The sequence below is a fragment of the Chiloscyllium plagiosum genome, unplaced genomic scaffold, assembly GCF_037043375.1.
Source record: "Chiloscyllium plagiosum isolate Xiang-an unplaced genomic scaffold, Cpla_swu_hap1 HiC_scaffold_19, whole genome shotgun sequence".
NCBI classification, from domain to species: Eukaryota; Metazoa; Chordata; class Chondrichthyes; order Orectolobiformes; family Hemiscylliidae; genus Chiloscyllium; species Chiloscyllium plagiosum.
The window spans coordinates 56,918,141-56,989,851 of record NW_028270157.1 but is presented as its reverse complement, the minus strand read 5'-3'; the positions used below and the strand labels follow the sequence as shown (position 1 = coordinate 56,989,851).

The 71,711-nt window shown below is 44.0% G+C and overlaps 1 protein-coding gene and 1 pseudogene across 3 annotated transcripts; one reads left to right on the top strand and one right to left on the bottom strand.

Moving 5' to 3' along the window:
• Positions 1-17,341: 17,341 nt before the first annotated feature.
• Positions 17,342-20,871, bottom strand: LOC148146784 (uncharacterized; annotated as a pseudogene).
• Positions 20,872-21,713: 842 nt separating this feature from the next.
• On the top strand, positions 21,714-40,818 carry LOC122559370 (hyaluronidase-like). 3 transcript variants are annotated; one of them, XM_087996911.1, is made up of 6 exons: positions 21,727-21,775; positions 21,875-22,171; positions 28,988-29,967; positions 30,191-30,280; positions 38,642-38,921; positions 39,676-40,818. In XM_087996911.1, coding segments are annotated over exons 3-6 (1,329 nt in total). In that variant the 5' UTR covers positions 21,727-21,775; positions 21,875-22,171; positions 28,988-29,010; the 3' UTR covers positions 39,678-40,818. The 3 variants fall into 3 exon arrangements, with proteins under 3 accessions (XP_043564753.2, XP_087853037.1, XP_043564752.2); XM_043708817.2 differs by lacking the exon at positions 39,676-40,818 and having other exon boundaries at positions 38,642-39,409; XM_043708818.2 differs by lacking the exons at positions 21,875-22,171; positions 39,676-40,818 and having other exon boundaries at positions 21,714-21,775; positions 38,642-39,409.
• The last annotated feature ends 30,893 nt before the right edge of the window (positions 40,819-71,711 follow it).

The window sequence follows — 71,711 nt, the reverse complement described above, 5'->3', positions numbered from 1 at the left end:
AGGGTTACAGGGATAGGGTAGACCTGAGTGGGATGTTCTTCAAAGTGTTGGTGTGGCCTTGACAGGCTGAGTGGCCTGTTTCCACACTGTAGGGATTCTATGAGACTGTGAAGTTTCAACAAGCAGCGTTTATCCACTGATTACCTTATAAATTGTTTAGGTTCCAACAAAATCGCTCAACTCTAGACATGCCCCAGACTGCAATCGGTTTCCCCTGTGGACTGTCTACTGTGGAGGCAATGAACTGACTATGATCCACTCTCTCTCAACGGCAGGGGTGCATACCACCTGACCAAGACCACATTGACCAAATGCCTAAAACCAGACTGGTATCAGAGGCCTTCCTTTGACTTGTGGTTCTGGGATCTCCTGACTGATGGGTGCCTCTATCAGCTTCATAGAGGACTACCCTCGTGAGACTTTGAGATGTGGCTGCCTTCCTGTTGCACATGCAAGATATTGCCATAGTAAGCTGCAACATTGATGTGCAGATAACAAAATCTGTGCCCCCTCCCCCTTGCTAACTGGCACAGCAAGACAAGGCTAAATGAGTGAATACTGAAGAGTGAGCAAACAGGCCTGAAATTCAGCCTGACCCTAAAAGGTGCCTGGACCAATATGTTCCTTCTGCAGCTTTTCACTGCTATCTACCAGTGTACACTACAATGCAATTCTGCCCTTTCAGAGCACACTCTCAGTGTATCAGAAAAATGGATTATGAGGGGTTACCAGTGTCTGTGGAGGATGTGTGCATGTGGCTGGTGCCCAAGAATCATGCCCCATGCTGTGGTTTGGTTATAGTTAGCATGGAGGTCACTCAGAGCAAGCGACAAGCTGACCCTGCCAGGTACATACTCTGATCTCTATGTCAAGCTTTGTTTGGTTGTTTGATTAGATTGGAGCTGGAATAATTAGGAGGGAGGTTGCATTTTCAACAACATGTTTAACAAGAATTAATTGACGTCAATTGGCAAACTTACTGCTGCCAAGTGAAAATCTCATCATGCCATTTGTGAAGAGAATAAAAAAGGCGAGTTGCTCCCGACACTGAGATGAGCCTCACCAGTCTTCTCAACCCATTGTGCCACACATCTTGCCGTAGCTGACATCACTCAGACCGCCTTAAGGTACTGTCCAAGTATTCCAACTGAAGCTGAACTGATTTGCCTTTTTAAAAGTAGGTTTAGCCTAGTTTTGTCATTCACTCATGCAATTTGGGTATCAAGAAACTGGTAGTGAGCCACTTTCCAAAGTCACTCCAGTCTGTATGGTGAAGGTAACCCCACAGAGCCAGGAGACTGATAACTCCAGGAGCCTGAAGCAAAATAATTGAAAGAAATGGAGGCTTGTTTCCAAATCCTGTGTGATTTAGAGGTGGTGCCATACCCATGTGCTTGCTAACTTTGTCCTTGTGGGTGGTAGAAGTTATTGTTTTGAGAGGTGCTGTCAAAAAAGACTGGCTATGTCACTAGATGGTTCATACAGTAGCCAAGATGCCTTGGTGCAACAGTCAGTGAGCCTTACTTCGGTTGTGGGTAAGGTGTTGGAAAAGATTATGAAAGACAGGATTTATAATCATCTGCTGAAAATGTGTTCCTGGAAAAGCACAGCAGGTCAGGCAGCATCCAAGCAACAGGAGAATCGACGTTTCGGGCATGAGCCCTTCTTCAGGAATGAGGAGAGTGTGCCAAGCAGGCTAAGATAAAAGGTAGAGAGGAGGAACTTGGGGGAGGGGCGTTGGAAATGTGATAGGTGGAAGGAGGTTAAGATGAGGGTGACAGACCGGAGTGGGAGTGGGGGCGGAGAGGTCAGGAAGAAGATTGCAGGTTAGGAAGGTGGTGCTGAGTTCGAGGGTTGGGACTGAGACAAGGTGGGGGGAGGGGAAATGAGGAAACTGGAGAAATCTGAGTTCATCCCTTGTGGTTGGAGGGTTCCTAGGCGGAAGATGAGGCGCTCTTCCTCCAGCCATCGTGTTGCTATGGTCTGGCGATGAAGGAGTCCAAGGACCTGCATGTCCTTGGTGGAGTGGGAGGGGGAGTTGAAGTGTTGAGCCACGGGGTGGTTGGGTTGGTTGGTCCGGGGGTCCCAGAGATGTGCTCCGAAACGTTCCGTAAGTAGGCGGCCTGTCTCTCCAATATAGACGAGGCCACATTGGGTGCAGCGGATGCAGTAAATGATGTATGTGGAGGTGCAAGTGAATTTGTGGCAGATATGGAAGGATCCCTTGGGGCCTTGGAGGGAAGTAAGGGGGTAGGTGTGGGCGCAAGTTTTGCATTTCTTGCGGTTGCAGGGGAAGGTGCCGGGAGTGGAGGTTGGGTTGGTGGGGGTTGTGGACCTGACGAGGGAGTCATGGAGGGAGTGGTCTTTTCGGAACGCTGATAGGGGAGGAGAGGGAAATATATCCCTGGTGGTGGGGTCCATTTGGAGGTGGCGGAAATGACGACGGATGATACGATGTATATGGAGGTTGGTGGAGTGGTAGGTGAGGACCAGTGGGGTTCTGTCCTGGTGGCAATTGGAGAGGCGGGGCTCAAGGGCGGAGGAGCAGGAAGTGGAGGAGATGCGGTGGAGAGCATCGTCGATCATGTCTGGGGGGAAATTGCGGTCATTGAAGAAGGAGGCCATCTGGGTTGTTCGGTATTGGAACTGGTCCTCCTGGGAGCAGATGCGGCGGAGACGAAGGAATATTCTAAAGTTTTGCTGGAAAGAGTGTTACACACATCCACTGTCAGGACCATTTTAGCCTGCAAGGTCTGGGTGGGGTAGTGGAGGTGTTAGTGATAGTTGGGGACAGGGAGCTAAGTGTATGATCATGTCTGGCAGGAGAGTCAGGTGTAGGCACCTGAAAACGAATTGTGGGGGGATTCTGGGGAAGTGTGAAGCCTGTGGCATTAACAGGATGGGTGACAAGGAAGGGCACATGGATGTTGGAGGTTCACTACCAAAAGTGAGGCAGAGAATCAATGGAATAGGAGTGCTGACAGTCTGGCATCTCTCACCCTGCTAGAAATTAGAAGCACACAATGGGGAAGGAAAGGGCTGCGAACAAGCTGGGAGTGACTGGGGTAAATGACTCAACCTGGAACCACTGATCGTACGACTTTTAAGGGGAAATAATAATGGTCATATGCACAGGATTAAGACATGCTGAGTGCCTATTCCTTGGCCAGCCTACAGCATTGATCCTCCCTGTGTACTGCAATTCCCTGGCACAGCCCCCAGATGGCTTACGGACAGTGACACCTTAGTGGAAAGAGGATGGCAGACAATTTTGAACAAGGAGGGAAAAAGCTGTGTCAGCATGACCTAATGCCATTTATGTACAGATTGCTCCCTCTGCTTCCTTCAACATGGTGCAGTAGACTCTTAGTTGAGACCTCTGTCCATTGAGCCTTGTCTATGGCCAAAAAGTGATGCCAGATGGTGTAACAATGTATTTTGTTACTATTCAGAGAGACAAACAATCACATGTAGGGTTGAAGCACAAACATTTATATATTAGATGGAAGTCACCTACAAACCATGCCATTAAAGTACCTTCAATATATTTTTCTCAATAATAAGCAGCAGCAAGCCAGAACACCATCCTGGTGTCATGTCTGCAGCCACAGAAATGTCTTTCTGTTCCCTTTATAGTAAAATCCCTTCTTACCATTGCTCCTCTACTTCTGTTTTCTCCGCCCTGTACAATAGGCTTGGCTACTGGGGCATTACCCTGAGGAACCATCCAAATGTCCGAGAGAAAGATGCACCACAAGGGACTACTGCAGTACCTGCCTGGTGCTTTTACTCTACAGTCAATCATTCTCTTTCTGCCTATGGACTCTTTACCTGCAGTGTGAGCACCTCACTGTGTGTGCTACCCATTAGATTTCAGCCTTGTAGATACTCCACAGTGACTCCAACTGCTGCTCCAGATCTGGAACACAATTGCAAGTACCTGGAGGTAGGCAAACTTCCTGCACACATGCCTCCCTGGATACTGGAAGTGTGCCTGACTTCCTACATTTCACAGAAGGAATGTTTCACTAGATCGAGCTGCCTTGCCATCATCCATCCCTAAATTACTCTCTTTCTGTTTACTTCCTTGAATGTTAAATACATACCATGGACATTATGTTACTCTTTATATTTTTTTGGTTAGATTAGAGTAAATTCCCTACAGAATGGAAACAGGCCCTTTGGCCCAACAAGTCCACACCGACCCTCCGAAGAGTAACTCACCCAGATCCATTCCCCTACATTTACCTCTGACTAATGGATCTAACACTATGGGCAATTAACCATGACCAATTGACTTAACCTGCACATCTTCTGGTTTGTGGGAGGAAACTGCAGCATCCGGAGGAAACCCATGCAAACATAGGGAGAACATGCAAACTCCACACAGACAGTCGCCTGAGGTGCAAATCGAACTGTGAGGCAGCCATGCTACCACTGGGCCACCGTGTGCCCCCCCCCCCCAACACTCTTAATCTAAAGACAAATTTTTAAAAGGCTGGACAGTAGAAATACTCACCTGGTCTGGCTTACTCCACCGGTACTGGCTCCTGGTTCCTCTTGATCAGCTCATGGTTTTCCTACGATTCCTAAATATGTTGAATATTTTTGAACTCCCTCCTCTTGTGCAGCTTTGCAACTTGATCTCATTGCGGCTGTTTCCTTGTGACATCACCCTTCTGATTTTTAAATCTAGTAAATCTGAAAATATCCAGCGCTCTCTCATGCCATTTCTGAGTCTCTCTGCTCTTGTGCTCACTCTGCACTCTCCGGCTCGCTATTGCACTGTTTCAAGCTTCTCCTGTCTCATGCTGGTTTGGACCAAATCTATTATTTCGGTGTCTTCACAATGGTGAGGGTGGAAACCAACAATGGCAAATGAGCCAAGTCCAACTGACATTTTGTAACAATTTGTTGTTTTATCAAAACACGCCAATATATAAAACAACAACCACGTTTTTATACATTAAATGTTATGGAGGTGTAATTCATAGTCTAGTATACAAGTGTAAGATTCACATCTGTCCATTTTACTCAATTAAATTCCACATTAAGATTGAAAATATTCTCCAATCACAAAACAAATCCTAAACTGAAACAAAATCACTTTTATAGTTATGAGGGGAGATCTGGCTAAAATTAATCGAATAAACCAACCAACGGCAAATAAAGAATGGGAAACATTTAAAGAAATAATTCAAACGTTCAACAAAAATACATTCCTCGCTAAAACAAATATACAATGAGAAAGCTTAATTTATGGCTTCCTAAGGAGGATAAGGATAGTATAAGATTAAATGAAGAGGTTTATAAGGTTACAAAGAATGTAGTAAGTAAATTTGAGTTGTGCGAGTGTTTGAGAAATCAACAAACTACGAAAAAGATGAGAATGTCATGACTGTATAATTGTAATGTCACATATTTTATCAGTAAATCCAATTGATTTTTAAAATAGACACAAGCAGCCAAAAGCAGACAAACAGACTGTTATCATAAGAGACAATTACAAAAGGTTAGTCAATAATTTAAGAATTCCATTGAACCCTTAAAAGATGGGTATTGAACAGGAGATGGAAGAGCTATCCCAAAAAAATCCAGTAAATTGACTTTGCTTTGGTGTAACAATGCTTCACTAACATTATCATTTGGTTGAAAATCACACAACACCAGGTTATAGTCCAACAGGTTTAATTGGAAGCACACTAGCTTTTGGAGTGACACTCCTTCATCAGGTGGTATCATTTGGAGCTGTTTTGTTTTATTTTATGAAGCTGGCTGGAAACAGCTATTTTGAAGAGAATCAGCTGAACATCACGAAACAGGGAGACAGTGCTGTGGTGATACCATGAGCTACAATCTGCAGTGACAGAAAAGTATTACTTCAGTAAATTCTAGTAATGTTCACAGAATCACAAATTTCTTAAGAGTGTTATTTTGAAGATGTAACTGGTAGATTTTAGCAAGAAGTTATAGTAATTAACAAGTACAGATACAAATATTTTAACAAGTCATGACAAAAGTGACATATGAGGATGAAACAGAGATCTGTGTTTTCTACTGCTGAGAATATCCCTTGCTTGAAGATTCTCTTTCTGAAGTGAAGTGGTTGAAACTAGAAGTCAGACGCAGAAGCGCTGATGGCTTCTCTTGTTGAATAGCTGGATGTTGCTCACTCAGCTTGACTGAGCATAACAGAATCTGACAACCTACAGACCAGTGTTTTTAAATTCATTTGTGGGATGTGGGTGTTGCTGGCTGGGCCAGCATTTATTGTCCATCCTTGGCTGCCCTTGAGAAGGTGGTGAGCTGCTTTTTTGAGCTGCTGCAGTCCACCTGCAGTGCCTTGACCCACAATGCCATTAGGGAGGGAATTCCAGGATTTGGACTCAGTGATGGTGAAGGAATAGTGATATATACTCAAGTCAGGATGTTGAGTGGCTTGGAGCGGAACTTGATGGTGATGGTGTTCCCATGTATCTGCTGCCCTCATCCTTGTAGATGGAAATGGTTGTGGGTTTAGAAGATGCTAAGGATCTTTAATGAATTTCTGCAGTGCATCTTGGAGATTGTATATCCTGCTGCTACTGAGTGTCGATGGTGGGAGGACTGGATGCTTGTGGATGCAATGCCAATCAAGCGGGCTGCTTTGTCCTGGATAGCTTAGAGCTTCTTGAGTGTTGTTGGAGCAGCACTCATCCATACAAGTGGGGAGTATTCCATCACATTCCTGACTTGTGTCCATTAGGTGGTGTTCAGGAGTCACAAAGTAAGTTACTCACCGCAGTAATCCTAGCTTCTGGCCTGCTCTTGTAGCCATTGTGTTAATGTGGTGAGTCCAGTTGAGTTTCTGGTCAATGATAACCTCCAGATGTTGTTAGTGGAGGAATTCAGTGATGATTAGTTAGTCACTGATTATCAAGAAAATGCTGGGATCAATTACTAAGGAAGTCTTAACAATAGGCTTAAAGAAACATGATATGATTAGAAAAGGTCAACATTGTTTTACCAAAGGAGTTCCTGTTGGAGAAATTTCTAAAGAGGATTATTTTGAGGATGTAACTGGTAGATTAGATTAGATAAGAGTGAACCATTAGATATGGTATTTAAAAAGGAGCCACACAACAGATTAATACACTAGATAAGGAGTAATAGAGTTGGATATAATTGATGAGCATGGTTAGAGGATTTGTTAACAAACAATATTGTAACAAACAATAAATAGAGTGTTTTCAAGTTGGCAGGCTGTGATTAGTCAACTGCCATGCAGATCATTGCTGGGCTTAAAAATGTGTTGCTGGAAAAGCGCAGCAGGTCAGGCAGCATCCAAGGAGCAGGAGAATCAACGTTTCGGGCATAAGCCCTTCTTCAGGAATGAGGAGGGTGTGCCAAGCAGGCTAAGATAAAAGGTAGGGAGGAGGGACTTAGGGGAGGGGCGTTGAAAATGCGATAGGTGGAAGGAGGTTAAGGAGAGGGTGATAGGCCGGAGAGGGGATGGGGGCGGAGAGGTCGGGAAGAAGATTGCAGGTCAAGAAGGCGGTGCTGAGTCCGAGGGTTGGGACTGAGATAAGGTGGGGGGAGGGGAAATGAGAAAGCTGGAGAAATCTGCATTCATCCCTTGTGGCCGGAGGGTTCCTAGGCGGAAGATTAGGTGCTCTTCCTCCAGGCGTCGTGTTGCCATGGTCTTGCGATGGAGGAGGCCAAGGACCTGCATTTCCTTGGCGGAGTGGGAGGGGGAGTTAAAGTGTTCAGCCAAGGGCGGTTGGGTTGGTTGGTGCGGGTGTCGCAGAGGTATTCTCTGAAACGTTCCGCAAGTAGGCGGCCTGTCTCCCCAATGTAGAGGACACCACATTGGGTGCAGCGGATGCAGTAAATGATGTGAAGGGGGAGGTGTGGGCGCAAATTTTGCATTTCTTGCATTTGCAGGGGAAGGTGCCGGGATGGAGGTTGGGTTGGTGGGGGTTTACTCCCTCGTCAGGTCCACACCCCCCACCAACCCAACCTCCACTCCCGGCACCTTGCCCTGCAACCGCAAGAAATGCATAACCTGCACCCACACCTCCCCCCTCACTTCCCTCCAAGACCCCAAGGGATCCTTCCATATCCGTCACAAATTCACCTGCACCTCCATACACATCATTTACTGCACCCGCTGTGGCCTCCTCTACATTGGGGAGACAGGCCGCCTACTTGCGGAACGTTTCAGAGAACACCTCTAGGACACCTGCACCAACCAACCCAACCGCCCTTGGCTGAACACTTTAACTCCCCCTCCCACTCCGTCAAGGACATGCAGATCCTTGGCCTCCTCTATCGCCAGACCATGGCAACATGACGCCTGGAGGAACAGCACCTAATCTTCCGCCTAGGAACCCTCCGACCACAAGTGATGAATGCAGATTTCTCCAGCTTTCTCATTTCCCCTCCCCCACCTTATCTCAGTCCCAACCCTCGGACTCAGCACCGCCTTCTTGACCTGCAATCTTCTTCCTGACCTCTCCGCCCCCATCCCCTCTCCGGCCTATCACCCTCTCCTTAACCTCCTTCCACCTATCGCATTACCAACGCCCCTCCCCTAAGTCCCTCCTCCCTACCTTTTATCTTAGCCTGCTTGGCACACCCTCCTCATTCCTGAAGAAGGGCTTATGCCCGAAACGTTGATTCTCCTGCTCCTTGGATGCTGCCTGACCTGCTGCACTTTTCCAGCTACACATGTTCAGCTCTGATCTCCAGCATCTGCAGTCCTCACTTTCTCCTAGATCATTGCTGGGGTCTCAGTTATTTAAAATCTATATGAATAACTTGGATAAACAGACATTAACCAAGTTTAGACGAAAGAGATCTGACCTCATTGAAACATATAGGATTCTTAAGGGGCTTAACAGGGTAAATGCTGGGAAAATATTTCCCCTCATGGAGAATCTAGGAGCAATGAACATAGTCTCAGAATAAAGAGACGCCAACTTAGGACTGACATGAGGAGGAACTTCTTCTCTCAGAGGGTTGTGAATCTTTGGAACTCCTTGCCACAGAGAGCAGTGGAGGTTGGGTGCTTGTGTGTATTTAAAGCTGAAATTAATCGATTCTGGATCAGTACGGGAATCAAGGGTTATCGGGAAAGTGGACATGAAATATGTCGGATCATCCATGATCCTATTGAGTGGTATAGCAGCCTCAAGGAGCCAAACGTCCTCCACCTGTTCTTATTTCTTTCAGATTTATGGTTGTATGGTCAACTTCTAAATGACACAAAACTAAAGGGGAATTCAAACCGAGAGGAGGACAGAAAGAAGCCACAAAGAAAAGTAAACAGAATCATGTCTGCACCAGGCATGTCCTCTGCATGGTCCATGAGCCAACAATTTTGTATAAACGTCTTTGTAGATACTTATTACTTTTCAAGCAAAATTATTTAAGGTAAGGGTTAGTTAATTGCAAAACTACTGTTATTGTTATTCAAATAAAAATAATAAGGATATTGGCTGAAAAGATACATATGCAAAGATTAACAGTGGGTAAATATGTACCTATAGACATTAAAGTAATACCAGGAGGCATGTTACTTGGTGAAGTTTCTCTTTCTGAAGTTAACAGATTTGAACTTGTTAAACAGGGTTAAATTGGATTCAGCACATGTGACAATTTCTGTAGAATAGTTGGTGTTGCTTGTACTAATGGATCCGGTAGGTTAGCAGCATCTGTCAAAGAGAGGGAGAAAGAGAGAGAGGAGTTTCAAGTTCCTTATTATTTGTGCAGTTACAGCACTTGCAGATTGCCAGAACACTTGAGGCAAAACTACAGTGAATTTCTATGTGCCTTCCTCCTGTGTTCCCTTTGGCCAATGACCATCTCTATTGATGGTGTCTCTCTGAGTTCTTAATGGAGATTATACAAAAGTGACTTTTTATCACAACCAAAGTAAAGTGATGCTGTGTTAATTTCAAATGGGCCATTGTTCCATCAAGCTATAAAGTTACTTCCATTGAGGTTCTTTTCTGTCTCTTGTTGTCCCAGAATCTTTGAATGTTTACACTTTTAGGAGGACCCATTGTGTTGACCAAGGTTAACTTGATTTGGAGATGCCAGTGTTGGACTGGGGTGAACAAAGTTAAAAATCACACAACGCCAGGTTATAGTCCAACAGGTTTATTTGGACTAGCTTTCGGAGCGCTGCTCCTTCATCACCTGGGCAGCTAGTGCTTCCAAATAAATTAGAATAGATTAGATTACTTACAGTGTGGAAACAGGCCCTTCGGCCCAACATATATAGTGGACTATAACCTGGTGTTGTGTTATTTTTAAAGTTAACTTGGATATTAAATAACTCTCTTTGTGACTGGTGCTGAGGCAACACAATGTCTTTGAACCAACCCGGTCAGTTGTCTGCTGTGAATTCCACTTTGAAAGTCACTTTAAAACTTAAATCAAGTTGGAGAATTTAAATCAGAAAACTTCTTTTCATAGTTCTTTTTGAAAACGTCAAGAGTGCAGTCAGGCCAATAGGTTAACTGAACGGGCGATAAGATGGCAGTTGGAGTATAACATAGGAAATTGTGAGAATATTCACTTTGGACAGAAGAATAGAAATGCAGAATGGTTAAAAATATGTGAAACTTGTAAAGATTAACATTTAGGTGCACTTGTGCATCGAACACAAAAACGCAGCAAGGCATTCAGAGTAAATCTCACCTTGAGCATTTATTATAAGAGAATTGGAGTACAAGAATAAAGAAGTTTTGCTACTGGTACAAGGTTTGCACTAGGCTAAGGTGAGGCCATATCTGAAACACTGTGCAATGTTGGTCCCACTACTTACGAAAGGATGTACTTGTTTTGAAAGTGGCACAGTGAAGATACACAAGATGGGTCCCTGTGATGAGAGGGTTGTCCAGTGATGACAGGCTGAGTTAATTGGGATTGTATTCTCCGGAGTTGAGAAGAATAAGAAATGGCCTCATTAAGAGTTTGATAGGGTCGGTACTGAGAGGCCGTTTCCCCAATGGATATTCTAGAACAAGGGAGCAGAATCTTAGGACAAGGGTATAGTCACTTAAGACGACACAAAGAGAAATGTCTTCACTTGAAAGGTTGAAAATCGTTGTAATTCTCTACTCCAGCGGGTTCTGACTGTTCCAATATTGAACATATTAAGGCTGAGATTGACAGGTGTTTGGTCTCTCAAGGAATTAAGGAATTTGGGGAGTGAGTGGGAAAGTGGAGTTGAAATGCAACATCAGCTTTGATCACAACGAATGGCAGAACAGGCTGAATGAGCCATATTGGCTTCCCTTATTTTTCTTATGTTAAAGGGAAGTTGATAGAGATGTTTCAAATCATGAAGGGTACAGGTAGCACAAAAATAATGGCTGAAAAGTTGACACCAATTAGTCAATTGAATTGACGGCACGGTGGCTCGGTGGTTAGCACTGCTGCCTCACAGCGATAGGGACCCAAATTCGATTCCAGCCTCGGGTGACTGTCTGTGTTGAGTTTGCACATTCTCCTCGTGTCTGCGTGGGTTTCCTCCGGGTGCTCCGGTTTCCTCCCACAGTCCAAAGATGTGCAGGTCAGGTGGATTGGCGATGGGAAATTGTCCCATAGTGTCTAGGCACATGTAGGCTAAGTGGAATAGTCATGGGAAATGCAGGGTTACAGGGATAGGGGGTAATACTATCGTGGGGTGGGACTGGGTGGACTCTTCAGAGGGTCGGTGTGGACTCAATGGGCTGAATACTTCCCCATTGTCATCAGCATTGGCAGTCCCTTGCAGATGATGATGACTCTGTTCCACTCTCAGGAAGAGTCCATAGCTGGCTGTACTGTCTAAGTGGCTACTGCAGGCTCTGTTACTCTTGAGGCAGGTGGTGGTCAAGGGAAGGGGTGGGTGAGGTGTTGGTTTGGCAGTATGCTCCTCTCGCTATTTCCATTTGGTTTCTGCCTTTTCCTGACAGCAAATCTCAAGGTGCTTGACCACTTCCTAGATGCTCCTCCTTCACTTCGGATGGTCTTGGGCCAGTGATTCCCAGGTGTCAGTGGGAATGCAGTACTTCGCCCAGTGAGACCTCAAGGATATCCCTGAAGCACTTCCTCTGTCCACCTGGAGCTTGCCTGCTATTTCGGAGCTGGGAGTAGAGCACTTGCCTGGGGAGTCTTGTGTTGGTCATGGGGACAACCTGCCAAGCCCACCGTAGATGATCAAGGAATGTTGGTCTGGTCAGGCACGCTGGGGTTGGTGCGTCTGTCTTCTTAGTAGATTCACAGGATCTTATTCCAGCACCCAGTCCATGTCATATTGGAGGACCATATAGGAGAGCAGGAACCACAACAGCTCTGTAAGCCATGATCTTGGTGTTGGATCTGATCTTCTTGTGCTGAAATTCCTTTTTCTCAAGCAGCTGAAGGCTGTGCTAGCACACAGGAGGTGGTGCGGGATCTCTTATTCAATAGCTGCTTTGGCCGACAGGACACTCCCAAGGTCTTAGAAGTGGCCACTGCTCTCTAAGGCCTCCCCGTGGACCTTGATGATGTAGGGTTCACTCCATAATGCTGGGCCAGGTTGGTGGAGGACCTTTGTCTTGTACATGTTCAGAATTAGACCCATGCTCTCACAAAGCTACGTAAAGGTGCTGATGATGGTCTGGAGTCCATCCTCTGAGATTGCACACACACAAGCACAATCTGTGGTACTGCAGCTTGATCACACTGGTTGGGGTAACTGATTTTGATTTGAAGGTAGCGAAGGGTGAATAATTTCCCATTGGTTCTGTAGGTTAGCCCCACTCCAGCAGGGAGCTTGTCGGTGGTAAGGGGAGACATTGCAGTGAGGTAGATCGGGAACAGTGTTGGGGTGATGACGCAGCCCTGCATCTTTTTCTTTTTCCATACTGTCTGGATTCTATGATTCTACAACCTGGATAAACGCTTTGAGGACAAAGAAGTTGCAGGATATGCAGAAAGACCCAAAAAGAGACCAAATGGAATGCTTTTCAAAAGAGCTGAAGTAGACAAGCAGGAGGCTGGAAGAACACTTTTCCTGATGAAGGGCTTTTCCCCGAAACATCGATTTTCCGGCTCCTCAGATGCTGCCTGATCTGCTGTGCTTTTCCAGCACCACTTTAATCTTGACTCTAATCTCCAGCATCTGCTATACCCACTTTTGCTAGGAAAAAGGCAGCAAGCCAGGCAGGAGGTGGAGAAGTCAACGTTTTGGATGTAACCCTTCTTCAGGACTGGGGGTGGGTGTAGAGGGAGCTGCAGATAAAGGCGGTGGCGGGGGCAGGGTGGTGAAGTGGGAGAGGTGAACACAGGTGGAGGGTACAACCAGATTGGTCGATGGGAGGAATGAATCCAGTTGGTGACTGGGAAGAGTGGAAGGGAGGGGGAGGAGCTAGGAAGGGAGTCGGGGAAAGGTAGGGGAGGTTATTTGAAATTGGAGATCTCAATGTTGAGACCTCCGGGCTATAGGCTGTCCAGGCGGAAGATGAGATGTTGTTCCTCCAATTTGCGGTTTGGTTCATTTTGGCAATGGAAGAGGCCAAGGATGGACATGTCGGAAAGGGAGTGGGAAGGGGAATTAAAGTGGGCAGTGGTGTCTGCATGCCCAGCTGTAATGCTCAGTGAACCGTTCCCTAAGTATACGTTTGGTCTCCCGATGTAGAGAAGACCACATCGGGAGCACCGGATACAGTAAACGAGGTAGGAAGAGAACCTCTGTCTTACCTGGAAGGACTGTCTGGGGGCCTGGATGGAGATAAGGAGTGTGGTGTACCGGCAAGCTTTGCATCTTTTCCAGTTGCAATGGTACCTGGGCTTTCAATGGGGTTGGTGGGGAGAGTGGCGCAAACCAAGGACCGTCAAAGGGAATGGTCCTTGCAGAAGTCAGAAAGGGGTGGGGAAGGGAAGATGTTCTTGGTGGTGGGTCTAGTTTGAGTTGGCAGAAGTATTTAAGGATGATGTGTTGGATACGGAGACACGTGGGGAGGTAGATGAGAACAACGGGAACCCTGTCTTTATTGCATTTGACGTGGGGGGTTTGGAGCAGTAGAACGGGGAATGGAGGTAGTGCAGTGCAGGGCTGTCTGAATGACGAGGGGGGGAAGACCACGTTGTGGATATCTGGGAAGCTTAGGAGTGGAATATCTCCTCGTCCAAACAGATGCAGTGGAGATGGAGGAATTAGGAGAACAGGATGGAGTTCTTGCAGGATGGGAGGAACATAGAACATTACAGCCCAGTACAGGCCCTTTGGCCATCGAGGTTGAGCCAACCTTTGGAACCAATCTGAAGCCTATCTATGCTACACTATTCCATTTTCATCCATATATTTATCCAATGGCCATTTAAATGCCCTTAAACTTGGCGAGTCAAGAACTGAGTGGTGCTGGAAAAGCACAGCAGGTCAGGCAGCATCCGAGGAACAGGAAAATCGATGTTATGGGCAAAAGCCCTTCATCAGAAATGACAGGATGGGCTTTTGCCTGAAACGTCGATTTTCCTGCTCCTTGGATGCTGCCTGACCTGCTGTGCTTTTCCAGTACACTTTAATCTTGACTCTAATCTCCAGCATCTGCAGTACTCACTTCCGCCATAAACTTGGCAAGTCTATTACTGTTGCAGGCAGTGCACCGTATGCCTTCTTAACAACCTTATCAACCTGGGTGGCAACTTTCAGGGATCTATGTACCTCTGGACACCGAGATCTCTCTGTTCATCTACATTGCTATGAATCTTACCATTAGCCCAATACTCTTCATTCCTATTATTCCTTCCAAAGTGAATCACCTCACACTTTTCCACATTAAACTCCATTTGGCATCTCTCAGCCCAGCTCTGCAGCTTATCTATGTCCCTCTGAAACCTGCAACGTCCTTCAGCACTATCCACAATTCCACCGACCTTAGTGTCATGATTTGGAGGAGCTGGTGTTGGACTGGGGTGGGCAAAGTTACAAATCATACAACACCAGGTTAAAGTCAAACAGGTTTATTTGGAGGCACTAGCTTTCAGTGCGCTGCTTCTTCATTAGATGGTCTTGGTTGTGGATACTCCACAACCACCTGATGAAGGAGCAGCGCTCTGAAAGCTAGTGGTTCCAAATAAATCTGTTAGACTATAACCTGGCATTGTGTGATTTTTTTTTACCTTAGTGTCATCCGCAAATTTAGTAACCCATCCTTCTACGTCCTCATAGAACATAGAACATAGAACATAGAAACATACAGCGCAGTACAGGCCCTTTGGCCCTCGATGTTGCGCCGATCCAAGCCCACCTAACCTACACTAGCCCACTATCCTCCATATGCCTATCCAATGTCCGTTTAAATGCCCATAAAGAGGGAGAGTCCACCACTGCTACTGGCAGGGCATTCCATGAACTCACGACTCGCTGAGTAAAGAACCTACCCTAACATCTGTCCTATACCTACCACCCCTTAATTTAAAGCTATGCCCCCTCATAATAGCTGACTCCACCAAGGTCATCTATTAAAATGACAAAAAGCAGTGGCCCGAAAACAGATTCTTGCAATATACCACTAGTAACTGAACTCCAGGATGAATATTTCCCATCAACCACCACTCTGTCTTCTTTCAGCTCGCCAATTTCTGATCCAAGCTAAATCACCCTCAATCCCATGCCTCTGTATTTTGTGTAATAGCCTAGCAAGGGGAACCTTATCAAATGTCTTACTGAAATCCATATACACCACATCAACTGCTTTACCCTCATCCACCTGTTTGGTCACCTTTTCAAAGAATTCAAAAGGTTTGTAAGGTACAACCTACCCTTCACAAAAATGTGTTGACTATCCCTAATCAACTTATTCCTCTCTAGATGATTATAAATCCTATCTCTTATAACCTTTTACAACAGTTTACCCACGACCGAAGTAAGGCTGACTGGTCTATAATTACCAGGGTTGGCTGTACTCCCCTTCTTGAACAAGGGGGCAACAGTTACTATCCAGGAGGTGTAGTCTCGGTAATTATGGGAGTCTGTGGGTTTGTAGTAAATATCTGTCTGGAGACTGTCACCGGAGATGGAAATGGAGAGGTCAAGAAAGGGGAGGGAGGTATCCAAGATGAACCAAGTAAATTTGAGGGTGGTGTATAAGTTGTGGGTGAAGTTGATGAACTGCTCCAGTTCAGCCTGGGTGCAGGACACTGCACTGATGCAGTTATGTCACATGGCTATAGTAGTGAGTTTGTTTCATTGTGTGGTCAAAGAGCTGGAGGGCTGAAGAGGTCATAGTGCTGTGATAGTGAGAAATGATCTCACTGAGCGCATGTCTGGGGGAGACAGAGAACTTCTTCAAAGTGGGCATCCTTTGAAGAGATTTCGCAGTGGAACAAATTTGGTTAGAGACAAAAAAAAAGGTTGACTTCACCTCCTGATGTTGCCTGGCTTGCTGTGTTCTTCCAGTCTCCTGCCTGTCTACTTTGGATTCAAAACAGCTGAAGCAGATAGACGGGTCAAATGGCCTCATTCTGCGCGACAATAATCCATGAATTAGTAAATCGTAACAGTGGCTGATTTGGATTGAGAGCTAGTCTCGCTCAGATGGCATATAACAGGCCAAGGAGGAAGGAGTCAGCATAGAAAATATTTTTGTTTGCCACAAGGCAAGGGACAAAACCATCTCATCAATTGCTTTCCCCAGCACTGAAAGTATATTTGTTAACTCATGCAAACTATGAATGTGGGATTTCTCTCAGTTTGGCTCAGTGGTTTGTTTTACCTCCTTTGCCCTGTGCAAAACACACTATTGAAAGTTCAAGACAGCCTTGCAGTACAAGGTTGCACCACAACTGGTGCTGTTTATCTACCTTACTGTAACTTTTCAAACAACTGCAACTTTTATTCACTAACACAAGTAAAACAGGTAAACATGTCAAACACAATATAGCACGTTCAAGGGGTTTAATTGCCTACTCCATTCTTATTCGTCAAATTAGTTGGATTTTAATGCAGTGTCCAATATTAACCTCTTCAGAATCATTATCTTACACAATAAGAGAAAATTCCAGAACGTAACACAAGCTGCTAAAGGTAGGATTGATTGAATGAGTGATTGATTGATTGATTGATTGATTGTCACATGTACCTAAGTACAGTGAAAAGCTTTGTTTGTGAGCATTACAGGCAGGTCATAGTAAGCAAGGAGATACATACAGATCATACGGTGAGAAAAACTTGGACAGATTGTGACATACAGGTTACAGCACGCAGGACGTGTAAAAAGCAAGAACAACATTAACAAGATCAACATTATTTGAAGTTGGAGAGTCCATTCATCAGTCTAACAACAGCAGGGAAGAGGTTGTTCTTAAATCTGCTGGTGCATGTTCAAGCTTCTCTATCTTCTGCCTGATGGAAGAGGTTGTAGAAGAGCATTACCAGGGTGCTATAGGTCTTTGATGATATTGGCAGCCTTTCCATTGCAAAGAGACGTGTAAATGGAGTCCATGGATAGGAGGTTGGCTTTCGTGATGGTCTGGGCTGTGAACGTAACCTTTTGCAGTTTCTTACTGTCCTGAGCAGAGCAGTTGCCATACCAGGCCATTATGTACCCGGATAGAATGCTTTCCATGTTGTATCTGTAAAAGTCAGCGAAGGTCCTTATGGACATGCCAAATTTCCTGAGCCGCCTGAGGAAGAAGAGGCGCTGTTGTGTCTTCTTGACTGCCACATCTATATGGGAGGTCTCAAACAGATTGTCGGTTATTGTCACTCCAAGGAACTTGATGTTCTCGACTCTCTCCACCTCAGCTCCAATGATGTAGATGGGGCCACGTTCTCCTCCTTTCTTCCTGAAGTCAATGATCAGTTCTTTAGCTTTGCCGACATTGAAAGAGGGGTTGTTCTCATTGCACCATGTCACCGAGGCCTCTATCTTCCTTCTGTATTCTGACTCATCGTTATTTGATATCTGTGCTACCCACAGTGGTATTGTCAGCGAACGTGTAGGTGCTGTTTGCTCAGAATTTGGTCTCGTTGTGGGTATACAGGAAGGACAGTAGGGGGCTGTATCTATATCCTCCAGTGATGAAGAATGAAAGCACAGTTCTGAAAAGGTTATCAGGCTGGCAATTACAAATATAGGATGGATTGTGGATTCAGAGAAAAATCTTGATAATCCTAAAATTGAGGTGTCAGTATGGTCCCGAACACCCAGCCTCACCGTGGACTCAGACTCCCGGCCTCAGCATGGACTGGAACTCCCGGCCTCATAGTGGATTCGGACACTCGGCCGCAGTGTGGATTCTGACTCCCAGTCTCAGGGTGGATTCGGACTCCCGGCCACAGTGTGGATTCGGACTCCCGGCCTCAGCGCGGACTGGGTCACCCGGCCTCAGTGCAGACTAGGACACCCAGCCTCAGTGTGGAGTGGGACTCCCGGCCTCAGTGTGGAGTGGGACTCCCGGCCTCAGTGTGGAGTGGGACTCCCGGCCTCAGCGTGGACTGGGACTCCCAGTGTCATTGTGGATCCGGACTCCTGGCCTCAGCGTGGATTCGGTCTCCTGGCCGAAGCATGGTCTGGGACCCCGCCTTAGCATGGACCCAGACTCCCAGCTTCAGCGTGCACCTGGACTCCCAGCCTCAGTGTGGACTCAGACTTCCAGCCTCAGTGTGGACTCGGACTCCCGCCTCAGCGAGACCGGGACACCCGGCCTCAGCGTGGACTCGGACTCCCGGCCTCAGCACGGCCTGGGACTCCTGACCTCAGCACGGCCTGGGACTCTCGGCCTCAGCACGGCCTGGGACTCCTGGCCTCAGCACGGACTGGGGCTCCTGGCCTCAGCACGGCCTGGGGCTCCTGGCCTCAGCACGGCCTGGGGCTCCTGGCCTCAGCACGGCCTGGGACTCCTGGCCTCAGCACGGCCTGGGACTCTCGGCCTCAGCACGGCCTGGGACTCCTGGCCTCAGCACGGACTGGGGCTCTTGGCCTCAGCACGGCCTGGGGCTCCTGGCCTCAGCACGGCCTGGGACTCCTGGCCTCAGCACGGACTGGGACTCCTGGCCTCAGCACGGACTGGGACTCCTGGCCTCAGCACGGACTGGGACTCCCGACCTCAGCACGGACTGGGACTCCTGGCCTCAGCAAGGCCTGGGACTCCTGGCCTCAGCACGGACTGGGACTCCCGACCTCAGCACGGACTGGGACTCCTGGCCTCAGCACGGCCTGGGACTCCCGGCCTCAGCACGGTCAGGGACTCCTGGCTTCAGCACGGACTAGGACTCCCAGCCTTAGTGTGGACTCAGACTTCCAGCCTCAGTGTGGACTCGGACTCCCGCCTCAGCGAAGACCGGGACACCCAGCCTCAGCGTGGACTCGGACTCCCGGCCTCAGCACGGCCTGGGACTCTCGGCCTCAGCACGGCCTGGGACTCTCGGCCTCAGCACGGCCTGGGACTCTCAGCCTCAGCACAGCCTGGGACTCCTGGCCTCAGCATGGACTGGGGCTCTTGGCCTCAGCACGGACTGGGGCTCTTGGCCTCAGCACGGACTGGGACTCCTGGCCTCAGCACGGCCTGGGACTCCTGGCCTCAGCACGGCCTGGGACTCCTGGCCTCAGCACAGACTGGGACTCCCGACCTCAGCACGGACTGGGACTCCTGGCCTCAGCACGGCCTGGGACTCCCGGCCTCAGCACGGACTGGGACTCCTGGCCTCAGCACGGCCTGGGACTCCCGGCCTCAGCACGGACTGGGACTCCTGGCCTCAGCACGGCCTGGGACTCCTGGCCTCAGCACGGCCTGGGACTCCTGGCCTCAGCACAGACTGGGACTCCCGACCTCAGCACGGACTGGGACTCCTGGCCTCAGCACGGCCTGGGACTCCCAGCCTCAGCACGGACTGGGACTCCTGGCCTCAGCACGGCCTGGGACTCCTGGCCTCAGCACGGCCTGGGACTCCTGGCCTCAGCACAGACTGGGACTCCCGACCTCAGCACGGACTGGGACTCCTGGCCTCAGCACAGACTGGGACTCCCGACCTCAGCACGGACTGGGACTCCCGACCTCAGCACGGACTGGGACTCCCGACCTCAGCACGGACTGGGACTCCTGGCCTCAGCACGGTCAGGGACTCCTGGCTTCAGCACGGACTAGGACTCCCAGCCTCAGTGTGGACTCAGACTTCCAGCCTCAGTGTGGACTCGGACCCCCGCCTCAGCGAGGACCGGGACACCCGGCCTCAGCGTGGACTCGGACTCCCGGCCTCAGCACGGCTTGGGACTCCTGGCCTCAGCACGGCCTGGGACTCCTGGCCTCAGCACAGACTGGGGCTCTTGGCCTCAGCACGGCCTGGGACTCCTGGTCTCAGCACCGCCTGGGACTCCTGGTCTCAGCACGGCCTGGGACTCCTGGCCTCAGCACGGACTGGGACTCCCGGCCTCAGCACGGTCAGGGACTCCTGGCCTCAGCACGGCCTGGGACTCCTGGCCTCAGCACGGACTGGGACTCCCAGCCTCAGTGTGGACTCAGACTCCCGGCCTCGCCGTGGACTCGGACTCCCGGCCTCAGTGTGGACTGGGACTCCCTGCCTCAAGGTGAAGCCCAATGCAGTCTGGGATAGAAGGACTGTTTCTCTGAACTTTTATTTCTCTATTTTTCTAATTTATTGCTGGGCTTTTTATTTTTTTTTTAAAGAAACGTTTTCCCATAAGAATCTGTATTTAAGTATCTGCACCTAGGTGTCTTGGTCCCTAAGATGGTGCTGTAAGTGGCAACTTGTAAACATTTCACTGTACTCATGTGAGTACATGCACCAATAAAGCTAATTCTTCTATTCTTGAAAAGCATTTGGAATATTAACTTACCTGTTCTGGACAAAAGGTGAGAGTTAGTAACAGCATCCTTTACAATATGTTGCATTATCAACTGGACATCTGCATTGTATGAGGGTATGGGAATTGTGAACTATGTGTAATTTTTTTTTAAAAATCCTTTCTGATACACTGTCTAGTTATAGATATCAATATTTTAAAGCATAATATTACACCTCTGGAACAGATGGGACTTAGAACTACATTATTTTGTGTATGCATACAGATCTATCCTTAAAGCCAAATCACTGACTACTGCCAACTCGCAGTGTACCAAAGGAACAATGTATGGTTCCATAGCACATGCTGAGAAATGCATTCACTGTCAGCTCCAATGTCTGTCCGTGTGATTATTTCAAACTTCTGGAAGCAGTAAGGCTTTAAAATATATATGAAACAAATTAATCAAACATTAACCTCTAAAACTCAGGCAACAAACTCTCATGTCCGCTTCCCAGTAAACCTGCTTCAAATAACCAAGAACTTCAATCTCGGGGTAAGTTAGAATAGAGACAATTTGGGAAAAAAACAAGCTAGCAGACTGATCTTATGAATATTGTTTTGCAAGCTGATACTGAAAAATATGCTGCTTTTTTTTGTAACTAGTTGACTTCAAGAAGCATGCTTATGTCTGAACTAGATTTTAATATCCATCTGCATATGTTATCACAATCTTGAGAAGAAACTAAGCAAAGAACTATGACCTGTGAGAATTCATTTGCTCTATCTCTGCTGAAGGAGAACAAACTCTTCCAGTGAAAGATAATACAGTCGGGCTTTGTTAATCACCTGTTCTTTAAGGATTCCATCCACCCCTCCCCCTCTCCCCTTCCCCCATAGCTATTGTGTACCTCTGTTGAAGGTGTATCATGATGTGTTAAACTCTACTGGCTATCTCTTTCCCGGATAAATGATCAACTAAGCAAGAGGACAAGGGACCTCATTGTGATAAGGTCAGTCATTTAAAAACTAAAGTAAAAGGCTTTGTGCAAAGTGCCAATTTTGACTGTGTTCATGCCGGTGACATGTTCAAGTCTCTGTTGATTTTAAAGGACACTCCTCGCGCCTCTAAGGCCAGGGAGAGACTGAACCATCAACGGCCCTCACCACCCCCCACATGTTGCTGCATCAAACAAGATGTTCAGGATTGTTCTGCTTCATTGAGGCAGAAAGACAGCGAATTACCCTCGTCACGTAAACCTTTCTACCGCAATTCGATCCATTCTCTGTTTAAAGTCACTCGCCGTTAGAATTCCAAAATACTTTCAACTCTCATTTAAACTCTCATCACTTGCTGAGCCGGAAGTTAGGCAGAAGCTACACCAAGGAAAGAAGCACCCATCTCAAATGTAAGTGATTCAAGGCAGGAAAGTGATATTGAGTGTCTAATCTGTAATTACATCGAAAGATAAACTACAACAATTGTTTTAGGTAAAACACAAATGTTTGTATCTGTTCTGAGCAGCAGTAACTTTTCATCGTTGGTAAAAATAATGTTATACTTTTTTATGAATGAAATCCAACAGTGAAATGTAATGCAATTTGTCTTTTTTTTAAAGAAGGTGAAGATTTTCACGGAGAACAAACTTCTTAATTTATTTTTCTGGAACTAGCTGATTAGCTCAAAAAATACTTCGTGTTTTACGGAAAATACGCCTTAATTCTCCGGACGTATCTGTGTGCGCAAGATTTTGTTTTGTATCTTTGTTCTCGTGCTGCGGCCTGCACTTCTAGTTAATAAAACAATTGCAACATATGGAATCAGACTCATAGAGTCATGGAGATGTACAGCATAGAAACAGACCCTTCGGTCCAACTCGTCCATGGGACCAGATATCCCAAATTAATCTGGACCCATTTGCCAGCACTTGGCCCATATCCCTCTAACCCCTTCAAGTTTCACAACATCTTTCCTCTAACAGGGAGACCAGAATTGAATGCAGTATTCCAACAGCGGCCGAATCAATGTTCTCAAGTTTACAGAGGGCAAAGTGTACATATACCCATCCAGGATGCTGTAATTGTACCAGCATCCACCACTTCCTCTGGCAGCTCATTCCATACACATGTTGAGACCGCATGCTTGCTTTCAATTGCAATAATGCCTTCTGTCTGAATGTAAAATTAAAAATCACCAGGGAGAAGTGTGTAGTTAGAATTTATCAGATTTAATTTAAATCTCTCCGTAAACTATTATTAGCTAATAATTTCCTGATAGCCCAGCTAAAATACTGCAAATTGCACATTAGTATGGTATCACTAATCTACCCACAGCAATAATTTGTCCAATTGAGCATCTCCACAATCTTTAAAGCCACTGATTTATAATCCCAGTATCAAATTGAATTTAAATACCCTGCAGCCACTTCAATATTCTTTTGTGATTGCAATCTAAATCTCTCTGGATTAAACACCACAACTGTTTGTTCAGGTTTCGGATTTCCAACATGTTACCAAGTTTCAGTGATCCCTGTTTTGCTAAACTCCAGGCAAACATGACTTCCTGACATTTTAATCAATACTTTGTTGTGGGAAAGGACTAAAACTATAAATGGTGCATGAGAAATGATCTTGTATAAGCTTAGCATTCCTCACTGTTTGTCCTAAAACATTAGTAGGTTACAGTACAGAAAGAGGCCATTCAGCCCATCGTATCTGTACTGACCTTGACTATTATGACATACTGCTGGCTGGAATCCCACACTTTGCCCTCTGTAAACTTGAGAACATTGGTTAGGCCACTTTTGGAATACTGCGTTCAATTCTGGTCTCCCTGCTAGAGGAAACTTGAAAGGGTTCAAAAAAGGTTTACAAGGATGTTGCCTGGGTTGAAAGATTAGAGCTACAGGGAGAGACTGAATAGGCTGGGGCTGTTTTCCCTGAAGCTTTGGTGGGGGGCCTTAAAAAGGTTCATAAAATCATGAGGGGATTGGAGAGGGTAAAAAGATAAGGTCTTATCCCTGAAGTGTGGGATGCCAGAACTAGAGGGCATAGGTTTAGGGTGAAAGGGGAAAGATTTAAGAGACCTAACTGGTAACTTTTTTACGCAGATGGTGGTGCCTGTGTGGAATGAGCTGCCAGAGGAAGTGGTGGAAACTGCTATGTTTTCCAACATTTAAAAGGCATCTGGATAGGTATATGAATACAAAGGTTTGAGAGGGATATGGGCCAAATACTGACAAATGGGACCAGATTAATTTAGGATATCTGGAAAAGGATAAACCAGATCTAAAAATTGAAGTTGTAAATTGGAAAAAGGTCAATTTTGACCGTATTGAGCAAGAACTTTCAAAAGCTTATTGGGGGCAGATGTTTGCAGGTAAAGGGACGGCTGGAAAATGGGAAGCCTTCAGAAATAAGATAACAAGAATCCAGAGAAAGTATATTCCTGTCAGGGTGAAAGGGAAAGCTGGTAGGTATAGGGAATGCCGGATGACTAAAGAAATTGTGGGTTTGGTTAAGAAAAAGAAGGAAGCATATGTCAAGTATAGACTGGATAGATCGAGTGAATCCTTAGAAGAATAGAAAGGCAGTAGGAGTTTGCTTAAGAGGGAAATCAGGATGGATAAAAGGGGACATGAGATAGCTTTGGCAAATAGAGTTAAGGAGAATCCAAAGGGTTTTTACAAATACATTTAAGGACAAAAGGGTAAGTAGGGTGAGAATAGGGCCTCTCAAAGAGCAGCAAGGTAGCCTTTGTGTATAGCCAGAGGCAATGGGGAAGATATTAAATGAGTATTTTGCATCAGTATTTACTGTGGAAAAGGACATGGAAGATGTGGAATGCAGGAAAATGAATGGTGACATGTTGAAAAATGTCCATATTACAGAGGAGGAAGTGCTGGATATCTTGAAATGCATAAAGTGGACAAATACCCAGAACCTGATCAGGTGTACCCTAGGACTCCATGGGAAGTTAGGGAAGTGATTGCTGGGCTTCTTGCTGAGATATTTGTATCATCGATAGTCACAGGTGAGGTGCTGGAAGACTGGAGGTTGGCTAACATGGTGCCATTGTTTAAGAAGGGTAGTAAGGACAAGCCAGGGAACTATAGACCAGTGAGCCTGACTTTGGTCGTGGGCAAGTTGTTGGAGGGAATCCTGAGGGACGGGATGTACAGGTATTTGGAAAGGCAAGGACTGATTAGGGATAGTCAACATGGCTTTGTGCATGGGAAATCATGTCTCACAAACTTGATTGAGTTTCTTGAAGAAGTAACAAAGAGGATTGATGAGGGCAGAGCAGTAGATGTGATCTATATGGACTTCAGTAAGCCGTTCGACAAGGTTCCCATGGGAGACTAGTTAGCAAGGTTAGATCTCATGGAATACAGGGAGAACTAACCCTTTAGACACAGAACTGGCTCAAAGGTAGAAGACAGAGGGTGATGGTGGAGGGTTATCTTCCAGACAGGAGGTGTGTGACCAGTGGAGTGCCACAAGGATCAGTGCTGGGTTCACTACTTTTCATCATTTATATAAATGATTTGGATGTGAGCATAAGAGGAAGAGTTAGCAATTTTGCAGATGACACCAAAATTGGAGGTGTAGTGGACAGCGAAGGAGCTTACCTCAGATTACAACGGGATCTTGATCAGATGGGCCAATGGGCTGTGAAGGGGCAAATGAAGTTTAATTTAGATAAATGAGAGGTGCTGCATTTTGGGAAAGTAAATCTTAGCAGGACTTATACACTTAATGGTAAGGTTCTAGGGAGTGTTGCTGAACAAAGAGACCTTGGAGTGCAGGTTCATACCTCCTTGAAAGTGGAGTCGCAGGTAGGGTAGTGAAGAAGGGGTTTGGTATGTTTTCCTTTATTGATCAGAGTATTGAGTACAGGAGTTGAGAGGTCATGTTGCAGCTGTGCAGGACATTGGTTAGGCCACTGTTGAAACATTGCATGCAATTCTGGTCTCTTTCCTATCAGAAGGATGTTGTGAAACCTGAAAGGATTTAGAAAAGATTTACAAGGATGTTGCCAGGGTTGAAGGATTTGAGCTACAGGGAGTGGCTGAACAGGCTGGAGCTGTTTTCCATGGAGCATCAGAGGCTGAGGGGTGACCTTATAGAGGTTTACAAAATTGAGGGACATGGATAGGATAAAGAGACAAAGTCTTTTCCCTGGGGTATAGGTATACAACGTATTCAAGAAGAACGAATATTCAAAAAATACAGTCCGCAGATTCCTCAAGAACAAACCACGACAAGCAGACCAAACACAGCTAGAAACCCTAACCATACATCAAAGAAGTTTCAGAAATGACAGTCAGACTACTAAGACCCCTCAGAATCCTTGTAGCACACAAACCCACCAACACTCTCAAACAAAAACTAACAAACTTAAAAGACCCAGTACAACCCATGGACAAAACCAACGTCATCTACAAAATTCCATGCAAGGACTGCCACAAACACTACATAGGACAAACAGGAAGAAAGTTAGCCATCAGGATATACGAACACCAGCTAGCCACAAAAAGACACGACTCTCTCTCCCTCGTAGCCCTACACACGGATGAAAAAAAAACACCATTTCGACTGGGACAACACATCTATCCTGGGACAGGCTAAACAAAGACATGCCAGAGAATTCCTAGAGGCCTGGCACTCCAACCACAATGCCATAACAAACACATAGATCGAGATGCCATATATCAACCCCTCAGAAAACCAACAGGAAATGACATCACCACAAACCCCAGGAACCCCATCCAGGACAAACATATAAATAGAAAGCAGGAGACAACAGCTTCGCTTCACTTGGAGGTCGCACTGATGATGTTACCTAGCCAGGTAATGCAACGTCTGGATATCAAACCTACAGCTCAGTGAGCAAACCTACACCCTAAACCTCAACCTGAGCTACAAACCTTGCATAGATGACATAGGTTTGGGGTGAGAGGGGAAAGATATAAGAGACCTAAGGGACAACATTTTCATGCAGAGAGTGATGCGTGTATGGAATGTACTGCCAGAGGAAGTGGTGGAGGCTAGTACAATTGCAACATTTAAAAGATATTTGGATGGGTGTATAAATAGGAAGGTTTTGGAGGGATATGGGCCAGGTGCTGGCAGATGGGACTAGATTGGACACACCAGATGGCCTCCTTCTTTAGAGACCGCAATTTCCCTTCCCACGTGGTTAAAGATGCCCTCCAACGCATCTCGTCCACATCCCGCACCTCCGCCCTCAGACCCCACCCCTCCAACCGTAACAAGGACAGAACGCCCCTGGTGCTCACCTTCCACCCTACAAACCTCCGCATAAACCAAATCATCCGCCGACATTTCCGCCACCTCCAAAAAGACCCCACCACCAGGGATACAATTCCGTCCCCACCCCTTTCCGCCTTCCGCAAAGACCGTTCCCTCCGTGACTACCTGGTCAGGTCCACGCCCCCCTATGACCCACCCTCCCATCCTGGCACTTTCCCCTGCCACTGCAGGAACTGTAAAACCTGTGCCCACACCTCGTCCCTCACCTCTATCCAAGGCCCTAAAGGAGCCTTCCACATCCATCAAAGTTTTACCTGCACATCCACTAATATCATTTATTGTATCCTTTGTTCCCGATGCGGTCTCCTCTACATTGGGGAGACTGGGCGCCTCCTAGCAGAGCGCTTTAGGGAACATCACCGAGACACCCGCACCAATCAACCAAACCGCCCCGTGGCCCAACATTTCAACTCCCCCTCCCACTCTGCCGAGGACATGGAGGTCCTGGGCCTCCTTCACCGCCGCTCCCTCACCACCAGATGCCTGGAGGAAGAACGCCTCATCTTCCGCCTCAGAACACTTCAACCCCAGGGCATCAATGTGGACTTCAACAGCTTCCTCATTTCCCCTTCCCCCACCTCATCCTAGTTTCAAACTTTCAGCTCCACACTGTCCCCTTGACCTGTCCGGACTTGTCCGACCTGCCCAGCTCCTTTTCCACCTATCCACTCCACCCTCTCCTCCCTGACCTATCACCTTCATCTCCTCCCCCACTCACCTATTGTACTCTATGCTACTTTCTCCCCACCCCCACCCTCCTCTAGCTTATCTCTCCACGCTTCAGGCTCTCTGCCTTTATTCCTGATGACGGACTTTTGCCCGAAACGTTGACTTTGCTGCTCGTCGGATGCTGCCTGAATTGCTGTGCTCTTCCAGCACCACTGATCCAGATCCATGGACTGGGATATCTGGTTGGTATGGACAAATTGAACCGAAGGGTCTGTTTCCGTGCTGTGTATCTCTGTGACTCACTATCTGAACTCATATTAAATCATGTTCCCTCTCACCTGTATGTTCTACATTAGCTCCCAGTCAAACAATATCTTGATTTTAATCTTGTCCTTGTTTTTGAATTACTCTTTAGCTTCGTCCCCCAAACCTTCTGAGATACCAGCACTCCTGTAATTCTGACCTCTTGAACATTGCCAATTTTAATTACTCCACTGTTGGTTACCAGATCTTCAGTTAGCTCCACGCTAAGCTCTGAAATTCTCCATCCTCTGTTTATCTCTGTATCTTGTATTCCTCTTTTAAACATTAAAATGCTTAACACTCTCTTAAAACCTGCCTTATTGAGCAAGGTTTTGATAATTTTACCTAATCTCACTTTATGTTGCTTGATTTCATATCTTATTATAATGCATTTTTTAATGGTAAAAATGATAATTTAAAGGTAACTTTTAAAAACATCCTGAGACATCTTTTACCATTAAACATGCTTATTAATTATAAGATGGTCTAGCAAATTGTCTCCATGGCAATTATTCAGCTGCTCTCTGTCCTAGCAATGCACCCAAACATAATATTTGTGTTTTGTATGGTTTCATTCCCTGGATGTTGTCTTTCAATATTGGGCTGACACTGATACTTATGTTCTTGTATAGCAAGTGTGTGGTGTACACATGCCCAGAATTGCCCAAATGCAAATGCATTATAGTGCATTCCTTCACATGGACATTTTATATTAGGAGTTTGGAGTGGCCTACATTCTTGACCTATTTAACTTTCAAACAAAAGTCTTACAAATCTAGAGTTTTGGCCATTTATCTTAATTTGACAAGCTATACCCTAGATAGTATTTTGTACCTTCAGTATTGATTACAAAGAAGAACGGAACAATTTTCTCCCATAGTCACTAAATGTTGAAAGAATTTTCTCTGTTCCCTCAGATTACAAATACTGTGGTGCAATAATGAGACTTAATGGCTACATCAACAACAGAACCAACCCTGTTTCCATGGCAATTATCCAGCTGGCCCTCCTTGTTTCCACCGGCTTCAGTCAAGCACTGCATCAAACTGTGAATCCCTTGATAGAGAACTCCCCGTTCACTGCTCTGTGGAATGCACCCGTCGAACTATGTGAGAGCAAGTTTGATGTTGCGATAGATCTAAGCCTTTTTGAAGTCATCGGTAGCCCTTTAGAAACAGCGACAGGACAGCCCATCACGATATTCTACCACAATAGGCTTGGTTATTATCCATACTATGACGAGGTAACTGGAGAGTCATTCAATGGTGGTATCCCCCAGCTGGCACCCTTTGATCTTCACTATGCAAAGGCAGCTGAAGATTTTCAGTATTACATTCCTTTAAAAGAGCTTCCTGGAATTGCAATAATAAACTGGGAAAACTGGAGGCCTCAGTGGATAAGAAACTGGGACCAGAAAGATATTTACAGGACAAAATCAATCGAGTTGGTTAAGCAACGAAACCAGTTGTTAAACATGAGTGAGATAATTGCGATTGCCAAGAAGCAATTTGAAGAGCAGGCAAAGAACTTAATGTTAAAAACTTTAAAATTAGGCAAGTCATTAAGACCGAATCACTTCTGGGGATATTACTTGTACCCGGAGTGTTACAACTATAACTACAAGGACAATAATAGTAACTACTCAGGGAGTTGTCCTGATATTGAAATAGATAGAAATAATGAGCTTCTCTGGCTGTGGAATGAAAGCACAGCACTGTTTCCATCCATCTACCTGCAGACAATGCTCCGAGCTTCAGTCAATGCTGCTAAGTTTGTACGGCACCGGATTCAGGAAGCAAAGCGAGTTGCATTGCTTTCCAGTCAGGAGTATTCACCACCTTTGTACATCTACACGCGGCCCGTTTTCACCAATGCTGCCAATGAATACCTATCTGAGGTAAATTACATCAGACTAACAAGAAATAAAACTTCCATTATTTGCCAAAGTAATTTAAAAAAGATTGACAATTTCTTGCAGTTTTTGACTGTTACAATCAGAATAAAACATGAAAATTTTGGAATTGTGCAATGCAATGTCAATTGATTCTACTCATATGGAGTTATTTTCTTCAAGTTGACTGTAAAATTTATTGTTTTACTTCAAACTTTCTCCTTTGCAGATTGACCTTGTCCATACCATTGGGGAGAGTGCGGCTCTGGGAACAGCTGGGTTTGTGTTGTGGGGCAGTTTGAGTATGACTAAAACAGAGGTAAATATGTTTGATATTTACCCATTTATGTGATGAATATATTGTCATAGTGTACTTATTTGGATTTGTTGAAGCCTGCTCTCTGTACTTTTATTACCGAGTCACTGCAGTACCTGGGGTGAAACCAAGTAAGACAAAATGTTGTCGCTTCAAGTTTGATCTACAGCAATGAGATAAGTGACATTTGGCAAAGCAGAGGTGGGATGCTTTAATTGATCCTTGTTTGGATGGTGTAAAACAAATTCAGCCAAGATTTATATCAGTCTTCCTCACTGGAAGCATACACATGGTGTTGGTTTGGAAGAGGTGCAGAGATCACTTAGATTAGTTCAATGTGGTTTCTCATACCTCTTTAAAAAGCCTCATGGTTGCTTAGTAGTTAGCACTGCTGCCTTCCAGCGCCAGGTCCTGCATTCAGTTCAACCCTCAGGTGACTATCTGCATGGGCTTCCTCTGGGTGCTCTGGTTTCCTCCCACAGTCGGGAAAAGCAGGGTTAAAAGTGATGGGGTGGGCCTAAGTGGGATGCATTTCAGAGAGTCGTTGTGAACTCAATGGGCTGAGTGGCCTGCTTCCACACGGTAGGGATTCTATGAAATTACCCAAACCCTTTGTTGCTCATGCTTTAGTGATGTTCCCAACAGGCTAGACTGGGACACTGAGGTAATGAATAAAATCAAATTATGTATGATCAAACAAAACATTGCCCTTATTGAAATCTAATAGCTATGCTCAATTGAACTGATGAAAATCTGGTAGAGTGGGTTTTCCTACTCCCTCAGGATTCAAGAGTAATAGTGGGCATGATGACTCAATTAGAGTCATAGAATCCCTACAGTGTAGAAACAGGCTATTTGGCCTAACAAGTCCACACTGAGTCTCCAAAGCATGTCCCACCCAGACTCATTCCCTTACCCTATTACTTTGTGTTAGAAATTCTGGAAAGTGTGAAAATAGATAAATCCCCAGGCCAGATGGGATCTATCCTAGGATTCTCTGGGAAGTCAGGGAGGAGATTGCTGAGCCTTTGGCTTTAATCTTTATGTCATCATTGGCTACAGGAATAGTACTAGAAGACTGGAGGATAGCAAATGTTGTTCCGTTGTTCAAGAAGGGGAGTGGAGACAATCCTGGTAATTATAGACCAGCGAGCCTTACTTCAGTTATAGGTAAAGTGTTGGAAAGGGTTATAAGAGATAGGATTTATAATCATCTTGGTAGGAATAAGGATAGTCAGCATGGTTTTGTGAAGGGTAGATCGTGCCTCACAAATCTTATTGAGTTCTTTGAGAAGGTGTCCAAACAGGTGCATAAGTGTAAAGCGATTGATGTGTATATGGATTTCAGTAAGACGTTTGTTAGGTTCCCCATGGTAAGCTACTGCACAAAATACAGAGGCATGGGATTGAGGGTGATTTAGTGGTTTGGATCAGAAATTGGCTCACTCAAAGAAGACAGAGGGTAGTGGTTGATGGGAAATGTTCATCCTGGAGTTCAGCATCTGTTTTGGGTCCACTGCTGTTTGTCATTTTCATAAACTGCTTGGATGAGGGATAATTGTAAATTTGCAGATGACACTAAGGTCAGTGGAGTTGTGGATAGTGCCGAAGAATATTGTAGGTTACAGAGGGACATAGATAAGCTGCAGAGCTAGGCTGAGAGGTGGCAAATGGAGTTTAATGCAGAAAAGTGTGAGGTGATTCACTTTGGAAGGAATAACAGGAAAAAAGAGTACTGGGCGAATGGTAAGATTCTTGGTAGTGTAGATGAGCAAAGAGATCTCAGTGTCCATGTACATAGATCTCTCAAAGTTGCCACCCAGTTGATAGGGTTGTTAAGAAGGCATATGATATGTTAGCTTTCATTAGTCGAGGGATTGGGTTTCAGAACCATGAGGCCATGCTGCAGCTGTACAAAACTCTGGTGTGGCCACATTTGGAGTATTGCGTGCAGTTCTGGTCGGCACAGGATAGGAAGGATGTGAAAGCATTAGAAAGGGTGCAGAGGAGATTTACTAGGATTTTGCCTGGAATAGAGGGAAGGTCTTATGAGGAAAGGTTCAGGGACTTGAGGCTGTTTTCATTAGAGAGAAGATGATTGAGAGGTGACTTAATAGAGACATACAAGATGATCAGAGGATTAGATAGGGTGGACAGTGAGAGCCTTTTTCCTTGGATGATGATGGCTAGCATGAGGGGCCATAGCTTTAAATTGAGGTGTGATAAATATAGGACAGATATCAGAGGGAGTTTCTTTACTTAGAAAGTAGTAGAGGCATGGATCACATGGCCTACAACAGTTATAGACTCGCCAACTAAATGGTCATTGGATAGGCATATGAACAAGAATGGAACAGTGTAGGTTAGATGGGCTCCAGATTGGTTTCATAGGTTGGCGTAACATCAAGGGCCGAAGGGCCTGTACTGGTCTATGTTTACATTTCTCCTACCTAATGCACCTAACCTACAAATCTCTGCACACTATGGGCAATTTAGCATGGCCAATTCACTGACCTGCACATCTTTGGATTATGGGAGGAAACCGGAGCACCCAGAGGAAACCCATGCAGACATGGAGAGAATGTGCAAACTCCACAGAGATAGTCGCCCGAGGATGGAATTGAACCTGGGTCCCTGGCGCTGTGAGGCAGCATTGCTAGCCACTGAGCCACTGTGCTGACCATAATTGGGTAAAAGTCCAAAAATGTGAGTCTGACTGTAGCAATAAATTTTGTATTTAAGTCCTCCCTCCTTCCAAGAGGAAATTATTTCCTTGTTTTCAGGTGACAAGAAGCCTAATTGTATGCATTTGCTTTTCTTTAATTGCACGACTCTTTGGAAATTAACTTGCCTTCCCAATTAACTTCTGACCAACTTCAGAAACCTGACTGGATAGACCCAAAATGCACCTGTTGGCGTTGGCCTTCGGCTTCCAGTCCAGGACAGTCCGCAGTTTTGGCTGTATTTAATGAAACTTCAATATTCTATGTCTTCACTTTTGCTGTGACCTTGACAACTGCAATAGACAATTTGTGACAGAAAGGGCCATTTAAAACAGAAGGCAAGCAGGGAGCTTGTGATAGAGAGGGACATTTTAGTGCAGGAGGCAAGGCTCTCGCATGCGACCAAAGAAAAGAATTAAGTATCAATTTGAAAAATTGAAAGTCCATCTGGTTGAAGGACACAGTACTGCACCAATTAGGCTGGAAGAACACAGGAAATCAGGAGGTGGAGAAGTCAACATTTCAGATGTAACCCTTCTTCAGGAGTACACGGTGACTCAGTGGTTAACACTGCTGCCTCAGCACCAGGGACCCAGGTTCAATTCCATCTTCGAGCAACTATTGAGTTTGCCTGTTCTCCCTGTGTGTGGGTGGGCTTCTTCTGGGTGCTGTGGTTTTCTCCCACAGTCCAAAATGTGCAGGTTAGGTGGATCGGCCATGCTAAATTGCCCATAGTGTCCTGGGATGTGTAGGATGGGTGGATTAGCCATGGAAAGTGTACAGTTACAGGGATGGGGTTGGGTCTGGGTGGGATGCTTTTTGTTGGGTCAATATCAACATGATGGGCCAAATGGCCTGCTTCCATGCCATAGGGGTTCTATGAATTCTAAGTACGTCTGGTTGAAAGGCATAGTGCTGCATCAATGTGGGATCTGGTGCGTAAAACTGTAAATAAATACAGTACAACCACATGAAGAGCAAGGTGATTTGTGAATGGGAATCTGTAATGGGAGGAGGGTGGACTCCAGTCAGTCTATGAGCCAGGCCATTTCTAGTCCTCGGATTGGTCAGGATCAGTCAAGAGTTTGGTCTAAATCTTGGAGACCAGTTCCCTTTCAGTCACTGCAGCAAATGCAAATTCTAAAGCTCAAAGGTTTGAATTGAAAATCAATTGTAAAATGAACTTTCAATGTCAACAAAGCAGCACTCACAGTGGGAGGTGTAAATTGCTTTTGTTTTAAAGGGGTGAAGTTCATAGTTAGAATGTGAAGCAACCTAAAAAGCTTTTCCTGTAATTGAGAAATTATTCACCCCAATCACCTTGCTTTAGTTCCCACTTCATAAACTGAGACTTGCCAGCTCTGAGTATTTATGGCATTGAGTACAGGAGTTGGCAGACCACGTTGCAGCTGAACAGGACATTGGTTAGGCCACTTTTGGAATATTGTGCGCAATTCTGGTCTCCCTCCAAAAGAAGGATGTTGTGAAACTTGCAATGGGTTCAGAAAAGATTCACAAGGATGTTGCCAGGGTTGGAGGGTTTGGGTTATGGGGATAGGCTGGGGCTGTTTTCCTTGGAGAGTCAGAGGCTGAGGGGTGACCTTATACAGATTTATCAAATCATGAGGGGCATGGGTAGGATAAATAAACAAGGTCTTTTCCCTGGAATGGGGGAGTCCAGAACTAGAGGGCATAGGTTTAGGGTGAGAGGGGAAAGCTATAAAAGGGAACTAAGTGGCAACTTTTTCATGCAGAGGGTGGTGCTTGTATGGAATGAGCTGCCAGAGGAAGTGGTGGAGGCTGGTACAACTGCAACATTTAAAAGGCATCTGGATGGGTATATGATAGGAGGGGTTTAGAGGGATATGGGCCAAGTGCTGGCAAATGAGACTGGATTAATTTAGGATATCTGGTTAGCATGGACGAGTTGGACCGACGAGTCTGTTTCCGTGCTGTACATCTCTATGACTCTATGAGCTGCCTGTGCAGTGGTGGAGTTAGACTAAGTGATCCCACTGTGAGTATGAGGTACCAAAGAGAGAATGGTGCCTCTCACCTTTAAGAGAGTGTAGGAGATCACTCACTTTCTTCCTGTACTTCCTTATGTTCCCTTTTGCCTGGATCATCAACACTGATCTGCATGGTGATTTGATCCCAAGCCGATAGGTCTGTTAGGATAGTGTCCTGGTGCTGCCTGCTAGCAACAGAATGCCCCTCCTGTCAGTGATTCTATCCAAGGGCCACTGTAATGAAGCATCACTGACATTTCTGATTCTTTGGAGGTATTTCTTCTGGACTGCTTCTGGCTGGCAGTGATTGTAATGGTGTTCAGCTGGCCTTCCAATATGGCAAAAGAACCTATAACCCTGGAAGGAGCATGAACTTGCTCCTGGCCTGCTGCATGGGATTCGCCAGGTTGCTTGTGCAACATCACGCTTGCGTAGAAAATGTGGTGAAAAGTGTGTAATCGCGTGAGAAAACTTACCTCATCGTTGGCTGATATATTGCCATCTGAGATGCTTGCTACCATCCTTAACTCCAAAATGGAAAATCTCAGTGATACAAAAGGTCACACTTTTCCAATACACAGAATAGACTTTAATCTGAATTGGCTACTCCAGTATCTGGCTGGAAAATCTTTGCTTCCTCAAGATAAATCACCTCCAGTTTTGCTGCAAGCCAACCTGCAAACAGAGAGATCTGCCCCACGAATGCTCATCATGACCTAGATCCTGGGCAGTGCTACTGTCTGCAGGTTCAACTGCAGAAAATAATGGCTCCAGAATCCCTTGTACATCTGGTTTTTTGAATTAAACACCCCAACAACCACTTTGGAAGTTGCTGTTAAAGTCTTATTTGTTAATAATGTGGCTCAATTTGATACTCAATTTGATTGGATCTGTCCATGGATGCACATGCTTTAAGCAGTGGTGTGTTTTAAAATCTTACCTTTGAAATAGACTAAGCTTTTATCATCATTGTCTTTGCTTCAAGATCCAAGGCTCTTCATAACTCTCTGAAAGTGTCTTGTTCCTTTCTTTCCCATACTCTGATCCACAATCCTTCTTTAAAATACGGTAAGTTATTGTAATTAATTGAAATTATTAAAAAAAACCTTTAACTCCTGATTATTGTTTATTTTTTCAAGTTTTGCATTAGTTTTTCTAATCGCCTATCAATTGCTTGCTGGTTGCTTATTATGACACTAGTGTTAACTGTTCACTTGCGTTAACGTGGCAACACAGGGTGGCTCAGTGGTTAGCACTGTTGCCTCAAACTCCCAGGGATCTGAGTTTGATTCTCAACTCAGGAGACTGTGCAAACTCCCCACAGCCAATCTTCCCATGTCTGTGTGGGTTTCCTCCCAGAGGTGGGCAGGTTAGGTGGATTGGATATGGGAAATGCAGGGTTAGAGTGTGGGCGTGGGATGGTCTTTTGAGGGTTGGTGTGGCTTTGATGAGCTGAATGGCCAGCTTCTACATTGTCGGGATTCTATGATTCAACGCAATCTGGCTTCTTTACTTTGTCAGATGTTCAGTATAGTTATACTAAAATAGCCAATTTAACTAAACTGAACATCTAAAAAGCAGGTTTCCTTATGATGGATGATGACCGTGAAAGCTCAATAATTAAGGAAATACGAAATGAGCAAGTCACCAGTGAGCTGCCAGATTCAGTGTAACTCAAATCTATGATCGGGATTCACTTAAATTAAAATAGTTTAAAGGCAGAAGTTCATACATCTTTTATTTTGTAAGTTTTCATCAGAGTGGATTACATGTTACAGAACTTTGCCCAATTGAACCCAATTGATCTTGCAATCCATTCCATCATCTATGTCAAGGCAGTAACATTGTGATTTACCCTGCAGCCTATGTACAGAACAACACAAGGTGCTGGCTTTTTCTCTTTGTTAAATTACGTTATATAAGCTCAGCATTGGTACTTATTGATCTAGACGTGGATGTCATTAATGTTTTATTCTACCAGCATATTATATCTTGGATTTTTGTCAGAAAATAAATCTGAGTTGAGCCATTTCCTTTTACCTCTGGAAATATTGCCTCTTGAGTTTCAAGGTTCTGGGTTCAAGACCCACCTCAGAACTTGAATGCCAAAATCCAAGCAGACCCACTGTGAAGTGCTGCGCTATTAGAGGTGCCTTCCCTCACATTAGAGTGACGTCTGTCTGCTTGGGTGAATGTGCCACAAGGGGACAACCGGAATGTATTTAGTGGTATCATCATGCTGGAGGTGGCCAAAATGGTGGCATAGATGATCCTTTGAATGTGAAGACTGTTCGGGTGGAAAGTGAGGATAAGGAGAACCTTTTGTGACCATGAAAGCGAGGGAAAGGGTGAGCACAGAAGTGTGGAAAATTTTGTCGAACCTGGCTGAGGATCCTATCACCATAGTGTGGGGGAATCTTTGGTTGGGGCTAAAGGAAGACATGGCAGAAACATCATTACAAAAGGTGGCACAGATGCAGTGGAGATGGAGAAAGTAGGAAAATTAATGAAGTCCTTACAGGAAGCATGGTGTGAGGAAATGTAGTCAAGGTAGATGTGGGTGTCAGTGAGTGTACTATGGATATTAGAGGGCAACTTATTCATGGAAAAAGGAATAGAGAAGTCAAGAAAGAAAGAGTCAGAGATGGACCAGGTGAAGGTGAGAGAGGCGTGGAAATTCAAAGCAAAGTGTTTAATTATATGTTTGTTTTGGAATGTAGTTAATTCTCATGGTGAAGGAAGGTTCTTCCAGCTGTGAGGCTGTCTGCCATTTACACTAAAAAGATGCAGTTTATACACAATGAGAAATTCTGTGTGTGTTAAGAATGTACAATTACAAGAAGCAACTTCAGTGTTCATGAAAATTTTAGGTAAAGCTGAGGTCTGCATAAAATAATAATGACACTACTCGTAAACGCAAAATACAGCCTTTCAGAGAAATGTGATCGTGATATTGTGCAATATCTAATTTTAAAATGTACTTGAAACAAAAAAATCAACATTAAAATATATGTTTTGCACAATTGTTTGGATCATTATCTCCTAGCTGAATGAATCACAAAAAAATAAATTCCAATTCTAATTAATATATTCACAGAAAACCCATCAGAATATTTTTGTTCAGCTAGAATACTTTTGGGTAGGAGTTAGTCTACTGCTAGAAGTTGAAGATTAAAAAGAAGCTTTGCATAAATTACTTGAAACATATACAGAGACATAATGAGAATTTCAATAAAACCATTCATCAGATAACTTATGTTTATATCATAGGCACTGTAATATGGTTTGTGTCAAGAATGTTTTTACTTGCCCTTCATTATAGAAGCAAACCATGTTTAAAATCAAAGAAAACCTTGATTTGGAGGCAGAAATCTGCAATTTATTGATCTTAAACATCTGGGGAATTAATAAACAGCTATAAGTTAACCTTGATTCTCACATCTTTGGAAAGGTACTTTAAGGGAATAATATAGGTCAATAGATGAACCTCATAACTGGTCAGATGGCAGACTAGATGTGCAGAGTAGCAAAAGGGTATACCTGTATTTTACTAACTATTTATTGTGTATCTGTAGTATATAAATGTTAGACTTGGGAGAAGCATTTTGTAACTCTGTGGTTGTATTTTACAGAATGTGTGTTTGGAGGTTGCCAACTATGTAAAGGAAGTCTTGAATCCTTATATTCTTAACGTGACATCTGCGGCGAAGCTCTGCAGTAAAATACTGTGTCAGAAGAAAGGGCGATGTGTGCGAAAGAACTGGGACTCCCCCGATTATCTGCACTTGAACCCTGCAAGCTTCAGAATCAGTCAAAGTGACAATGGATACACAGTCATGGGACGAGCTTCCTTTGAAGATATTCTCTTCTTGGCAGAAGCGTTTACTTGCCAGTGTTACGCAGGGCAGAAATGTGAGCCTGCCAATGATATTGTGAACCATATCACTGAATTGGATACCTGTGTTAATCCTTATAATTGTATCAACTTCAATCCTTATACAAAACCATCCACCAAATCAAACATTATTGATCCAACTTCAATCCAAGCAACCTCTGCGACCTTTTCCAAAAATTCTGCTTCTTCTATGTGTGTTCCTGTATATTCCTCTTCAGCTACTATAATTTTTAGTGTACTTTACAAAATTCATCAAATGTGATTTTGTTTTTAGATGTGTGCTCAATTCTGTTCAACTTTAATTACTAAGCACCTCGAACTTGGATTCTCACATGGAATGCTCGACTGTGACCTGTTAGAATAGTTCATTTAATGTATAAATGTTAATGTTCCTGTTCTTGGATATTACAGGATATCCTGTCCTTCAAATGATTGGTCAACTTGATAACTCAGCCTTTTGAGTGTATCACTCTGAAGTAAAGTGTTGCATGTTTGTTTGCTTGTGGACCATGTCAGTCAAGATCATTGTTTTAGCTGGGTGAGTTCTGTCAGTGCACAAGGAGCACACTGAATAGATCCCTACCAAAGGGGTTATGATTCAAAAATGTGACCAATCTCTGTGGACAACGGTTTATGAACATATCTGTGATGTATCACAGAGACTAAAGTTGGCTTTTTGAGGGCACATTTATAATATGACGCAACACATTGTCTAACTGGAAATCAACTTCTGAGGACCTGTGTAATCCTAAATTCTTCTTGTACCCTCAGAGAGAGAGAGAGAGCTGCCATTCAGAGGTTGGGAGTTGCTTCATCACAAGGTAGGAAGGAAATATCCGCTTGAGTTTTACAAAGAGGGAGAAAATGTCTGGGAAAGAAAACCCCTTTACTTCTCTCTACTGACTGTAAGCCCTTCCTTCCCCAAATTGTGTTTGTTACTGTGAAATCTGTTTCTAGTTGAACAGTACATTATGCTGCAAGTATCAGCTGGTCGAAGCATGATGTACTTGTGGGTTCAAGTCCTACTCCAGAATTTGAACACATAATCTAAGATGACTTCATTGAAAAATCACTGCCCAATTTAGCTGTTAAAGGTTCTGTCTGAAGGACAAATGTTTCTACCTAAAATAACTATTCATTCAGAGTCAAAGAGATGTACAGCATGGAAACAGGCCCCTAGGTCTAATTCATCCAGATATCCAAACATAATCTAGTCCCATTGCCAGCATTTGGCCCATATCTCTCTGAACCCTTCCTATTCCTGTAACCATCCAGGATGGTTTATGCTTTTAAATGCTATAAATGGACCAGCCGCCACCACTTCCTCTGGCAGCTCATCCATACACGTACCACCTTCTGCGTGAAAAAATTGCACCTTAGGTCTCTCTTATATATTTCCCCTCTCACCCTAAACCTATGCTCTCTAATTCTGGACTCCCCACTCCAGAAAAAAGACTTTGGCTATTTATCCTATCCATGAACCTCATGATTTTATAAATCTGTATGAGGTCACCATCAGTCTCTGACGCTCCAGGGAAAACAGCCCTCAGCCTCATCCTATAGCTCAAACTCTCCAAACCTGGCAACATCCTTGTAAATCTTTTATGAACCCTTTCAAGTTTCACAACATCGTTCTGATAGGGAGGAGACCAGAAATGCACACAATATTCCAAAAGTGGCCTAATCGATGGCATGTACAGCCTCAATATGACCTCCCATTTCCTAGAATCAATGCTCTGAATCAATAAAGGAAAGCATACCAAACGCTGTCTTCATTCTCCTATCTACCTGTGACTCTACTTTCAAGGAGCTATGAACCTGTAGTCCAAGGTCTCTTTGTTCAGCAACATTCCCTAGGACCTTACCATTAAGTGTATAAGTCCTGCTAAGATTTGCTTTTCCAAAATGCAGCACCTTGCATTTATCTAAATTAAACTCCATCTGCCACTTCTCAGCCCTTTGGCCCATCTGATCTGGATCCCGTTGTACTCTCAGGCAACTTTCTTCGCTGTCCGCTACACTTCCAATCTTGGTGTCATCTGCAAACATAATAAACATACCTCCTATGTTCACATGCAAATAATTTATATAAATGATGAAATGTAGTGGACTCAACACTGATCCTTGTATCACACAACTGGTCACAGGCCTCCAGTCTGAAAAACAACCCTCCACCACCTCTTCTACCTTTGAGCCAGTTCCGTATCCAAATGGCTAGTTGTCCCTGTATTCCATGAGATCTAACCTTGATAAACGAACTCCCAAGAGGAACCTTGTTGAATGTCTTACTGAAGTCCATATAGATCACATCTACCGCTCTTCCCTCATCAATCCTCTTTGTTACTTCTTCAAAAAACTCAATCAAGTTTGTGAGACATGATTTCGATATACAATGCCATGACTACTGTCCCTAATCAGTCCTTGCCTTTTCAAATACATGTAAATCCTGTTCCTTAGGATTACCTCCAACAACTTGCCCACCACTGATGTCATTCTCACCGGTCCATAGACCCCTGGCTAAACCTTACCACCTTTCTTAAACAGTGGCACCTCATTAGCCAACCTCCAGTCTTCCAGCACCTCACCTGTGACTATCGATGATACAAATATCTCAGCAAGGGGCCCAGCATTCACTTCCCTTGTTTCCCACAGAGGTCTAGGGTATACTTGATCAGGTCCTGGGGATTTATCCACTTTTATACATTTCAAGATATCCAGCACCACCTCCTCTGTAATACAGACATTTTTCAAGATGTCTCCATCTATTCCCCACATTCTATTATCTTCCATGTCCTTCTCCATAGTAAACATTGTTGCAAACCACTTGTTTAGTATCTTCCCCATCTCCTATAGCTCCACACATCGGCTGCCTTGCTGATCTTTGAGGGGCCCTATTCTCTCACTAGCTACCTTTTTTTGTCCTTCATGTATTTATAAAAACCCTTTGGATTCTCCTTAACCTAATTTGCCAAAGCTATCTCATGTCCCCTTTTTTGCTCTCCCAATTTCCCTCTTAACTATACTCTTACTGATTTTATACTCGATGACATGTGCTTCCTTCCTTCTTTTTCTTAACCAAACCCTCAATTTCTTTAGTCATCCAGCATTCCCTACACCTACCAGCCTTTCCTTTTCAACCTTACAGGAATATACTTTCTCTGGATTCTCGTTATCTCATTTCTGAAGGTTTCCCATTTTCCAGCCGTCTCTTTACCTGTGAACATCTGCCCCCAGTCAGCTTTTGTAAGGTCTTGCCTATTACCGTCAAAATTGGCCTTTTCCCAATTTAGAACTTCAGCTTTTAGATCCAGTCTATCCACTAAAAATCACAAAACACCAGGAGAGTGTGCATGTGGGTGTGAGTGTAAAGGGGTATAAGTCTGTGAGAGTACGTGTGTGCGTGAGAGTGTGGGAGTGCGTGTGTGAGCATATGAGAGACAGCTTGTGTATGGGAGAGGGTCTGCGTGAGTCTATGGATCTGTAGGAGAGTGTGTGTGTCTGTTACCCTTTGTTGTCCAGTACTTCCCAGGAGCTGAAAAACTACACCGTGTTCTTCCCTGCAACACATTATCAATGAGGATGAGCACCTCACCAAGACCTTCCCCACGCCTCGATTTCTCACCTTTAAACAACCACCAAACCTTTAACAGATTATTGTTCGTAGCAAACTGCCTGCCTTTCAGGATAATACGATAGAACCTTGTCACGGTAGACGCTTCGAGATGTGTCAGATTGCCGACACGGATACCACCATTAGGCGTAGGGACACCTCCCACCATGTATGTGGCAGGTACTCATGCGACTCAGCCAACATTGTCTATCTCATGCACTGCAGGCAAGGATGCCCTGAGGCATGGTACATTGGTGAGACCGAGCAGAGGCTACAGCAATGGATGAATGGACACTGCACAACAATCAACAGACAGGTGTGTTCCCTCCCAGTTGGAGAACGCTTCAGTGGTCCAGGACATTGTTGCCTGTCCTGAAGTCCACCTTGGAGGACTTTGGTGACTGTCCTCCAAGGTGGACTTCAGGACTGGCAACAAAGCAAAATGGCTGAGGCGAGGCTGATAGCCAAGTTCGGTTCCCATGGGGATGGCCTCAATCGGGACCTTGGGTTCATGTCACACTATAGGTGACCCCACTGCACTACACACAGACACAGAGACACACACACACATACACAGACACAGACACACATATAGACACAGACAGACACACGTTCCTACAGACCCATACACTCACGCAGACCCTCTCTCAAAAGCTCACACATTCACATGCATACACGCACTCTCTCACAGACTTATACCCCTTTCCACTCACACACATACACACACTCTCACAAATACTCATAATCCCCCCCATACATGCACACACCCACATACACACCTATACGTTTGTGGGGTAAATTTGTACTTGCAGAATTATGTTATTTTGCTTAAACACTGCATGAATCCAGGTAAGATTCTGTAAATCCATTTTTTAGATTAGAATCCGTCTGAACATTATGGCACAGAGACAGCCTCACACAGACAGTCTCACACCTTCAATACATTATCTGGGCCGACATGACACTAATTGTTAAAGTTCACTTAAGAATATAACTTTAAAAAAGTTCTGCGATTTACATACGAAAGAACTGAAAACAACATGTTCATTCTAAAAGATGAGAGACTTAACAAACAATCCAGGTTTTTTTCAATATGTAATTTCAATTACTTCACATTATAAACTTTTGCTCTAAATTCTGAGTCTTACGATCTTATCCTCCACAACCACCTGATGAAGGAGCAGCGCTCCGAACGTTAGTGGTTCCAAATAAACCTGTTGGACTATAATCTGGTGTTGTGTGATTTTTAACTTTGTACACCCCAGTCCAACACCGGCATCTCCAAATCATTAAAACTAATAGAATTATGGTCGCTGGCCCCAAAATGCACCCCCACTGACACCTCAGTCACCTGCCCTGCCTTACTTCCCAAGAGTAGATCAGGTTTTGCACCTTCTCCAGTAGGTACATCCACATACTGAATCAGAAAATTGTCTTGTACACACTTAACAAATTCCTCTCCATCTAAATCCTTAACACTATGGCAGTCCCAGTCTATGTTTGGAAAGTTAAAATCCCCTACCATAACCACCCTATTATTCTTATTGATAACTGAAATCTCCTTACAAATTTGTTTCTTAATTTCCCGCTGATTATTAGGGGGTCTATAATACAATCCCAATAAGGTGACCATCCCTTTCTTATTTTTCAGTTCCACCCAACTAACTTCCCTGGATGTATTTGCGGGAATATCCTCCCTCAGTACAGCTCTGATGCTATCCCTTATCAAAATTGCCACACACCCTCCTTTCTTGCCCCCCTATCAATCTTTCCTGTAGCATTTATATGCTGGAACATTAAGCTCCAGTCCTGTCCATCCCTGAACCGCATTTCTGTAATTGCTATGATATCCGAGTCCCATGTCCCTAACCATACCCTGAGTTCATTTGCCTTCTCTGTTAGACCTCTTGCATTGAAGTAAATGCAGTTTACTTTATCAGTCCTAACTTGTTCTCTGCTTTGTCCCTACCTGCCCTGACTGTTTGACTCGCTCCTTTTCCCAACGGTACCAGTCTCAGATTGACCTCTTTCATCACTATTTCCCTTTCTCCCACCCCACCACCCCCCCCCCCCCCCCCCACCTTACTTGTTTAAATCCTCCCGAGCAGCTCTAGCAAATCTCCCTGCCAGTGTCTTAGTCCCCTTCCAATTAAGATGCAAGCCGTCCTTCTTGTACAGGTCACTTCTACCCCAGAAGAGATTCTAATGATCCAAAAATATGAACCCTTCTCCCCTGCACAAGCTCCTCATCCATGCGTTCATCTGCTCTGTCCTCCTATTCCTCCCCTCACTAACTCGTAGCACCGGGGGTAATCCAGCCTCAAGGACCGCCTTTTTAAATTCCAGCCTAACTTTTCATATTCTCCCTTTAGAATCTCATCCTTTTCCCTTCCTATGTCATTAGTTCCAATGTGAACACTGACCTCCTGCTGGTCACTCTCCCCTTCGAGAACATTCTGCACCTTCTCTGAGATATCCTTGATCCTGGCACCAGGGAGGCAACACACCATTCTGATTTTTGCTGCTGGCCGCAGAAATGTATGTCTGTGCCTATGACTTGAGAGTCCCCTATCACAGTTGATCACTAGACAGGAACTCAAGGTACTCCTATTATATTAGAGCCAGTCTCATTACCAGAAACTTGACTGTTCGTGCTACATTCCTCTGAGAGTCCATCACTCCCTACATTTTCCATAACAGCAAACCTGTTTGAGATGGGGATAGCCACGGGAGACTCCTGTACTACCTGCCTACACCTCCTACCTTTCCTGGAGTTAACCCATCTACTTGACTGTATCTGCGGCTTTTCTCTCTGCCTCTAACTGCCATCCACCACACCCCCTAGCCTTTGCCAATTTCTCATTGCCTCTAACTGCTGCTCCAAGTGATTTAAATGATCTGATAGGATTCGCAACCAAAGACACTTCCTGCAGGCATAATCATCAGTAACATGGAAACTCTCTCTAAACTTCCACATTCAACACAAAGAGCATACCACTCTACTAAAGGTCGTCTTTGCTCCTTCACAATCTACAAACCCGTAAAATAGCATCATCTGTTTGCTCTAAAAAAGTGCTCCAGGCTAACTTAATGCTTATGGTTTATATTTTTAAAATTTAATCGAGACAGATTTCAATAAAATAAAAAATGAAGGAAGAACCCACTCTACCTGCTACTATAGACTTACAGCAAGGTTAAAGTTAAAAACTATGCACTTATCTGTTCCTGTGCTTTGAGCTCACCCACACAGGTTCCTCCAAGGTCAGCTGTGAATTTTACTTTTTGTTATTTTTTTCTAGACACACTGTGATGTCCAGATTCACTGCTGTGTCAATTAGCAATGTACGTTTCTTTCGCTGCCTTTGTCTGTCTTTCTCCCATTTAAAAGTGCCATTGTTTTGACTTTTTTTCCCCAAAGTTCCAAAACAGTGCAACAATATATAAAACAGTAATTGCTGCTCCTGAAATTCGATGAAATCATCTCCAACACCTAACATACCTCGAATCATCAAAACCATGGAGATGCCTGTTGATCTTGAACAGTGGATTGCATTCATTGTTCAGGTAGTCAGCACGTGTCTTGTCATTGCCATGGACCAGACCAAAGCCCCTCAAGAAGGTAGCCTACACCCTAACTTTTTCTTATTTTAAAGGCATATGTGAAGTGGGTATTCCTGATGTGATGCAATGGAGATAAGGGAGGAACAGGATACTGATTAAGGATGATCAGCCATGATCATATTGAATGGTGGTGTAGGCTCTAAGGGCAGAATGGCCTACTCCTGCATCTATTGTCTATTGTAAACCACACATGCAAAACACCACAGTTGAAACATTAACAAAAGAAAGCGGAATTCAGAATAACTGAACAGTTGGAGAACTTAACCAACCCAATATGGTAACTATTGCAAATAAACAGCTCCAATACAGCAACAGCCCATAAATGCACCCCTTGGCAAAAAAACATAAATTCAATTCAAGTTCTTACAGGCAGGAGGGAACAACATCCTGAAATGTTTTGCAATAAGGTCAGAGGAATTCTTTACTGAAGTTTGCAACTCCCCTGGACTCTTACATCTTGTGACTGCTGCAGCTAAATAAAACGAGAAAAAATAACCTGAACTGGGAGAACTGGCCACTCCCCTTCCATTGTTAAACTAGACCCTTCCTAAACTCTTCAGCACCTTTGCCTGTATGACCTGGCTAAGAAAAAAAAAAACCAAGGACAAAATAACCTTTTATAAAGTGACAGCATCATCACATAAGAAATAGGAGTAGGCCAGGCAGCCCATCAGGCTTGCTCCACTTTTCAGTATGTTCATGGCTGATCTAATTCTTGTCATATTCCATTCTTCTGCCTATCCTGCTAACCCTAGATTCACTTTTAGGTCAAAAATCTGATCAATTCCGGCTTGAATCTATTCAATAATCTAATTTTTACTCTCCCTGGGATAAAGAATTTCAAAGATTACTGCGTCTCCACAGTGGATTTGCCACAGGAACTGATTGATGGTGTTGTGTTTGCTGACACTGCAACTGCAGAGGTACATGCCCTGGACCTGCAGATGCGGTGCCCAAGGAAACTCTGACAGTGACGGCTGTTCTGAGGCAGGGTCAATGGACCCAAAACTCTGCTTCCTGTCTACCAATGCTGCCAGACCAGCTGGGTTTCTCCAGCAACTTCTATTTTTGTTTCAGATTTCCAGCATCCCCAGTTGTTTGGTTTATTTTAGTGACATCCAGTTGGCTGCCTACAGCAAGGTTGATATGGGGGTTACTTGTAAATGAGGTGTGCTTGTACTTCCAAAAGGTAACTGGTAAGTTGCTACATCAAAGGTTACTTCTTGATATAAGAGTTCATGGTTCAGACATGAATCCAAAAACATAAAAAGAAGATTGATTAAGCTGTAGGAAGCAGTGAGTAGGAATAAATGAAAGCTTGCTAATGCAAAACAATGACGAGTGAAACACTACAGGGATCAGTGCTGGGGCTTCAAGTATTTATGATCTCTGTTAATCCCTTTTCTCTCTGTCAACACCATAGAGTCATAGAGATGTACAGTATGGAAACAGACCCTTCGGCCCAACCTGTCCATGCCGACCCGATATCCCAACCCAATCTAGTCCCACCTGCCAGCACTTGGCCCATATCCCTCCAAACCCTTCCTATTCATATACCCATCCAAATGCCTCTTAAATGTTGCAATTGTACCAGCCTCCACCACTTCTTCTGGCAGCTCATTCCATACACGTACCACCCTCTGTGTGAAAAAGTTGCCCCTGAGGTCTCTTTCATATCTTTCCCCTCTCACCCTAAACCTATGCCCTCTAGTTCTGGATTCCCCAATCCCAGAGAAAAGACTTTGCCTATTTATCCTCTCCATGCCCCTCATAATTTTGTAAACCTCTGTAAGGTCACCTCTCAGCCTCCAACACTCCAGGGAAAACAGCCCCAACCTGTTCAGCCTCTCCCTATAGCTCAAATCCTCCAACCCTGGCAACATCCTTGTAAATCTTTTCTGAACTCTTTCAAGTTTCACAACATCTTTCCGATAGGAAGGTGACCAGAATTGCAAGCAATATTCCAACAGTGGCCCAACCAATGTCCTGTACAGCCACAACATGACCTCCTAACTCCTGTACTCAATACTCTGACCAATAAAGGAAAAGCATACCAAACGCCTTCTTCACTATCCTAACTACCTGTGACTCCACTTTCAAGGAGCTATGAACCTGCACTCCAAGGTCTCTTTGTTCAGCAACACTCCCTCGGACCTTACCATTAAGTGTATAAGTCCTGCTAAGATTTGCTATCCCAAAATGCAGCACCTCGCATTTATCTGAATTAAACTCCAACTGCCACTTCTTAGCCCGTTGGCCCATCTGGTCCAGATCCTGTTGTCATCTGAGGTAACCTCCTTCGCTGTCCACTACACTTCCAATTCTGGTGTCATCTGCAAGCTTACTAATTGTGCCTCTTATGCTCGCATCCAAATCATTTATGTAAATGACAAAAAGTAGAGGGCCCAGAACCGATCCTTGTGGCACTCCACTGGTCTCAGGCCTCCAGTCTGAAAAACAACCCTCCACCACCACCCTCTATCTTCCACCTTTGAGCCAGTTCTGTATCCAAATGGCTCGTTCTCCCTGTATTCTATGAGATCTAACTTTGCTAACCAGTCTCCCATGGTCACTAGAGTTATTTTCTTTAAGTAGACTAATTATTTCCTTTGCTATTTGATTTGAAGCTTCTCAGTTGTTACATATTTGTACTAATTCAAATAAAAACAATGAAAATAGATATTTGTGACTTAAAATGAGGGACTAAATGTGTGGTACGTCAGTTTGCTGAAGACTTCAGCGGCTGTAGTTACGGTGATCATGCAAAGGCTAACGACTTTAAGACATTGCAGTGGAAAGTGGAATGAGCTAATGTCGGGATTCAAGAGGAACTGAAAGATAGCCTACACAACCAAAAGAGATAGTGAAGGTTTTCCACTCATGCTATATCAAGATTGGCCTGAGCAACAGACTTTCATCCTCAGTGTAAAATGAGAAAATGTTGTAAATATGTCATAGAGCAAACCTAACAGCATCTGTAGAGAGAAAATACTACTAAATCTTTAAAGATAATTAACTGCAAATGCTGAAGATCTGAATAAAAAGAAATGCAGCAAACAGAACAGATCACGTAGCATGTGTAAATAGGATAAGTTAGGCTAATGTGATGACATGTTAATTTGCTTTTCTTATGAAGCTGCCTGAGTTTTTCATTTTTGAAACTTTATTGCTGGAACAGCACAGCAGGTCAGGCAGCATCCAGGGAACAGGAGATTCGACGTTTCGGGCACAGGCCCTTCTTCAGGAATGTTCTCCTGTTCCCTGGATGCTGCCTGACCTGCTGTGCTGTTCCAGCAATAAAGTTTCAACTTTGATCTCCAGCATCTGCAGACCTCACTTTCTCCTTGAGTTTTTCATTTGTTTGTCAGATTTGTGGTGTTAATGGCTTCTCTTTATATCAACACCAGGCTTGTTTTTATTTAAGTAAATTATCTATTCTCAATACCCTACATGTGCAACTTCTCAGTTTCTATACATTTCTGTTAGTTCAAATAAAAAGAAATAATGAAAATAGACCCTAGGCCTATCAACTTTTATATTGTTACAATGATCGCAGTTTGGTGGTACCCAAATCGCCAGAACATGAAACTGGAAGAAAGCTCCTTTTGTACGACAGACCAAAAGGAGAAGTTGAGGAAAAAACAGATAAAGCCAGATATGATGAACATTTTTATAAAATGTTGCTGAAAGACATAATAATCTTTTGGCATTTAAGCAACTCTTGGATCAGCACATGGAAGATAATAGAATGAAGGGTATGTAGGTTAGTCTGATCTTAGAGTAGGATAAAAGGCCGGCACAACATCGAGGGCTGATGTTCTATGTTCTAAACCTGTCACCTAAATTTTTGAAAAGTTGGAAAGGCGGTGAATAGTTGAAATAGTTTGAGCCTCTGTTCAAGAAGGAAGCAAGATTAGGTCAGTGTGTGCTGCATCATTAAATGGATTTCATGCATTCCTGTGATAATATACGTGAAGAAAAATGATTTGATAAAGTTGATATTTGAGGGATCAAATCCCAATAAGGTTCAACAACTTCACAAAAGAAAGACAATTGAATAAAGTAAAATAGAATTTAACTGGTAAACAAAGAAGTTCTCAGCTTTTCACTGAACTACAGTTCACATGACAATAAATCAACCAATCAATCCGTCAGTGATCAAGTGTTCATTTTTATAAACTCACTCACAGAGCTTTGTTCAGCCTTTGAAAGTTGTTAAGATATTATGTCACCATATAACTCAACATACCCAGAGCATGGTTGATGACTTTTATCGCTAACTGTAACAAGGGATTGTCAGCTTTTTCATGAAATATCTGAACCTGTCGTATGACATTGTGAGCCTTATCCAGATCATTCCTGTGCCCACACACTAAAAACCACTTCCTTTGATTTTCAAAAGCGTAGCATTGCAGAAACATGATAATTCAGTCCCACACGTTTTTATTGCAGGGGGGATTACAACTCTGATGAAGAGTCATCCAGACACGAAACATTAGTTTGCTCTCTCGCCGTGGATGCTGCCTGAACTGTTGTGACATTCAGCATTTTTTGTTTTGAGTGTAGTATAAGGTAATAACTTGGAAAGGGTTAATTCTGAAATTGCATTATCTCCACCTAATCTGAAGATTGCACATAGCCTTTGAATGGAGGCAGTTGAGTTCTGCATTGAGCTTCAAAAGGAAATGTTTTCTGTACAGCTTCCAAGAGTCCTACATTATAGCACTGGACTCGTAATGCAGTTACTTTTGTCATGTAGTAAGCCACCTTGTTAACTAAGACAAGTGCCTGTTCTGTTTGGACTTACCACTGACCTATCCACGACTACACAACATAGACAAAGAGGCCCTGCCAGAGACTGACCAACACATTAAAACAACCACCTGGTGAAGGAGCACGCTCTGAAAGCTAGTGCTTCCAAATAAACCTGTTGTGTAACCTATAACCTGGTGTTGTGTGATTTTTTAATTTGTCCATCCCAGTCCAACATTAGCACCTCCAAATCATTAAAATAGTCGTTAGTTAAAAAAAGATAAAAGAGGAGTTGTGGCAGTGGACTACCTCAACAATGCCTAGCTGCTTATACTGCAGCAGTAGCTCAGGACAGATGAAGCAAAACATAGCAATACACATGTGTGCACAATTCTTGTTTAATTGTACACTATATCTGAGTGTTGTCTGAATTGGGCCTAAGCTTCTGAAGAAAAGCAAGGTCTCCATTTGCAAGTCCTGTCTTCGACCTACCTTTGAAGTATTGAAATAGATGAGAAAGTATGTTACAGAAATGAACAACCAAACTGTGAAAAAAGAGAAAATAAAGAAATGGAGCTGAAGAGAGACATGATAATTGGCATAAAGACAGGCAGCAATGACTAAAAAATTGTTTCCTTCTATTTTTAGATGCAGAGATCAAAATTTGCATGAAAACTTCATACTGCCCTCCTGACTACAATTATTGCAGCATTCAGCCAAGTGTGACTCACACTGTTGGCTGAACATTCAACAGGGGCTGAGGAACATTTTTGAATAATACACGTTCCAGTACCCTGCAACCCTTAAAGGCAACCTGCCCCTCTTAAAGGGATGCTGTACTTTTCAGATGGAAGTTATTGTTGACTGCCTGTACTGCAATTGGTTGGAAGTAGAGGATATATTAATGGGAGTATCAGAGCAGAGAGAAAGCTCTTGAGTTCACAATATAATGTTTGACCTCTATGGAGGAGAAGAGTCCCTTGTCAGAGAAGTTGGAAGGTGGGACCAGGTAGTCCTTGAGAAAGATTGACGGAAAACCAGGCAGGAGGCCGAGTAGTGCCTGACAGTCGTGCCACAAGTATTTCAGCAACCTCAGATGGATGGTGAAGGTCAGTTATTGCACCTTCAAAGGACAAACTCACCAATCCTAACCCTAAGCCAGGATGATCATTAAACCACCCCAGCATTCATCCTTCAGCAGCAAGGTAACAGATCCAACATTCAGAAGCTCCACCTCAACCTTACAGCTCACATGCCATAACCCGTTCCTCCCATTGCATCTGCCATTCAATGAGATCATGACAGATCTGAAAATCATCCAGTCCAATTTCCCAACTTTACCCATGACACTTGAATCCCTTATTGATGAAAAACCTGTCTATCTCAGTCTTGAATATACCTAATGATCCAATATTGACAGCTCACTGTGGTAGAGTTTGACAGACTCACTACCCTCTAAGAGAGGAAATTCCTGCTCATCTCTGTCCTTCCAGTGGGATCTAAGTCACGTAACTACGTGTTGCAGCCTCCACATGTAAATCACCCAAAGGCAGTCCCTTGGGATTGAGGGTGATTTGCCTCTACTCTAAGATGGCTGATGAGTGTAATGCATGAGCAGTAGATTCTGGTGTTTAGAAAGAGTTGGGTGGTGATTTATTTTCTTGGCTTTGTCTTTGAATATTTTCAACAAAGTCTCTTAACATATTTAGCATCATCCAGAATGAACCTCTATTTTGACTGATTACAAATTATGCACTCCATGAACTGGTGGGGAGGTTTGATCTCCTCAGGGATGCTTTGATAATTGGCATAAAGACAGGCAGCAATGACTAAAAAATTGTTTCCTTCTATTTTTAGATGCAGAGATCAAAATTTGCATGAATTTGCTTTGAGGTCATCTTCTGGGAGTCTCCTTCTCTGATCAAGCTTCGAGTAGAACAGTAGATTCAGGAGACTTGTCCAATGAAACTGGTTTTGAGTCACTAACATCTCCATGCCAGGCAAGTTGGTTTGTAGAAGCCTCACTGTTGGGCTGCCTTTCTTATCACAAGATTTGGAGGATTTTGCAAAATCAATCCTGGTGGGACTTCTCCACTGGGGGTAGGCATAGAGATCAGTGCTGCATGCTAACCAGTAACCTGATTCTCAGGTTTGAGAGCCTGATCTTCAAATACTCGTTTCCTCAAATGACCAGAGCCTGCAAAGGCTCATTGGAGACAATGAAGAAATTGTTGTCAATGGAGGCTCCCAAGAAATGAAAAGTTTTCACCGTTGATTGATGGGGGTGGGGTATTGAACTTTGGATTGAGAGCATAAAGTGTTGGAGAAACTCAGTAGGATTCCTGTTGAGAGAGTTAACATTTTTGAGTCCAATTTGACTCTTCAGAATGAGTTAAGTTTCATTCTGATGAAGCCGTACTGGATTCAAAACCCATTTCTCTCTTCACAGATGCTGTCAGACCTGCTGAGATTCTCTAGTGCTTTCTGTTTTTGTTTCAAATTTCTAGCATCTGCAGTATTTTAGTTTTGTTGTGTTTTGGAAACTGGTTCCAAGTGAATTTTAGTTTCAGAGAGTTCTGTGAAAGGCTCATTTTTGAGCATGCTTTACAAAAGGGGACCACAATCATCCAAACACAATGCAGCACAATCATTAATGTTCTCATCTCTATCTTACTGGACAATGGCATCTCCAAACCTTTTTATACTTCTGGAGGAGATAGTGGACCGTGTCATAGGACCAGCTATGACAGTGCCTCTTGTTGCTGTCACAAAGAATATTCTGGATTATAGTATATTCACAATCACACATCTCTGTCATCCTGTCTTTGGGCAGTAAATGCAAGCTGTGAATGATGTGATCATGAACGACTCTCTTTCTCTCTGTGGGTGGTTCAGTAGAGTCGCGTTGGCTGGAGCAGTGTCAGCAGTGACTCCTGACTCGTAGGCTCAATGAGCGGACCCTGGAATGGGACAGAGTGGGGGCTCCTGGTTGTGGTAGGTCCAGAGCGTGGATCTTGCAGAAATCCTGGAGCTGTGTTTGGGACCACAGATGATGAAGATAATCTCAATTGAAGTACTTACTTTTTATTCTTTTGTACCTCAAAATGGTGCTGGATTGTGGTGACAGAACACTTTTCACTCCGGGGGAAGGGTGCGAGCAGCACAGCATCACACCGTTGTTGTGGTTCTGTTCGCCGCTGTAATGATTACAGACATACACAACAGGCTATTGTGCGCCAAAAATCATTAATTTCAAAAACCACCAATCAGGAATGGACCCGGACCATAGAACAGGCCATCACCATAGTACAGAACAGGACCACACACCGCAAAAAAACGGCACTAAAAAAAAATGGCCAAACTAACACACAACAAAGAGGACACCACAACACACACCTGGGTTAGAAACCTCTCCCACAGACAGCTGACAGACACGGAAAGAACAATACTGGCCAAGGGACTCAACTACAACCACAGGGACGCCTAGACAGCAGACTTCCTAGGAGCACTAGAATGCACACTCAGAAACAATGGACTGACAGAAGAGACACAACAAACAGTGAGGCAAAGTATCGTACCCCTGATAACAAGGAAAAGACAAACACACAACCTCAACACCAAGGAGAGGGAAGCACTAAAAGCACTAAGAAACGATAAGAACATAATCATACCACCAGTAGACAAAGGCAGAATGACGGTCATCCTGGACAAAGCAGAGTACTTCCAAAAAGTGCAACAACTACTTGCAGATACCAACACCTACCAAAAGAGGGAGTTTGACCCTACCCCACAGCTCACCAATAGGATAAACAACACACTGAGGACCCTACAAAAAAACGGACAGATAACCAGGTTTGACCTACAGAGAATGAAACCTGAAAGCAACAACACCTCCAGATTCTATGGACTACCTAAAGTGCACAAACCAGACATCCCACTCAGACCCATAGTATCACTACCAGGGACACCATCACACAAACTGGCTGAAAAACTACAGCAGAAACTGAAACACCTGATCTGCGGATCCAGACACTCTATACAATCAACACAGGAATTCTTGGACATCATCAGAAATATACACATAGACAAGGAAGAAACTATGGTCTCATTCGATGTAACGGCACTGTTCACCTCTATTGACAAAACCCTAGCCAGAGAAACAATAGCCAACCTGCTGGACATACAGAATAGACAACAGGACGGTGAACCTATCAACAAAGACGGCATACTCAAACTACTGGACCTGTGCCTCACAACACACTTCACATTTAACAACCAAATATATGAACAAATCAACTGCACACCCATGGGCTTACCCATCTCTGGACTCATAGCAGAAGCGGTAATGCAAAGGTTAGAACAAACAGTCTTACCGCAAACTCAACCCAAACTCTGGGTCAGATATGTAGATGATACCATTGTAATAATTAAAAACACAGAAATAGAGAACACACACTGGATCATCAACGCCACACTCACAGGAATCCAATTCACGAGAGAGGAAGAAAAGGACAACCAACTCCCATTCCTAGACGTGATGGTACAGAGAACACCGAACAGAGAATTCACCACAAAGGTATACAGGAAAGCCACACACACAGACCAAGTCCTGAACTATGAAAGCAACCACCCCAACACACACAAAAGAAGTTGCATCAAGACATTGTTCAAAAGGGCCACAACACACTGCAGCACACCCGAACTGCAAAAAGAGGAAGAAGAACACTTCTACAATGTATTCGCCAAAAACGGATACCCGCACAATTTCATCACAGATGCCTAAGGAAAAGACAACGGAATGAGGACATGCCACAACCCAAAGGACTAGCCACACTACCGTACATCAAAAACATTTCTGAACTGACAGCCAGACTACTGCGACCACTAGGACTCATAACAGCACACAAACCAACAGCCACTCTCAGACAACAACTCACCAGGATGAAGGACCCGATACCCAGCATGAGCAAAACCAATGTAGTGTACAATCCCATGCAAGGACTGCACAAAACACTACATAGGACAAACAGGAAGACAGCTAACGGTCCGCATCCATGAACACCAACTAGCCACGAAACGACATGACCAGCTATCCTGAGTAGCCACACACTCAGATGACAAGCAAAATGAGTTCGACTGGGACAACACTACTATTATAGGACAAGCCAAACAGAGAACAGCCAGGGAATTCCGCGAGGCATGGCACTCATCCACAGATTCAATCAATAAGCACATCAACCTGGACCCAATATATTGGCCATGGCAGCGGACAGCTGGAACTGACAACCGGAAGTGGCAGGTACAAATCGCTATTAATGCCGGAGGAAACATCACAGAAGCGCTTCATGCGAGGCTCCCAAGTACTGAGGATGTCACCTAGACAGGGGACGAAACGTCTGCAACACAAATTCCCAGCTCGGCGAACAGAACCACAACAACGAGCACCCGGGCTACAAATCTTCTCCCAAACTTTGAACAGCATCACACCATTGGGGAAGAAGTCTCATGAGTTGCTGACACTCGAATCACCAGCTTAATTACTGGCACTGATTGTACCTTAGAAACTACTGAAGAGCTAGGTTCTGTGCCCAATGAGTCACTGGGAATTAGTGGGCAGCCAGGCCAAGGAAAAAGAAATTTGTGTACCAGCTCATCAGACACAGAGGTTGGGTGAGGTTGCACACAATTCTGCTACTGGTAACTCAGTTGAGGGATTCAGTGGGGCAGCCTATGGAAGACGGCACACTGAGGTATTTGATGTATTCACAGCCTGCCAGACAGCTATGATCTCCTTGGTGGCTCTCTGGCACTGCTCCTGGGTAAAATGGATTTAGGAAGGGGGCTCCATTGACACCTCTGGTGGTAGGACCTACTGTGGTGACCTCCATACTCCCTTCGCTCTCCATCTCCCTGTTCTGCAACAGTGCCACACCAGACTAGGCCAGACCTGACACTCCACCGAACCTGACTTGAGGTGACACCCTGCTGCCAGATCAATCCTGACCCCCATCACCTCCCTCCCCTGCCAGGACCTGAAACACCCAATACTCCAGCCAGACCTGACCTGAAATCCCCTGCCTCTGTAACCCAGTTCCCCAAATTATCCTGACCCCTACTCTCAACATTGCACTACTTAGCTTGCACCTTGGTGCTTTACCCAATTGGCTCTCTTTCCATGTGGCACCCTAACTCCCCAGCGCCCTACCCCCAACTGGCACCCTATCCAGTTGTTTCCTGCTTACCTGGCACTCTACTAACCTGATAACCTGTCCTTTTCTCCAGTACCTTATTCTCTCTGACCCATTATTTATTATTGCATATTCATAAAAATGTTTAAAATATAATGTCTCACTTACTTGTCTCACACATAATTATACATACAAACATTAGATACATTAAAACAATTACAATTGTCGGTTTCATGATTGGCCTGTAGTTTCTTAGATACATTGACACTTCAAATGAGGTAAAGGTCTTGTCAAGCAAAATATTCTCAGAAAACTGCATGCTTTCTTATAATCAAAATCAAATTTCCTGGAGGTTAGTTCTTAATTGAACATGAAGTTGGAAAAAGTTGTAGGAGGTCTTTCCTCAACTCCCAAGATATTGTTGCTTGGTTCCTTTGCAGCTGGTTTGGCGACTTTTTGATGGAACTCTGAGTGTGCAGAACAGTCTCTTGCTGTCATTGTAAAGAAAGGAAACAAAATGGCTTCTTCATCATTTGGAGATGCCGGTGTTGGACTGGGGTGTACAAAGTTAAAAATCACACAACACCAGGTTATAGTCCAACAGGTTTAATTGGAAGTGCACTAGCTTTTTGGAGCGACATCACCTGATGAAGGAGCGTCGCTCCGAAAGCTAGTGTACTTCCAATTAAACCTGTTGGACTATGACCTGGTGTTGTGTGATTTTTAACTGGCTTCTTCATCATGTGACTTGTACAATTCGATTTCCTCAAAAAGGGTCATGCATTGATTCCACATCCTGGGGTTGTGAATTGATACCTTTCAGAAATGCTCACCCAGCTTGGACATGTGAAGACCCTTATAACCCTCAAAGAATAAATGGGATTCATTCACATGTGCCTGACACACATTGAGTTTTGATGCTTCTTTTATCCGTAGTGAAACAGAAATACTGGCCATTTGGAATGCAATAGTTGTTTATGCTCCATCATTAAACAAAAGAATATGTGAATTCCGTGAACATCTATAAATGTTCATAGTTGATTCGTTCTTTGTATGATATTCAAAACTATTTGCAGCTCAGAATGCCAAAAGTCATATGGTTTGAAATGGATATTTAAACAGTGTATAATCAAAATTGTAAAGTACGGGCTGAAATTTCATAACAAGTTGAAACATGACTATAGGCTCAAACAATTTCTCAACCACAGCTGTGAGGTTAACTGATCTATAATGTATTTTTGTTTCCCTCTGTCACAAAATCTAATATAGTGGAGTGACATACACAATATTCCAATCTATACGAATAGTTCCTGATTTGAGAGAACATTGAAAGATTATAGACCGGGTGCCCACAATATGGCCTCAAAGTGCTCCCCCACTGACACTTCAGTCACCTGCCCTGCCTTATTTCCCAAGAGTAGGTCAAGTTTTGCACCTTCTCTAGTAGGTACATCCAGTACTGAATCAGAAAATTTTCTTGTACACACTTAACAAATTCCTCTCCATATAAACCTTTAACACTATGACAGTCCCAGTCTATATTTGGAAAGTTAAAATCCCCTATTATAACCAACCTGTTATTCTTCCAGACAACTGAAATCTCCTTACAAATTGTTTCTTAGTTTCCTGCTGACTACTGTGGAGCCTATAATACAATCCCAATAAGGTGATCATCCCTTTCCTATTTTTCATTTCCAACCAAATAGCTTGCCTAGATGTATTCTCAGGAATATCCTCCCTCAGTACAGCTGTAATGCTATTCCTTATCAAAAATACCACTCTCCCTCTTGCCTTCCTTTCAATCCTTCCTATAGCATTTATATCCTGGAACATTAAGCTGCCAGTCCTGTCCATCTCTGAGCCACATTTCTGTAATTGCTATGATATCCCAATCCCATGTTCCTAATGATGCCCTGAGTTCATCTGCCTTCCCTGTTAGGCCTCTTGCAATGAAATAAATGCAGTTTAATTTATCAGTCCTATCTTGATCTCTGCTTTGTTCCTGCCTGCCCTGAATGTTTGACTCACACCTTTTCCCAACTGTACCAGTCTCTTTCCTGGGTATCTCCCTGGGTCCCACCTCCCCCACCCGCTCCCCCCACCTTACTAGTTTAAATCGTCCTGAGCAGCTCTAGCAAATCTTCCTGCCAGTACATTAGTCCCCTTCCAATTTAGTTGCAATCCGTCCTTCTTGTACAGGCCACTTTTACCCCAGAAGAGATTTCAATGATCGAAAAATGTGAACCCTTCTCCCCTGCATCAGTTTCTCATCCACGCATTCATTTGTTATTTTCTCCTATTTCTTCCTTCACTATCTTGTAGCACTAGAATGCAGATATTACTAGCCTCAAGGACCTCTTTTTAAAATTCCTGCCTAACTTTCTATATTCTCCCTTCAGAATCTCATCCTTTTCCCTTCCTATGTCATTAGTTCCAATGTATACAATGACCTCCTACTGACTCCTCTCCCCTTTGAGAATGTTCTGCACACTCTCCGAGATATCTTTGATCCTGGCACCAGGGAGGCAATGCACCATTCTGATTTTTCGCTGCTGGCCACAGAAATGTCTGTCTGTGCCTCTGATTAGAGAATCCCCTATCACAACCAATCGCTTGGATCCCGATGTACCCCTCATTACAATAGAGCCATGCTTGGTACCAGAAACTTGGCTGTTCATGCTAAATTCCTCTGAGAGCCCATCACACCCTACATTTTCCATAACAGCACACTTGTTTGGAATGGGGATAGCCACAGAAGACTCCTGTACTACCTGCCTACCCCTCCTATCTTTGCTGGAGTTAACCCATCTACCTGACTGTACCTGGGAATTTTCTCCCTTACTGTAACTGCCATCCATCACACCCCTTAGCTCCCATAAATTCCTTATTGCCTCTAACTGATGCTTCAACCGACTCATTCAATCTGATAGGATTCATAACCAAAGACACTTTCTGCAGACATAATCATCAGTAACATGGAAACTCTCCCTAAACCTCCACATCCAACAGGAAGAGCATGTCACTCTACTAAGGGCCACCTTTGCATCTTAACAATCTACAGACCCAGAAAATAGCACTGTTTTATTGCTCTAAAAAAACACACTGCTCCAGGCGAACTTAATTCTTATGGCTTATATTTTTAAAATTTAATCAAGAGACAGATCTCAGGCAAAAATACAATCAAAAATACACTCTACTCACTACCATAGACTTACAGCAAGGCTACACTTAAAAACTATGCACTTACCTGTTCCTGTGCTGTGAGCTCTCCCACACAGGTTGCTCCATGGTCAGCTGTGAATTTCACTGTTTATTAATTTTTTCTAGACACACTCTGATGGCCAGAGATACATGAACTTGAACAGCAAAAACAGTAACTGTGCAGATTGTCAAACAGCAGTGTTGGTTTCTTTCTCTGACCATGTGGTCTCTGTCTTTGTCTGTCTTCCTCCTTTTCAAAGTGCTGTTGTTTTGATCTTTTGTCTCCAAAGTTACAAAACAATGCAATAGCATATACAACAATAATTTCTACTCTTGGAACTTGTGGAACTAGCCTCCAACACCTAAAATACCTCAAAAATGGAGCAGCTCTTACAGCCACAATTTTTCCCATCCTCCAGTCTTTGAGAAGGTGACCAAACAGATGGATGAGGGTAAAGTGGTTGATGTGGTGTATATGGATTTCAGTAAGATGTTTGATGAGGTTCTCCATGGTAAGCTATTGCAGAAAATAAAGAGGCATGGGATTAGACTATAAGACCATAAGAAATAGGAGTGGAAGTAAGGCCATTTGGCCCATCAAGTTCACTCCGCCATTCAATCATGGCTGATGGGCATTTCAACGTCACTTACCCACACTCTCCCTGTATCCCCTAATTCCCTCCGAGATTAAAAGTTTATCAATCTCTGCTTTGAATACATTTAACATCTCGGCTTCCACTGTGCTCCATGGCAATGAATTCCACAGGCCCACCACTCTCTGGCTGAAGAAATGTCTCCTCATTTCCATTCTAGGTTGACTCCCTCTAATTCTAAGGCTGTGCCCACGAGTCCTAGTATCCCTGCCTGACGGAAATAATTTCCCAGTGTCCACCCTTTCTAAGCCATGCATTATCTTGTAAGTTTCTATTAAATCTCCCCTCAACCTTCGAAACTCTAATGAATACAATCCCAGGATCCTCAGACCATTCATCATATGTTAGGCCGACCATTCCAGGGATCATCCGTGTGAATCTCCACTGGACACGCTCCAGTGCCAGTATGTCCTTCCTGAAGTGTGGGACCCAACACTGGACACAGTATTCTAAATGAAGCCTAACCAGAGCTTTATAAAGTCTCAGTAGCACATCACTGCTTTTACATTGAGATAAATGACAACATTACATTTGATTTCTTAACCATGGACTCAACCTGCAAGTCAACCTTCAAAGAATCCTGGACTAGCACTCCCAGATCTCTTTGTACTTTGGCTTTATGAATTTTCTCAACGTTTATAAAATAGTCTATGCCAGTGTTCTTTTTTCCAAAGTGCAGGACCTCACATTTGCTCACATTGAATTTCATCAGCCATTTTTTGGACCACTCTCCTAAACTGCCTAAATCTTTCTGCAGCCTCCCTACCTCCTCAGAACTACCTGCCTGTCCACCTAACTTTGTATTCATCGGCAAACTTCGCCAGAATGCCCCCAGTCCCTTCATCCAGATCATTTATATAGAGAGTGAACAGCTGCAGCCTCAATCATGAACGCTGCAGGACACCACTTGTCACTAGCTGCCATTCTGAAAAAGAACCTTTTATCTCAACTTTCTGCCCTCTGTCAGTCAGCCAATCCTCAATCCATGCCAGTAGCTCCCCTCGAACATCATGGGCCCTCATCTTACTCAGCAGCCTCCCATGAGGCACCTTATCAAAGGCCTTTTGGCAGTCTATGTAGATAACATCCACTGGGTTTCCCTGGTCTAACCTCCTTGTTACCTCTTCAAAGAATTCTATCAAGTTTGTCAGGCACGATCCTGCCCCCCACCCCCCTTACTAAATCCATGCTGACTTGTTCTAATTCGACCTTGCACTTCCAAGAACTTAGAAATCGTATCCTTAACAATGGGTTCTAGAATTTTACCTACAATTGAGGTTAGGCTAATCGGCCTATAATTTTCCATTTTTTTGTCTTGATCCTTTCTTGAACAAGGGGGTTACAACAGCCATTTCCAATCATCTGGGACTTTCCCTGACTTCAGTGAATTTTGAAAGATTACAACCAATGCCTCCACTATTTCTTCAGCCACCTCCCTCAGAAGTCTAGGATGGAGCCCATCAGGGCCAGGAGATTTATCAATTTTTAGACCTTTTAGCTTTTCAAGTACCTTCTCCTTTCTAATGGCCACCATACTCAACTCTGGCCCTTGAGTCCCCTTAATTGCTGGGATATTACTCATGTCTTCCACTGTGAAGACTGACACAAAGTATTTATCATGTTCTTCAGCTATTTCCTTATCTCCCATCACTAGCTTTTCTGCATCAATTTGGTGTGGCCCAATCTCTACTTTTGCCTCTTCTTCAGGAATCCTGAAGAAGGGCCTGTGCCCGAAACGTCGAATCTCCTGTTCCCTGGATGCTGCCTGACCTGCTGTGCTGTTCCAGCAATAAAGTTTCAACTTTGATCTCCAGCATCTACAGACCTCACTTTCTCCTGCCTTGAACTTAAACCCTGCACACATGCTAACCTAGTTATCTTTCTATGTGACTCCATACTTCCTGTTGCTTTCCCTTCCCCCCCCCCCCCCCCCCCACTCACAAGTTTAAAGTCCTAGTGACTACCCTATTTATCCTTTTTGCCAGAACACTGGTTCCACAGGTGGAGACCGTGCCATTGGTACAGATCTCTCCGGTTCCAAAACTGATGCCAATGTCCCATGAAAAGATTGGACACTCTGGAGGCAGGAAGCATGTTTCTGCTGATGGGTGAGTCCTGAACCAGAGGACACAGTTTAAAAATAAGGGGTAGGCCACTTAGAACAGAGTTGAGGAGAAACGTCTTCACCCAGAGAGTGGTGGGTGTATGGAATGTTCTGCCCCAGAAGGCTGTGGAGGCCAAGTCTCTGGATACTTTCAAGAAAGAATTGGATAGAGCTCTTAAGGATAGTGGAATCAAGGGTTATGGGGATAAGGCAGGAACAGGATACTGATTGAGGATGATCAGCCATGATCATAATGAATGATGGTACTGGCTCGAAGAGCAGAATGGCCTACTCCTGTACCTATTGTCTATTGAAATGTAAACCCTCTTTCCACACCAATCTCTTGGCCACATGTTTTTTTCCCTAGTTTTCTTATCCCTGTGCCAATTAGCATGTGGCTAATATGGAGATTATGACCCTTGAGGACCTGTTCTTCAATTTCCTTTCAATACTTGATAATCCCCAAGCAGGCCCTCCATCCTACCCTTGCCTATGTTGTTAGTGCCCCTTTCGCTCCAATGTCCTTTCAAGCCGTTCAGAGATGTCCTGCACCCTGGCACCGGGCAGGCAACACACCATGCGGGACTCCCAGCCTGGCTTGCATAGGTTACTATCTGTCTCCATAATTATAGATTCCCCAAAACAACTACTTGTCTTTTTGCTCCCCCTTCTTGAATGGTCTTCTGCACCATGGTGCCGTGGTCAGCTGGCTCATCCTGCCCACAGCCCTTTCCCTCATCCATACAGGGAGCAGGAATCTCATACCTGTTGGACAAGGACAAGGGCTGAGGCTCCTCCACTCCTAAACTCAGAATCCCCCGACCCCTCTCACTTACAGTCACACCCTGTTGTCCCTGATCACTGATTGAATTTGAATTACTTAATCTGCCACGTGTGACTGCCTCTTGAAACAAAGTGTCCAGGTAATTCCCCCCCTCGTGGATGTGCCGCAGAATTAGAAGCTCAGATTCCAGATCATCAATTCTGATCCAGAGTTCTTCCAGCAACCAACACTTGCTGCAGATGTAGTCACTGCCGCTCACAATGAGATCAGCCAGCTCCCACATCATACAGCTACAGCACATCACCTGTCCAGCTATCTCTACTTATTTACTTAATTTATACAAATTTATGAGTCAAACAATTGTTAGTACTTCTCTATGGTCTTATTCAACTAACCAACTAAGAGAAAAATTTTAATTAATCACACAAAACACAAGAAATATCAGTTGAAACAGGTAGTGTCTCAGGATTTGGCTGCTGCCAAAATATGTACCTTGAAACTCCCGAGGTAAGTTTACATATTTAAAAATTACCTTCCCATCATGCCAGTGGTCCTCACAGTCACTCCTCCCACAGAGAAAAATTGAGGGTAATTTAGTGGTTTGGATCAGAAATTGGCAAGCTGAAAGAAGGCAGAGGGTGGTGGTTGATGGGAAATATTCATCTTGGAGATCAATTACTAGTGGTTTACTGCAAGGATCTGTTTTGAGTCCACTGTTGTTTGTCATTTTTATGTCATTTATGTCAGTGGAGTTGTGAATAGTGACGAAAGATGTTGTAGGTTACAGAGAGATGTAGATAAATTGCAAAGCTGGGCTGAGAGGTGGCAAATGGAGTTTAATGTGGAAAAGTGTGAGGTGATTACGCTGAAAGAAATAACAGGAATAAAGAGTACTGGGCGAATGGTAAGATTCTTGGTAGTGTTGATGAGCAGAGTGATCTTGGTGTCCAGGTACATAGATCCTTAAAAGTTGCCACCCAGGTTGATAAGGGTTGTTAAGAAGGCATACGGTGTGTTAGCTTTTATTAGTAGAGGGATCAAGTTTCGGAATCATGAGATCATGTTGCAGCTGTACAAAACTCTGGTGTGGCCAGATTTGGAGTATTGCGTGCAGTTCTGGTCACCGTGTTATAAGAAGGATGTGGAAACTTTGGAAAGGATTCAGAGGAGATTTACTAGCATATTGCCTGGTATGGAAGGAAGGTCTCACAAGGAAAGGCTGAGGGACTTGAGGCTGTTTTCATTAGAGAGAAGGAGGTTGAGAGACAACTTAATTGAGACACATAAGATAATCAGAGCATTAGATAAGTTGGACAGTGAGAGCGGACATAGCTTTAAATTGAGGTGTGATAGATATGGGACAGATGTCAGAGGTAGTTTCTTTATTCAGAGAGTAGTAGGGGCATGGAACGCACTGCTTACAACAGTAGTAGACTCGCCAAATTTAAGGGCATTTAAATAGTCATTGGATAAATATAAGGATGAGAATGGTTTAGTGTAGGTTAGATGGGCTTCAGATTGGTTTCACAGGTCGGCACAACATCGAGGGCTGAAGGGCCTGTACTGCCCTGAAATGTTCTATGTTCTATCTTGGATTACCCAGAATCCATTTCTTGTTTTCTCATGTTTTTTTAATACTGACTTGATATCACTTGCAAGATTCTTTTTCACGCTCACCTGTTTTGTCCCCCTTTTCTGTTGTTTACAACTTACCCATTCACCGGGACCTTTTGCTCTTTCTTTTAGTTTTATATTGTTTTTACCTTTTTATCCCACCTCTATCCCTTGTGACAAGCAGAATTCTTGCCTATTAGTTGTATAAGTTTGTTCATGATTATATTCAATCTTTTTTTGAAGGCCTCCCATTGATTTTATCATTTTACACATGAGTAGATCTACATGATTTATTGTGGGAAGTCTCTGTCTCAACCCTCTGAAGTCAACTTGGCTGAAATCTAAAATCTTAGTAGCTGTTTCACATTTCTTCTTTTCAGATTTGATTTGATTTTTATTTTATTGTCATGTGCTATAAGTAAAAATACAATAAAATACAGTGAAAACATTTCATTTGTCACCGTAAAATGGCACTGTTTTAAATAATTTAAGAATAAGGAATAAAAGAGAGATATAGCCTGAAGAGAATCCAACAATCCTGAGCCAGCTTCTCATGTCAACAACGCCTGCGCCACCATCTCTCTGCAACCACTTTGCCACCGTCTACACCTGACCCAACCAACATTGAAGTAGCTGACCCTCAAGCACCATATTTTTCCACTGGGCCGATCTTGCTGACGTTGCCTCTGCCAACGTAGCAGCCACCGATTCCAGGTTCTGAAAAGTCAGTAGGGTCTCACTCTCCTCTGTGCTGAGCCTGCTTGAGGTCCACAGTTGGCCTGCACAAAGTCCGTGCCCTGGGCCTCCCCAAGGTCTGCGCTCTGGGTCCATACAAGGTCCACAGTCTGGGCCCGCACAAGGTCTGCACTCTGGGCCTGGCCAAGGGCTGCGCTCTGGGCCCACCCAAGGTCTGCGCTCTGGGCCCCACAAGGTTCACGCTGTGGGCCCACACAAGGTCAATGCTCTGGGCCCATACAAGGTTTGCGCTCTGGGCCTGCCCAAGGCTGCGCTCTGGGCTCACATAAGGTCCATGCTCTGGGCACACACAAGGTCTGCGCTCTGGGCCCACCCAAGGTCCACGCACTGGGTCAGCACATGGTTCTCACTTGGACCCCATCCAATGTCCAGGCGGTGGGCCTGCCCAAGATCTGTGCTCTGGATCTACCCAAGGTCTGTGCTCTGGACCTGCCCAACGCCTGCGCTGTGAGCCTGCTCAAGGTCCGTGCTCTGGGCCTCCCCAAGGTCTGCGAACTGGGCCTCCCCAAGGTGTGCGCACTGGGCTTCCCCAAGGTCTGCGCACTGGGCCTGCCCAAGGTCTGCGCACTGGGCCTGCCCAAGGTCTGCGCTCTGGGCCTGCCCAAGGTCTGCGCTCTGGGCCTCCCCAAGGTCTGCAGTAAGCCCACTCGGGTCTGAATTCTGGACCCAGCTCGGTACACGTGTTATAAAATAGAAAACTGAGGGGAAAAACGAAAGACAAAACAACTAGAGCGGATGAGCTCTGGTGGAGGACCCCTGCTCCGCTGTTATAAATGACCGATATTATGTTGAGTTTGATCGCATTTTTGCTTGCTTTTTGGTGAAATGTTCATGCATTGTTGCGTTTTTGACTAAATCTGGGTTGTCAGTCATCACTGAATCGAATATGGCCTGCCCTCTTGATCCTGCTTCAGTAATCTATGCAATATTCCTCATTCATTACCTTTTTGAAATGTCTGTTTATCAGAACTTGGCAGTTAAAACCCCACATTAAATCAGTTTGAGTGGCTCAAAATATTGGCAACAATGGTGCAATGAAGCTCAATTTCATGCCCATAAACTTCCTTTGATGTAATGTTTAGTTTCCTAATTAAAAGCAGCATGAATATTTATGCTCAATAAAACATTTCAAATTTAGAGTATTCAAAAGCTATCTTTAAGGATTAAGGATAATATCTGCACTCAATAACATACTAGAGGAAGACCTAAATTGATTTTTAATGATATTGCTTAACAATGAGCAGTTGAATTACACACAGGCAGGGAATAATATAAAAGAGGCATCATAAAATTCATGCTGTTGTTTGGGTGAATGCCCTATTGTCTGCGTGGGTGTCCTTCGGGTGCTCCGGTTTCCTCCCACAGTCCAAAAATGTGCGGGTTGGGTGAATTGGCCATGCTAAATTGCCCGTAGTGTTAGGTGAAGGGGTAAATGTAGGGGAATGGGTCTGGGTGGGTTGCGCTTCGGCGGGTCAGTGTGGACTTGTTGGGCCAAAGGGCCTGTTTCCACACTGTAATGTAATGAAAACCACCACTTCCATCTTCTCAAGAACAATTAGGGATGGAAAATTATTGTTAGCCTCGCCACCAATACCCATATGTCATAAAATAACACTTGACTTGGAGGTGCCAGTGTTGGACCAGGGTGGACAAAGTTAAAAAAAATCACACAACACCAGGTTATAGACCAACAGGTTTATTGGAACACTAGCTTTTGGAGCGCTGCTCCTTCATCAGGTGGTTAATAACTTCCAGCATGTTACACAATGAGTCTGTTCCTCTTTCTGTGGCCAAAACAAAACAATTTTTCTAATCAACCTGTTCAGAGATGTTATTACACTTGAGCCCCTGGCCTCCTGCTCAAAGAAATACTTTCGTTGCAGGTGAGTTGTATCTTGATAAGTTTAAGATTTCTTTTACATGTTCACAAAAGCCTCTCTCCCTTGAGGAGGAAAAAGATTTCTTGCTCAGAAAAAATAAATCTAACTGGCAATAATGTTGAAAAGTTCGAGAACAGATTAAAAATGAGGAACAGGAAAAGGCCATGTAGCCCTTTGAGCTACTCTTTCATTCAATATGATCATGGCTGACCCTAGTTTGCAATGTCATACTCCTGCATTCTCTCCATATCTCTTAATGCTTTTAATAACTAAAATATTTCCAACCTAGGTCCCAGTCGTTTATTTTGAATTGGTTTCATTGAACAGAATATTGTTTTGGATCAAAGAATTTGTTAAAGTGAATAATTTAACTCTCAGTAATTATTCTATTTCCATATTACATGTATGAAATAACACCTTGTAATTCACTGTATATGGATTTCAATCACATGTCATACTTGACTTTTCCAATTTTACAGGGTAAATTGCTAACAGTTGTGTTAAGACAATTTCTAGGTAGGGCAGTTTTCTGGAGAGCAGGAGAGAACTTTCCCAGAATTTCTTCTGAATAGCCTGGATGGTTCTTTGGCCTCACTGACCCCATGGGTGTCTGTAGTTAAGGGAAGTAATGGATTGCACCTTAACCAGATAGTGTGGACTGGAATGACCTGCTTATCTTTTGCCTGCCTTGTAATTGTTTCAGGGTGATACAGGAAGACACATAAAATGGGTGTAAAAATTGGAAATTACATGACAAATATGCAACGTATGGTGCCAGTTCTGGTTCATTCTTAAATGTTTATAAGGAAACATAGTAACAATTAAAAAAACAAAAAAAATACTAAATGGAATCTCAGAAAAAATGGAAGCATTATTATGTAAGCAAACATAACAAATCATTTGGATTTGTGAATTCTTGCTGTGTGCAAAGAAATCAATGGCCAGTGACACCTATTCTGGTCATGGTGGATTGAGGAAAAATGTGGCCTGGGCACCTGCTCTTTTTAAAAAAAAAACACTACAGGATTTTTTGTATCAATCTGAACCATTAGACATGGCCTTTAATGTTTTATATTACAAAATTGACTATAATCAAATGCTGTTAACCAGCTGTAAAATCCTTTTGGGATTTCTGAAGTTATAAATGAGCATGTTTGACTTTTTTTTAATCCACTCATGGATTTCAGCATCAGTAGCTTGGCCAGCATTTATTGCCATCCCTCATTACCCTCAGGACGTTAGTGGTGTTGGTGAAAATTGCCTTCTTAACTTGCCTTAGTCCATGTGGTGTAGATTCCCCATATTGTCTTTAGGCAGGGAATTCTAGGATTTTGACTCAGTTGCATAAAGGATTGGTGATTATTGTTCCAAAGTGGGATGTGGGTAGCCTGAAAGGGTGTTCCCATGTATCTGCAGGACCACAGTCCCTGTCCTTCTAGTGGGGTAGAAGTAGCAAGGTTGGAAATTGTTGTGTAAAGAGCCTTAGCGAGTTACTGCAATGTGTAAGTGGTATTGTCCTGTTGCCATTGTGCATCGGTAGTGGAAGGACTGAATGCTTAAGGTATTAGATGGCATGTGTATTAGAAAAGAGAAGAGGGATTATGAACAAAGACTCGGGCCCAATGTAAAGAGGAATTTCAAAGCTTACCGCAGTCATATAAATAGGAAAACAGTATTAAAGAAGGATTAGTAGGGACCAAAATGTGGATTCAAGAGATATGGAGTATGGCTGAAACTAAAAATGAATACCTATCATCAATTGTGACTGAGCAGTTAGATGTTACCTAAGAAACAGATAGTGGACATCCACTTTTGAATGAATCCAAAATCTGTAAGGAGGAAATGGTGGACAGAATGCTGCTACTTCAATTTGACAAGGCAACAGGACTGGATGAGTTGGATCCAAGGAATCATTGCAAGAAGTGAGAGTGTAAATTGAAGGGTTCTGTGCACAATCTTTCGGTCTTTCCAAGATTCAGGTGCTAGAGGACTCAAGAACTGTAAACCTTATGCCCTTGTTCAAACATGTTTTCAGGATACGCCCAGCAATTACAGACCAATGAGTTTAATTTCAGTCGTGGGAAAAGTTTGAAGAAACTATTCAGAATATAATGATTAGTCATGTGGGAAAAGAACATTTCATTTAGAAGAGCCAGTATGGATTTTGAATGGGAAAATCATGTTAAACTGGAGTTATTTTGAAGAGGTAACAGAGTCGACAGGGATAATACTGTTGATGTGGTGTAGAGTCACAGAGATATACAGTATGGAAACAGACTCTTCAGTCCAACCCGTCCATGCCAACCAGATATCCCAACCCAATCTAGTCCCACCTGCCTGCACCCGGCCCATATCTCTCCAAACCCTTCCTATTCATATACCCATCCAGATAACTTTTAAGTGTTGCAATTGTACCAACCTCCACCATTTCCTCTGGCAGCTCATTCCATACACGTACAACCCTCTGCGTGAAAATTTTGCCCCTTAGGGCCCTTTTATATCTGTCCCCTTTCATCCTAAACCTATGCCCTCTAGTTCTGGACTCCCCCACTCCAGGGAAAAGACTTTATCTATTTTTCCTATCCATGCCCCTCATAATTTTCTATAAGGTCACCCCTCAGCCTCCGACACTCCAGAGAAAACAGCCTCAGCCTGTTCAGCCTCTCCCCATAGCTCAAATCCTCCAACCCTGGCAACATCCTTGTAAATCTTTTCTGAACCCTTTCAAGTTTCACAATATCCTTCCGATAGGAAGGAGACCAAAATTGCAGGCAAAATTCCAACAGTGGCCAAACCAATGTCCTGTACAGCCGCAACATGACCTCCAAACTCCTGTACTCAATACTCTGACCAATAAAGGAAAGCATACCGAACGCCTTCTTCACTATCCTATCTACCTGTGACTCCACTTTCAAGGAGCTATGAACCTGCACTCCAAGGTCTCTTTGTTCAGCAACACTCCCTAGGACCTTATCATTAAGTGTATAAGTCCAGCTAAGATTTGCTTTCCCAAAATGCAACACCTTGCATTTATCTGAATTAAACTCCATCTGCCACTTCTCAGCCCATTGGCTCATCTGGTCTAGATCCTGTTGTAATCTGAGGTAACCTTCTTCGCTGTCCACTACACCTCCAATTCTGGTGTCATCTGCAAACTTACTAACTGTACCTCTTATGCTTGCATCCAAATCATTTATGTAAATGACAAAAAGTAGAGGGCCCAGCACCGATCCTTGTGGCACTCCACTGGTAACAAGCCTCCAGTCTGAAAAACAACCCTCCACCACCACCTTCTTTCTTCTACCTTTGAGCCAGTTGTGTATCCAAATGGCTAGTTCTCCCTTTATTCCGTAAGATCTAACCTTGCCAACCAGTCTCCCATGGGGAACCTTGTTGAACACCTTACTGAAGTCCTTATAGATCACATCTTCCACTCTGCCCTCATCAATCCTCTTTGTTACATCTTCAAAAAACTCAATCAAGTTTGTGTTTTCCCATGCACAAAGCCATGTTGACTATCCCTAATTAGTCCTTGCCTTTCCAAATACATGTACATCCTGTCCTTCAGGATTCCTTCCAACAATTTGCCCACCAATGACGTCAGGTTCACCGGTTAATAGTTCCCTGGCTTGTCTTTACCGCCC

What these genes read in the sequence shown, in the direction of transcription:
- LOC122559370 (XM_043708818.2), top strand. Translation starts at nt 29,011, where the DNA reads ATGAGACTTAATGGCTACATCAACAACAGAACCAACCCTGTTTCCATG. An exon ending in CCAATGAATACCTATCTGAG is followed by an intron (nt 29,968 to 30,190) that starts GTAAATTACATC and finishes TCTCCTTTGCAG; the next exon opens with ATTGACCTTGTCCATACCAT. An exon ending in TGAGTATGACTAAAACAGAG is followed by an intron (nt 30,281 to 38,641) that starts GTAAATATGTTT and finishes TGTATTTTACAG; the next exon opens with AATGTGTGTTTGGAGGTTGC.